This window comes from Brassica rapa, chromosome A09, assembly GCF_000309985.2.
Source record: "Brassica rapa cultivar Chiifu-401-42 chromosome A09, CAAS_Brap_v3.01, whole genome shotgun sequence".
In the NCBI taxonomy this organism is placed as follows: domain Eukaryota; kingdom Viridiplantae; phylum Streptophyta; class Magnoliopsida; order Brassicales; family Brassicaceae; genus Brassica; species Brassica rapa.
Window position 1 is genome coordinate 4945056 of NC_024803.2, and position 69847 is coordinate 5014902.

At 35.3% G+C, this 69847-nt stretch overlaps 10 protein-coding genes and 1 non-coding gene across 16 annotated transcripts; 6 read left to right on the forward strand and 5 right to left on the reverse strand.

The window, feature by feature from the left end:
• The first annotated feature begins 5219 nt into the window (after positions 1-5219).
• On the forward strand, positions 5220-6972 carry LOC103837582. The gene is made up of 3 exons (XM_033279289.1): positions 5220-5446; positions 5917-6369; positions 6460-6972. Exons 2-3 carry the CDS (start codon positions 5994-5996, stop codon positions 6504-6506), a joined length of 423 nt encoding a protein of 140 aa, XP_033135180.1. The 5' UTR covers positions 5220-5446; positions 5917-5993; the 3' UTR covers positions 6507-6972.
• Positions 6973-7113: 141 nt separating this feature from the next.
• On the reverse strand, positions 7114-10498 carry LOC103837584 (putative U-box domain-containing protein 50). The gene is made up of 6 exons (XM_009113940.2): positions 10020-10498; positions 9829-9941; positions 9221-9727; positions 8892-9032; positions 7581-8816; positions 7114-7475 (listed from the first exon to the last, which is right to left on the reverse strand). Exons 1-6 carry the CDS (start codon positions 10216-10218, stop codon positions 7275-7277), a joined length of 2397 nt encoding a protein of 798 aa, XP_009112188.2. The 5' UTR covers positions 10219-10498; the 3' UTR covers positions 7114-7274.
• A 270-nt stretch (positions 10499-10768) lies between these two features.
• On the reverse strand, positions 10769-11847 carry LOC103837585. Its single transcript, XM_009113941.3, has one exon. The coding sequence runs from the start codon at positions 11574-11576 to the stop codon at positions 10983-10985; it is 594 nt and encodes a 197-aa protein (XP_009112189.1). The 5' UTR covers positions 11577-11847; the 3' UTR covers positions 10769-10982.
• On the forward strand, positions 11677-11749 carry TRNAR-CCU. The gene has a single exon. It is a non-coding gene; the product is annotated as a tRNA-Arg (tRNA).
• LOC103837586 (UDP-glycosyltransferase 91B1) lies at positions 11805-17772 on the reverse strand. Its single transcript, XM_009113942.3, has 2 exons — positions 15256-17772; positions 11805-12003 (listed from the first exon to the last, which is right to left on the reverse strand). Exon 1 carries the CDS (start codon positions 16718-16720, stop codon positions 15272-15274), a length of 1449 nt encoding a protein of 482 aa, XP_009112190.2. The 5' UTR covers positions 16721-17772; the 3' UTR covers positions 11805-12003; positions 15256-15271.
• Positions 17773-18042: 270 nt separating this feature from the next.
• On the reverse strand, positions 18043-41493 carry LOC103837587 (dof zinc finger protein DOF5.7). The gene is made up of 2 exons (XM_033279287.1): positions 41482-41493; positions 18043-24538 (listed from the first exon to the last, which is right to left on the reverse strand). The coding sequence occupies exon 2, from the start codon at positions 21803-21805 to the stop codon at positions 20951-20953; it is 855 nt and encodes a 284-aa protein (XP_033135178.1). The 5' UTR covers positions 21806-24538; positions 41482-41493; the 3' UTR covers positions 18043-20950.
• On the reverse strand, positions 30380-31618 carry LOC103837588 (uncharacterized protein At5g65660). The gene is made up of 2 exons (XM_009113944.3): positions 31215-31618; positions 30380-30762 (listed from the first exon to the last, which is right to left on the reverse strand). Exons 1-2 carry the CDS (start codon positions 31455-31457, stop codon positions 30580-30582), a joined length of 426 nt encoding a protein of 141 aa, XP_009112192.1. The 5' UTR covers positions 31458-31618; the 3' UTR covers positions 30380-30579.
• Positions 41468-46338, forward strand: LOC103837589 (auxin-responsive protein IAA9). 6 transcript variants are annotated; one of them, XM_033279286.1, is made up of 7 exons: positions 41468-41705; positions 44832-45082; positions 45188-45323; positions 45398-45624; positions 45713-45854; positions 45918-45979; positions 46076-46333. In XM_033279286.1, exons 2-7 carry the CDS (start codon positions 44860-44862, stop codon positions 46117-46119), a joined length of 834 nt encoding a protein of 277 aa, XP_033135177.1. In that variant the 5' UTR covers positions 41468-41705; positions 44832-44859; the 3' UTR covers positions 46120-46333. The 6 variants fall into 6 exon arrangements, with proteins under 6 accessions (XP_033135177.1, XP_033135176.1, XP_009112193.1 ...); XM_033279282.1 differs by adding an exon at positions 42250-42320 and having other exon boundaries at positions 41505-41705; positions 44832-45323; XM_033279285.1 differs by having other exon boundaries at positions 44832-45323; positions 46082-46338.
• A 6091-nt stretch (positions 46339-52429) lies between these two features.
• LOC103837591 (LRR receptor-like serine/threonine-protein kinase HSL2) lies at positions 52430-56094 on the forward strand. Its single transcript, XM_009113947.3, has 2 exons — positions 52430-55379; positions 55472-56094. Exons 1-2 carry the CDS (start codon positions 52790-52792, stop codon positions 55849-55851), a joined length of 2970 nt encoding a protein of 989 aa, XP_009112195.1. The 5' UTR covers positions 52430-52789; the 3' UTR covers positions 55852-56094.
• A 740-nt stretch (positions 56095-56834) lies between these two features.
• On the forward strand, positions 56835-58587 carry LOC103837592 (cysteine desulfurase, mitochondrial). Its single transcript, XM_009113948.3, has one exon. The coding sequence runs from the start codon at positions 56946-56948 to the stop codon at positions 58317-58319; it is 1374 nt and encodes a 457-aa protein (XP_009112196.1). The 5' UTR covers positions 56835-56945; the 3' UTR covers positions 58320-58587.
• A 1841-nt stretch (positions 58588-60428) lies between these two features.
• Positions 60429-64916, forward strand: LOC103837593 (protein CROWDED NUCLEI 4). Its single transcript, XM_033279281.1, has 9 exons — positions 60429-60811; positions 61149-61358; positions 61450-61703; positions 61781-62051; positions 62144-62227; positions 62321-64005; positions 64074-64302; positions 64402-64564; positions 64652-64916. The coding sequence occupies exons 1-8, from the start codon at positions 60605-60607 to the stop codon at positions 64498-64500; spliced, it is 3039 nt and encodes a 1012-aa protein (XP_033135172.1). The 5' UTR covers positions 60429-60604; the 3' UTR covers positions 64501-64564; positions 64652-64916.
• The last annotated feature ends 4931 nt before the right edge of the window (positions 64917-69847 follow it).

Here is a 69847-nt window from a genome sequence, read left to right on the forward strand (position 1 = left end):
TGAAGAGAATGTCTCCACTCAATTTGTTTACGTTGGAAAACCAGAATATTGCGGGATTTCCATAATCTCCATAGAATCCATAGGGGCAAATCTTTAAAATGTTCCAAACTGGGAGCAGAGCAAATGGAAAGACAAGCTTCAATTTTTTCTTCAAAGGTCGTCAATGGACTGTTGATAACAGTATTAGAAATACCCGAAGCCCGCCACACACATTGAGCATACTGGCAGTCAAAGAACAAATGCTTCTCTGTTTCTACATGTAGACCACACCTTTTGCACTGATCATCTCTTGTAATATGCCTACGTCGTAAATTATCACCAACGGCCAAACTCCTAGAGAGGAGCTTCCACATAAAATGTTGTATTTTCGGTGGAGTCTTTGTCTTCCAAATCTTTTGCTTAAGGGGAACATGTCCATAGGTAGGTTGAATAGGGTGTGGTATTGGTAAATGAGTTCCCAACCAGTAACCAGACTTGACCGTATAGAGACCATCATCATTGTAGTGCCATCCAACTAGATCCTGTATAGCCATTCTGCTAATTTTTATTTTCAGAATGCGATCAATATCATCTTCTATTACTGCGTCTCGCAGTTTTTGGATATCCCATCCAGTACCATTTGTATCAAAGAACTGATTAACTTTCATTTCAGTTACAGTGCCAGCTCTTGGTATTGGAGATCTTGGAGGATGATCAGGAATCCATGGGTCAGACCACATATTGATCAAAGAACCATCCCCAACAATGTATCTCATACCTTTCGTTATCAACTCTTTTCCATAGAGGATTGACTTCCAAGCATACGACGACTTTTTCTTCAGAGTTGCACTTAATATACATCCATCCGGGAAGTATCTTGCCTTTAAAACTCTCGCCATCAAACATGTTGGGTTTTGAAGTATACGCCAAACTTGTTTACCCAATAAAGCTTGATTAAAAACTTCCAAATCTCTAAAACCAAGCCCTCCTTCACGTTTTGGTGTACAAACCCTCTTCCAAGCATACCAATGCATTCCTTTATTCTCACCCGATCTCCACCAGAACCTAGCCAGTATTCCATTAATCGCCTCACAGACCTCCTTAGGTAATCTGAAGATGTTCATGGAGTAGATTGGCATAGATAACGCCACTGCCTTAAGCAAAACCTCCTTTCCTCCAGGCGAGAGATGTCTTTGTTTCCAACCTTGGGTAATTGCTTTCACTTTCTCAATGATATAAGTGAACATTTCACTTTTCTTACTTCCAAACTGTTCAGGCAACCCAAGATATTTACCTATACCACCCTCATTATGTATTCCCAGTAGATTTCTCATTCTAGTTCTGACATCCACTCTCACCTTATGGCCGAAGATGATAGATGACTTACTTAGATTGATAGATTGTCCAGACACCGCTTCATATTGTCCAAAAATTTCCTTTAATTTCTTTGCAGCTCTGTCATTTGCCAATGAGAAGAACAAAGAATCATCTGCAAATAATAAATGATTAACTGCTGGAGCCTGCATTGCAATCTTCATCCCCAGCAGTGAACGATCGACCATTGCTTTATTCATCATATGCGAAAGAACTTCTGCACAGAGGATAAAAAGATAAGGAGATAATGGATCTCCTTGTCTTATCCCACGTTCGGGAACTATATACCCTTCTGGTGAGCCGTTAATGAGAACAGAGAAACTAACAGAAGATACACAAGACATTATCCATCTGATGAACTTACTATCAAAACCCATATGTGTCATTGCTGTTTCCAAGAACTTCCACTCCATTCTGTCATACGCTTTAGCTATATCAGTTTTAACAGCCATGTAGGAAGTAGCTTGTCGTTTTCTTGCCTTCAGACTATGGAACATTTCATGAGCAACTGTTATATTATCAGAGATCAATCGACCCGGTATAAAAGCATTCTGATTCTCTGAGATAATACCCCCAAGATGAGGTTTCAGACGATTAACCAACACCTTAGAGATAAGTTTGTAAGACACATTGCACAAAGCAATTGGACGGAATTCAGTCATGCCCGTCGGTGGGTATATCTTAGGGATCAGACACAGATTAGTGTGATTGTGCTGACGATCAAACTGGCCATCAAAGAATTCATGTATTTCCTGCATGATTTCTTCTTTTAAGTCCTCCCAAAAACGCTGGTAGAAGACCGCAGAAAATCCATCAGGTCCTGGAGCTCGATGTGGTCCCATATCAAATAAAGCATTCCTCACTTCCTCCTCAGTACATGGGCGAGTAAGATCAATATTCATCTCTTCTGTTACCCGTGTTTGAAATCCACTAAACACGTCCATTAGCAAATTCTCATTAACCGGGATCGACGTAAATATATTCTGAAAATACCGTTCTGCAACTTGAGCTACCTCCTTCTGTCCTCTATGAATGACTCCATTGTGATCTTGAATAGAATGTAGAGTATTCTTTATACGCTTAGCCTTCGTTACAGCATGGAAAAAGCGTGTATTACGATCTCCCGCTCGTAACCACATGACTCTACTTTTTTGCTTCCAAAAGATTTCCTCTTCCAAATAGGCCTGATTGAGTTCTTCTTTCAGCTCAGCTCTCTCCTGCTGAGTCATAGTATCAGATACCATCGCTTGATCGAGTCTTCTACGAAGAAACCCAATTTTCTCTTCAGCATTACTACGATTATGTCTCTTCCACACAGAAATGTGCTGTCTACATCTACTCAACCTTTGAGCTAAAGGAATCCGTAAGAGCTGCATCTGTCCTGTTCCTTTCCATCCACGTTTAACAGTATCTTGAAAACCATCTTTATCGATCATGCGACTATCAAAACGGAATACACGTCGCGGCTCTACCTGCTCCGTCTCAATATATGTTACCAACGGTCTGTGATCAGATTCCCCAATCTCCAAAAACTCCGTCTGAGAAGCTGGAAATTTATCAAACCATGTACTAGTTGCCATTGTACGATCCAAACAACATTGCACTCTATGATTGCCTCTCTGCCCAATCCATGAAAATCTGTTCCCCAGCGTTTGCAAATCTTGAAACCCACAAGTGCGTCTCATGTCCCTGAAATCTTGAAAGGAAGCTTCCGGTCTTATTCTTCCTCCTATCTTCTCATGATTGCCAACAATTTCATTAAAGTCTCCTAGTGTAAACCACGGTTCATTCCGTCTTGTCAGACCACATCGCATCAATCTCTCCCATGTATGATGTCTAAAAGCAGGATTAGGATGCCCATAGACAAAAGACAAGTAGAAAGGAACTTCATTACTGATAACCTTACAATCGATTAGATTACAGGACTGACTTAAAACAGAAACCTGTACAGACTGCTTCCAATAAACCACTAAACCACCACCTACACCAACTGGTGTTACAATACTAGAAAAAGGAAATCCTAACTGCACACCAACGTCACGAACATAGTCATCTTGCTGCTTAGTTTCTGATAGACATATGATGTCCGGGAGATACATACGATTGATCTCCTTCAGGCGTCGAACTGTCGAGTCAATGCCCAAACCCCGACAGTTCCAACAGACTGTCTTCATGGCGGCAGTGGTGGTTCTGGGCCCACCGCGCCTCCTTCCTTTGGTATGTCCTCTGAGGGGACATCAGCAGCATCATTGTCAATAATCCTCTGTGGTATTGTCTGTGTGCCTTCATTCTTCTTGCGTCTTGTGTATCTCCTCGTGCTAGATTCACCTTGTTCCAGATTTGTAAACATGCTTACATTCTCATTAGCAGCCTCCATCCAAGCTTTCCTCTTCAGAGCTTCACGGGTATCCGGACGTTCTCCAACCGCTGACAGAGGATTAAACATTTCATTCATATTGAACTCCTCCGAGAACATTGTTGGCATTGCATTGCCATACCAGAGCTCATCATCTTCCTCTGCAATCTCCTCCACTTGGATCTCATTATCCATATTCTCATCTACAGCAGCATCCAGTCCACCAACGTTTTCTTCTTGTTGATCAGCCTCCACAATCTCTTCAATGATTAAACCTTGTGGTGGCGCAGGATCTTCCTCCACATTATCATCCTCACTCCCAGAATCATCTTCACCTCCATTATCAGGACCTCCATTTTGGATGAGACAAGCACCAGAATCATGAGTCAACATTCCACATGTCTCACAGAAACCACGCAGTCTTTCATACGTAAGCCTGAGCATAGTGTTAACACCTGCTTCAAATTGAAATTGCCTTTGAAACCTTAAAGGTTCATCAACATTCCAATTGACTCTAACCCTTGCAAACTCTCTCCTTGCCGTAGTGTCGCTGTTGTAATCAACTTCCATGTACATTCCGAGCGCCCTTCCAATGTGAATAACAACATCTTGACTCATGTATTGAAAGGGAATGCCACGGATTTGAATCCACAACGGTATGAAGTTGAGCATCAGTGGGTTGAAAAGTGGAGACCAGCGTTCCATAATCAGCATACGATCAGCAAAGGCCCATGGACCTCGGCGAAGCACCATCTCCAGAGATTCCTCCGTAGGGAAGACAAATTGGAATCGACGACCCTCAGTTAGTCGTCCTTGTACGCCATCTTGGCCCCAAATACGCGGGAGATTTGTAATGATTGAGCGGATATTTTGTCGCCTAGGCATGACCGGTCGTCCAATCAAGATGAATCGGTTCTCAGCAACAGCTTCATTAAGGACGTGGGCAGGGAGTTGAACTGGAGGATCATCCGCACCCAAGTTGAGATTCTGCAAACCCCTTCGGATATTGTCCGCCATGAAAATCCAAGGATTGAAAATTCTCCAAAGGAAATGAATTAATTGAAGAAATTCAGAGGATAGTGATGAAATCGAAATCATAGAAGCATAAACTTTATATATCAAACTTCGGGGAAGTTGAGAAACCGTTTCATCACAATCGTGGGCATCAATCATGGGGATTACATTCGAAAGATGGACTAGTGGAGAATCCCATACCCCTCCATCTCCGAGAACATCGGAAGTAACAATCAGAAAAATGGAGATCGACCAGAAAAATAACGGTTTTTTGTTGAGGGTCGCAATCGCCTTTTCAGTCGCCTTTTCTCTCTCTCTCATGTTACTAGAGTGAATAGTGTTATTTCAAAATGGGTATGTTTTATAATTTAAAAATAAAACCGTAATATTCCCACTTTTTGGTTATTTGTAGCAATCAGGTGTTGTGAAGTCTATAATAGAAGCGTACACCAAAAGTTGCCATTAAACAAAGTAAACCGCTACCAACCGTCGGATCAAACTTTTATTTCGGTTCACTGAAGCAAAGGCCCAATTAAAAAAAAATGAAAAATACAGAAAAGAGAGTATTATAAATGAAGTAGAACAGCAGATGAGCTTCTTCTTCTGTAGTTCTGTACAAGTCAGAGTAAAAAAGTCAGAGGGAAAGAGAACAGAGAAAGATCAGCGACTCAGAGACGACGTGATTTTAGGGGTTTCTTCGATCAAAAGATCTCATTTTTCTCGGTAATTTAACCTAATTACCGGAGATATTTCTTCTCTCATCTTCTTCCGACTTTTTCGCATTTCTTTCCGGAGATTTTCCCGGCGAGTGCTTGCCGTGGTTTGACGGAAATAGAGTCGGAGTCTTTGATCCTCCTCCCCTTTTTCTTCATTTATTGATTTACTTTTGCTTTTCTATTTTTAGCGATTTATTTTAATTGGACCATCGAAATGAAGAAGCATTAATTATTTTCCATTCATGAAGACTCCGCCAGAAAAAAATAATTATTATGAATAATTAAAAAAAATGTTTTTTTTTTATGTTTGATCTATATGATCTGATCACATCATAAACAGTATTTAATGGATTGTAAATGTTTTTTGAATTTGCTTTGCAGTGTACTGTTCTGTGTTTGTGTCTGGTCGGTGTTATGTTATCATTATTGTAATGAAGATGGGGATGATTAAAAGTGTTAATTTTTATTCCTCAACAGGTCGGGGGAAGAAGCTAAAGAAGGATCGATCCATGGCTGATTGATCAGAGTTTATCTCCGGAGGTTCGGATAAGAAGATGGCAGTCTCTTTTCCTCGTCTTCCGAGGTGGTTATGTGGTGGTGGTGGTGGTAACGCTAAGAAAGAGTCAAAAGGATCTCCTCCATCACTGAAGAAGACTATTAAGTCTGAGTCTTCTTGTTCTACTACGGTGAAGAAGGTTAAGAGAGGATGGATTGGGAGAGGAGGAGAGGAGGAGAAGATGGGGAATGTGGTGTTTCCTGAACCGGATGATCCAGAGTGGTCTATTGGTTGGGTTGAGCCACATGGACCAGGGTTTAAAAGTGAGGATGATACTGGTGGTGGTGGGTTTGTGGTTCTGGTTCCTTGTTACAAGAAAGTTATGGATGGTTCAGGGAATCAGATTCTGAATGGCTTCTTCTCTCCTGCTCCTGGTAAATCCTTGTTTCCGTTTTCACCATTAATAGTAACTTATATGTGCATGTTTTTTTGTGTGTGTGGTTCTGATGAAGTTAAATCTGTAGATGGGAAGAATATGGAACAGTGGCTGTCGTCTATAAGGAAGCTGTAAGCTGGAGGATTGGGAAAGATCAAGACTAGTTCTCTCATGTTTTTTTTTCTCAGTATCATAATTAAGAATCAAATAATCAAAAAAAAAAGTAAAAAGAATCGTGGATAGCTTCTGGAGACTTCTTTTGGTGTTCTCTGTTCAAGTGAGTGACAACAAAACATCCAAGTCATCCCTCAAGAATCTACAAATGGACAAAGATGATATGGTGATGGGGACTTGGCAACAATGAATGAAGAATTGATATGCTATGAATATGATATATATGATTTTGAGTATTTGGATATTTTTCATGTTGGGTGTTTGAAGTGAAAGTGTTTTCTGCTTCTTCACTTCTGCGGTCGTGATTATTTGGTTCGGACAAAGAATAAAACAATCCTTTTTTGTTTTGTTTTGTTCTTTTGTGGTTGGTGATGTGTAATAATAATAGTGTACATGTACATAAGCTTCGGTTTCTTTCTTTGAGTCACATGTCATGTGCTTACTTTCGACAACACAAGAACTCTCAACGTTGCACACGTTACACTCTGAGAACTTGGCAGAATCATAGATTTCATAAAAGAATAAACACATATACGCTTTTGATCAGACTTAAAAAAACAGTTCACTGTAATATCGCGATCTTCTTCTTCCTCTCTGTTCCTTTGTTTGTGTTTTGATCCTTGTTTCTGATTACTATATTCTGTGGCTTTTATAGTGTAATATTTGAATCAAAATACAAAAAGTAGAAACATTTTTTGAGTTGTGTGTGTATGTATATACAAGAGAAATTTAGGAGGAAGCTTGTGCTGCTTTTTTACTATGCCAGTCTTGAATGAGAGCACGAAGAGTATGGTTCGGTGTTAGAACTTGATGATCCAGGCTAAGATTCGTCATAGGAGATGTGTCATGTCCCATGCTTAGCCACTCCTCTATAGCCTCAAGCTCATACGAAAACCCATCTGCTGCTACATGTGGGTTCTTCATCACTTCCTACAAAACACACACAATAACACAAGTTAGACTGCGAGCTCCTTAGCTAGATACGGTTTTAATATGATAGCTAATTTTTATAAACCGAAAAAAATCGAATTGAACCTGAAGTATAGGACAGATGAAAACACTTGGTATGATGTCATTTGGATCTGCTTCATTGATGTTTGAGTTAGTTGCTTCCTCATACCCTCCTGTGATTCTAAACTCATTAGCTTTCTCCATGATCTTACCAAGCTCTTGCATTATCTCTTTAGTTGTAAAATCAATGTTCACTCCTCTGTTAACTGAAGCACACTTCACCGCAAGTCCACCAAACTCCTTAGCTAACTCCAACGGCCACTTACCAGCTGTTTGGTCCAAATCTCTTAGAATGCTCGCCTGGTTCATCGACATCGCCTTAAGCAAACCGGGCCAGTTCCTCCCGGTTAGTAGATGCAGAAGCAAAACCCCAAACGCCAACACATCAGGTTTTGTATCAGTCTGATGCATTAAAACTCCAAACCCGGTTATTTTCGGTACAAGGTTACGGTCCAAGAGGATCTTGGAAGGCGTAAGACGACCGTGGACGATCGGTTTAGGCTTAACCGAGTGGAGAAAACCGAGTCCGGAGCAAACCTGGTGAGCTATGCGTATCCTATCAAGCCATGTTAGTATCTTGCTTCTTCTTGATTTCCTCAGTGATGTGAATAGATTGTCCCTCAAGTTTCCATTGTGCATATACTCAAAGAGTATGCATTTAGGCTTCTCTGGACAGAACCCAGCAATGGCTACCAAGTTAGGATGTCTAATCTCATTCAAAAGCTTAACTTTTGCTTTAAAAACTTCATCTGATAAAGTGTCACCAATCACTTTCACAGCCATTGTTGTGTGTTTGATCCTCCCTCGGTACACATTCGTCCAGTTACCACCAGATTTTAACCTCAAACGATCAGAGTAACTCTCTGTGGCTAACTTGATATCATCTGCAACATACTCTCTATACCCACACTTCACTTCTTCCTTTGAGTCCAACCCTGTGGCCTCTTTCTCTTTGCAAAACTCAATCCTAAGGTTGAAGATATCTCTTTGGTTCCTAAGTTTCTCAATCTCCATTACCATCTCTCCTTTCTTTAACACGACGCTCTCTAGCTCAGCTTCTGCCTGTGATTTAGCCTCCGTCATTGTCTTAGCCTTGCTTGAGAGCTCTTCTTTAATCCCCCCAAGGGAAACTAGCTTTGTTTTGCCTTTTTCGACGTCGTTCTTTGCTTCTTGGATGCATTCTTTATCAGAATCTAACGTCACTTGAAGCTTCTCTCGTCTCTCGCTTTCTTGTTTTATCCCACCTTCAAGCTCTTCAATCTGATTTCAAAACCAACAAAAAGTTTTAGGACACACTGAATCTTTAAGTTCTTGTTTTAAGTCTTTTGTACTTACTCTGCAAGTACATAAAGAGATTGCCCATTCAGCTTTGTCTGATCTCTCACAGTTGACTTTGACTTCTCTCATGTTCTCCTCTATCATCAGCTTAGCTTCATTTACTTTTCTTCTCACATACTCCAGCTTCTCTGCTACATTCTGACATTTTCAACACATGAAAATGTCAATCAATATCATTAAAAAAAACAATTCAGGCAAAAAAACAATTCAACCTAAATGAAACATTTTTTGTAACGATTTTTTTTAAATCAGTCTAGGCGTCACGCCTAATCAATAATCCCCTATAAAGCGCCTAATTACTGCCGAACATTTCTATATGCTCTTACCATATGTTGCAGCACGTTTAGTGCCACCCCCTCCTCCTCATCATCATCTTCTTCTGTTTCTTCCACATCATCTTCTTCAAGATTCAAACTCAATAACTGCTGGAAATAACTCTCCATCTCCTGCAAATTCTTATCCCATGGACTTCCACTACCCGTTGAATCATCATTGCTGCTTGATGAAAGGTCTAGACTCCTTCCAGGATCATGAAACATCTTACCAATCCAGCTTCTCATATTGTTGTTCGCATCGTTCTCCCTCTTTAGCATAACCATCTTGCCTCCACAGATTATGTAAAACTCGCAAAAATCTGGTTTGTTTTGGTATACATAGAACGATCCGCTTATAGCACTCTTTGATTTCCATGATGAAGAAGATGATGAAGATCTCATGAAAGTGATTCCCATGACTAGTTTTGTGATCTTGAGCTTTGAGATCAAATCTAAGATTAGCGTTGGTATAAAATCATCTTGATTCTCAACCTTGAGTAACTCTGCTTTCACCTGTAACTGTAATTTAACGGTATTTTCCCAAAATTTTAATTACATTATTAGACCCCAATGAAAAACTTACTTCAAATTGTACCCTGAAAAAAATTGAAATATCAAACCTTTCCACAAAAAGTAACGTATTTGGACAACAACTTGTTGATCTTTTGGTCCTCGTATTTCCTGAGTACTTCAAGCTTCTCCTCGCTGACAGAACTCGCTGGAAGCTTTCCAACTATTGATATGTAAAATTTGGGTTTAAAATGATTAAAAAGAAAGAAAGAGGTGTGAATTGAGAAGAAAGAGATTGTACAAGGGGTGTAGACGAAATCTTGTAAAATGTTGCAGAAATGGAGAAGAACAATGGAGATTGGTGTGTTGTGCCATTTCTTTAATGCCCAATCGATTGTTTTGAAACCTTCTTGTATATCGCTTCCTACAGCTATGTAGACTTTCTCCGTTGTCGATCCTTCTGCTGCTTCTTCGAATACATGGTTCTGGACTTCCTCCATCTTCTTACGATGATGATGATGATGATGATGAAACTGTTGTTCTAGATGTATGGCTTTCGAAGACAAGAGTTTTGATCTGGTTTCTATGTAATTGTATATTGAGAGATAAAGATTATTGACTTTTTGTATCTTATTAGTTGACTATGGAAACAGCCTGAAACACACATACAAAGAAACAAAAACAAATACAGAAACATGAGATTACAAATTTACAACTAATTACAAACATGACATAAGAAATGTCTTCGTTTGAATATTATTTTCCAAATGTCTTTAATTATTAAATACATGGTGAAGTGATAATAGCGTAAATCTGAAAATGATGTATAGAGCCATTAATTAGGCATGCAAAAGGACGATATATTTTTAGAACAACAGGTTTGAATTTTAGGGTCGAGTTTGACTAATGACCAGTTTTATTTTCTTTTAGATTAATACTAACAAATTTTAAGATATTCATTTTGTTTAAAAAGAAATTCACTTTGTTTTCCTCATCAGCTATCTAAGATAAATAATAATTCAAGTTTTAAATTGACTTATATAGTTTTTATAACTACAACAAAGCATAATTGCACAAAATACACAATTCATTCCTTATCAGTTACCTAAGATAAATTGGCTTCTGAAGTTTTCATAACTAAATCAATCGTCACAAATCTAAAAGAATACAAAATAGCGGGGTACAAAAAAGAAGTGGCAAGATATAAAGCTACGAACTAGTCTTCGTCTTTCTCATCCATCACGAACCGCGTTACATAACTCTATTAAGCTTTCAAGGCTTCGCTAAAAGCCCACTGGGCCTTCTCTCCCAAGCCCTTGTACTCATAACACTCCCCCAAAAGACGGAATATCCTCGCCGTATCCGTCCCGGCGGCGAGCCTAACCGCCTCTTCCAGATCTTCGATCGCCGAATCATTCCTCCGCCGCCGATTCACAGCGACCTTCATCTCAGCTCTCTTCACAAGCGCATCGGCGCGTTCCCCCGCGGACAGCGACTTCAGCCGCGGATAAGTCAGCGCCGTATCGAACGATTTGAGAGCGGCGGTGTGGTGGCCGAGCAGATCTAGAGACAAGGCGCGGACTATGTGGCCGGCGGCATCGTCTGGGGAGAGAGCGATCACGTCGTCGGCTTCGGTGAGGGCGGTCTTGGCGAGGGATTGTGATTGAGATTTTTTAGTGGTGGCTCGGGCTCGAGCGAGGAGGCGAGAGGCTTGGATGAGCTGACGCTGGGTTTGGAGTGTGGCTCGGTGTTTGGATCGGAACTTGGTTAGGCCTTGTTGAGAGAGGTACTTGAGGGCCCAGAACATGACGAAGGCTAGCAGCATGATTGCTCCTTGGATGAGTGGTTCTGTGGCCATGGCTTCCTTTTGCTTCCTCTCGATCTCCCAAGAAGACTTTATATTGAAAGAGAAAGCTGTATGAGATTCAGAGATCTTTAGCTTAACTAATGAACAAGAGGCGCCTGTAGCTCAGTGGATAGAGCGTCTGTTTCCTAAGCAGAAGGCCGAAGGTTCGACCCCTTCCTGGCGCGTTAGTCTTTTGTTTTACTGGGTTATTCGATGGGCGGAAAGGAGCCCATTTACCGGTTAACAAAATAATTTTTTTTTTAATCCAAAATCAGCAACATGTACATGTTCAGCAACAATCTCATAATGCACCCACACCAAGTTTTTTCACAATGTCTGAAGAACATTATTAACATGTGCAGAGTTATTTACATAGATTGTGCCTTATTCCCAACTACATCTCGTTGATAGAGTGTACAGTAACTTATTATTATTTATTACTAGATCCGGTGTCCGCGCTACGCGCGGATAACATGTTCAAATTAAGTAAATTTATACTTTTGATTGGTAGTTTTTTAGTTTAAGAAGTTGTTTGTTAATTTTGTGTGTTGTAGATTTAACCATAGAATTTTGGTTTGAATGTGATGCGGTGATTTCTCTTTTTTAAATAACAGTAAGTTTGAATAATATATTGTGTTGAGCAATCAATTTTCGTAAGAGAAAATAGTAATTTTGAGTATTTAATGGTATCGTTAGTTATCAGGCTTAAGATAACAGTTTATTCCTCTTTTGGAAGCGTTGTATGATATCAATGTCGGTGTCGAAGTAAAAGCCCGATCCAGGTGTGGTTGTAAGTGATAATTTCCCTGAAAAAGTAAATTATTTGTAAGCATTTATTTTGACATAAACTTTATGTTTAGTTTATTACCTTCATGTAACCGTGGAATGATACTTGTGATGATTACAATTTAGTTTTTCCTGGTAGATATGCGATTTAGCTCCCTGAAATTTTCTGCCTTGTTGTTCCAGATAGTTAGACGTACCATTTTGGATTTACAAATAATGATTGTATTATATATTTATTGCTTAAAATAAATATTATTTAATAAAGTGTTAGTACCTACGTAAACGCAATGCAATGATGATCTTTGTATCTGTGTTCTTGTTATATATATATCACTTCCTTGGATGAGGCATATTCGGCCAACAACATCTGTGATAATAATTTGTTTTTAGTGAAAAAAAGAGAATTTATTTGTTTGCGAGACCGGCAATGGTTTTTTTTTACCTGGGAGAAAATTGGTTGCACTTGCTAAGCTAATCAACTGGGGTAGCTTTGGGGCCGGAATATGCATGAAGGTATTGGTGGAATGTTTTCTTCAATCTGTGTAATAATTGTTGTCTCATTGATATTGATTATGTATGGTTGAACTGTAAGCATGTACCGTTGGTTATTGGAAAGGAGATTAAAATATCTAATGTGATAAATTTTCCCTTCTTCGAACCGTTGGTACATTTTTTGTTCCTGTTGAGTGGTTTAAAGTTATCATTTCAAATGTAGTTGGAATAATAAAAATATAGTATTTTTTAGACAAACCTGGATGTCAAGATAAATGAAAGGTGTTCCTAAGAAAGCATTTTTGTTTTTGTGATTTGTGATGGGCCACATCCTAATGATCCTAATGATTATTGGTTGCGGTCCGAGGTTGTCGCTCCGGTTATTGTGATATTCGGCTGCATGATCTGCACACATAACAATGGGATTAATTTTTTTATATTTTTATATTTTTTTGAAGTGAGCGTAGTTATAAACTTATAGTTTGTTTGTTTTAAAAAAGAATTGGATTTCTTTCCTTTAATTTAATTTAATTAAAGAATATGTATTTGAAGTGAACAGAATTTAATTTAATTATAAAAAATTGGATTTTTGAAGTGAAGATAGTTTGTTTGTTTATTTTTTATTTTTTATTGCTCAACTTCCTTTTCTTTTTAAAAAAAAAAAGGACGAAGCATGAGTATTTGGAAGTGTTAATTTTTTATTATTTTGGTGGGTTTGCTAGTAGGTTTCAATTTTCATCGAATTTTATAGTGTATGTGTGTGGAATTAGTATTTTATGATAGACAGTGTAAAATGGTCCATAATTTGTATTTTTAAATTAAAAACATCACTACTATATAAAAGGAAAACCTACATTTGCAAACAATTATAATGATGTGCTTTTATATTCGTTTTATGGGAAATTACCACAAATAACACATTCATAGTACAACTTTTCATGTTTACACACTTTTACTCTCACTTTTAATGAAGGATAAAAGACAATTATACCTTTAAAGTTAACTAATCTAGACTTAGGGTTTAGAGTTGAGGGGTGGGATATGGTTTTTGGAATTTGAAATTTAGGATTATAGTAAATATATAAATAAATACTTAAAAAATATATTTTTAAAAATAGTTTCAAACATAATTTTCTTTTTTCAAAAACAAATTTCAAAAACAAATTTCAAAAAAATTTCGAAATTTTTTTAAAAAAAAAAAATTATATAAAAGTTCGAATTTGAAAAAGTATAATTCGAAAACATAAATTTTTTTTTACTTTTTTCTATTGTTTTTAAATTTTTAAATTTTTTTAAATTTTTTTAATTTTTTAATTTTTAATTTTTAATTTTTAATTTTTTAATTTTTTTATTTAAATAATGATTTATTATATATGTAAATAACAATGGCATAAGAGTATTTTGCCACTTAATGAAGAATGTATTTTTGAAAATGTCTATTTAGTGGTGATAAAAATGAAAAGTGGTACCATGAAAATGATAAACATGTAATTTCTTTTTTTTTAATAGAGTTTTGGATTAGAGCATTAAATTAATATATCAATACTAATAATTGTTTGCAATTAGTTATTAAAAACGTCAATAGAAACGTCTCCATTATAATCTCCAGAGTGGTTGGCCCGTCCTATGGTGAAAAATTTGTATCAAAATTTTTTTAATGGTTTTATATAAATTTATGAAGCAATTTAAAATTATTATAGAAAATGGTATTACATACAAACAAATAATGAATATAATTCCGAGATTATATTGTTATTTTTAATAAATATGTTTGGTTTGAATTAAAATTCAAAGATTTTAATAGGTAAAAGTGAAGATACGTCCTTTGTGAGAGAGTTATTGATTGGAGAATTTGCCTTTGATTCTGGACTTTTGTGATTCACATGTGTGTTTTCCAACTGATTTGTATACAGAGTACTTATGATGTTTGTCAACATTATGTAAAATGAGTTATTTATTCATCTATATTTTTCTAAGTAATAATTTAGATTTTTTAATATTATTTAAGCATAAGAACTTATTTCTAAATCAGTCTAGACTGTTTTCAAAAAAAAAAATCAGTCTAGTCTAATAATGTATTGTATTCAATATACACAGTAGTAGTATTCTTTAAGGTGGAGGCTGAGTGTATTCTTGAGACATAGCAAAGGGTTACGGGATGTGGGCTGAGTGAGTTTTTAGATCTTTAGTGACACTTAGGAGTTGGACCAGCCCGTGACAAAACTGTGGGCTGAGTGAATTTATAGGTTTTTAGTGATACTCAGAAGTTGGACCAGCCCGTGACAAAACTCTGTTCCCATTTATTTGGTGAGGCCCAGTCCGATAGTGACATGGCTGAATGATTAGTGGGGATTTTTTTTGCCTATGTGGCAGTGTTTAGGAAGCTTTAATTTAGCCCCTTTTATATAGTAGGATTATTTGCTCTACATTTAGGCTCTATGATTCTCCAGAAACTTGATAAAACTATCCACATACTGATCTTGCAATCTCCTATTCCCAAATACGTTCTTTTGCATTGACTCGGCATTGTCTCTATAGATCTTCCCTTCTTCCTCCACAACAACCAGTCTTATTGTCTCCACCACAGAAACACTAGTGAACGACCCGTCTCGCTCATTCCTTGGAATCTCTCGGCCTATATTCATCCCAGCGAGCATCCTAGCCACAAGCGGCTGGTCTAGATTACACGGAAACATGATCAAAGGAACACCAAAGCTAAGCCCTTCAACTACTGAACCCCACCCACAGTGAGTAACAAACCCACCGACCGAACCGTGACTCAGTATCCTACCCTGAGGTACCCACTCTGCTCTAACAACCCCACGCCCTTTGACTCTCTCTTCAAACCCATCCGGAAGAAACACAGAAGCTTTCCTTATCGTCCAAAAGAAAGGTAACCCGCTAAGCTCCAACCCATGAGCTAAACCTTGTATCTCTTTCTCATTAACCGTCACTTCGGTTCCTAAAGCTACATAAACCACAGACTTGGCTCGCTGTCTATCTAACCATTCTATGATATCATCATCCACGTCATCATCAGTTGCTTTAGCCGGAAGTAAACCTATTGGAATCACAGGCTTTCCCTGGATCTCACCGAGCAACTGAATCCACTCAGGTTCGAGCTCCGTACATGTTCTAATCGCAATAACCTCAGAGCCAGCGGAAGCCAAACCCGTTCTATAGCTATCATTCAGCTCAGCACCGGTGACACCCGCCGTGGGATACTCCAAGATCCTCCTCGCCTCAAAGGCACGGTAAACTATGTTTGTCTCAAACGGGACCCACGGTGGAGGGTCCATGAGATCTTCCACGGTCTTGCGAGGATCACGACCGTTGATCATGATCGATGATGGTCCGTCTATGACGATGATGGAAGCTGCGTTGAACGTGCAGAAGAGGGCGCGTCTCACGCCTAGCTTCTCGGCGATAGGAGGGACCCAATAGTGCAAGATGTCGTACACTATCCAGTCCGGTTTGGAAGCTTGTAAGAACTGGGAGAAAGGTTCTGAGAGGCCGTCGAAGGCTTTCTTGAGGTAGGCGATGTGAGTCTCCGGGACATCTGTGGTGGACTCGGCGTTCTCCGGGAGGTTGTTGTCGACGGCGTGAGGTAACGGTAAGGAAACGAAGTTTATGGAGGGTGTTTTGGGAAGACGGGCGATGTTACGAGGCGTGGAGATGAAGGAGACGGTGTGGCCTTTTGTTGCTATGAGCTTGGAGAGTTGTAAGTAAGGAATCATGTGACCTAAAGCTAGCCATGGGAAGACTGCTACATGAAGCTTGTGGTTTGGTTCGGCCATGTTCTGTCTGTCTCTTCTTTGAGAAACCAACGACGCCGTGACTACTTCTTTAAAGCTCTTCTTCTTCTTCTGTTTGAACATCTGGCAATCACAAATGGCGGCTGAGTTACACTCTTGACACGTCAAAATGATAGAGTTACGAGGGGGTATGTTTTTACTTTGGAAAGTGTGAATATGTAGTGAAAATATAAATAAAATTGAAGTTTATATAAAAAGAAAACCAAAAGAATAAATAATATATCCAGCTATTTGTCAATTGTGAATTGCCTAGTTAGCTATACTTCAATATATATATATATATAGCTATAGCTAAAATCGTATTGTAATAACATTTTTTGAGTTTTTGTATTGGAATTAGGTTGGAATATATAAATCTAACTCCAAAAACTAATCGTCAACAATAAAATTTCGGCTACGTACCACGAAGAAAAAAAGGTAATGACGTGACAAAAAAAAGAGAACATGTAAGCTTTTATCTGTTGGAAGCTTTTATCTTATCTTTTCTCATCATTACCAAAGAAGACGTTATTTTGGGATGAGGTTATGACAAAGTTTGTACGAGTGTGCTAGATATAGGTTCGACTGCCACATGTATAGAAACTTTGGTTCCAAATCAAAGTAGAATTTGCAGAATCTTTTGTATTTTTTCTGGTTCGTTTGCTCGTTTCACCTTTTCCACTTTGTTTACTATCTTGCCTTAGTTGCCTAGTGGGGTGATTTAGTAGTTTACTTTCACCTACTCTAATTAAGATACATGCATGTTTAAAAATGCCTCATATAATAGCATCAAAACTGTAAAAAATTATATGTGAACGTACATAAGAATCAAACATTTCAAAAAACGCAACGCATTTTTCGTATCTGTACGCATAAACATGCACGTTGTTGCATTTAACCAAACTCCTCTCACGAGTCGTCAATCGTGAGCTATCTGGCAATTGGTTTAGGTTATTGTAAGTTGTACCAAAGCCGTGAAACAGAGTCGTATTAATTTTTTTCATATTGCATGATATACAAGCTGTTACATCACTTGTATTCACATTCATCATGCTCTTTCTCTATCTCTCCGTTTCATTAATTCATCTAAAATATTTCTCGTTTGTTTTATTATATTGCAGTTTTTAAATCATTTATTTGTTATAAACAACATTACATTTTAGTTTTTTGTTTGGCTAGTTAATGTACGTGGTCTCGACCTAAAGCGACAAAAAAGGTTGATTCTTAATGTTCACTACCTTTAAGAATAATTAAAAAGAGATGATAAAGAGAAGGATGTAAACATTTGTAGAACAAGATAGATTTGTGTCCAAAGGACTTTATTGAAACATAAACTAGAGATAGCTCAATGAGCTTTATTGAAATACAAAGAACAGAAGGGGAAAGACTTTGGGTTGTCTGCAAGAGATTCAAGAGTTATATTGATGCTTAATAAAGATGAGAAGAGAGGCTGCTAGAAAGCGCAGCCAAAGTTGAGTTTTACAAAACCTTAAACTACTATTTATATAAATCTAAATGCTAGAACCCTAGTTACATGGACTTCTCCAATAACATAGTCTTGGGCTTGATGTGGGCTTGCTGTGTGGCTTAATAAAGGAAACAAACATTGAAGGTTGTCCGAAAGACAATTAATGTTCTTTAGGATGAAAAATCGTGTAGAGCGAACTTTACTAATGATCAATCATAAAAAGCTCTAAAGTAAATCGTACAGTACGCAAAAGTGCCAACATCGCCTCTCTTTTCCTTGGGACGAAATTAACATTGCCTTTTAAGTGATTAAACATTATAAAAGTGATCGGAACCTAAAAATAATAATGCTTGTAGATGTGTGTTATATACATATATGGATCAACGATATACTGATTTTTAGATAAAAGAAAAAGATTGATCAAAATTTGATTAGTCTTGTGAATCTTTTATATTTTCTGCTGTATGATGAACTCAGCTTTGTCTCTAAAACTTAAAAGTCATAGAACTAAACTCTAAAATGAGTAAGCTTATCTGTTATTTTAGCATTCATATGTTATGTTAGCATTTGACTAAATGTTAATGTTTATACCGTTTATTACTATATCGTTTTGATTATTTATAAATTACTATTTTTACCACATTATATTGAGTTAACAAACAAACACAATTTGATTTAATAAAAACTGATGAAATGTTATTGGTACTTAATAAGTATGGGAAAGATTATTCACATAGAGGGACAGTTTCCTTCGTAGTCAAAAGCAATTTGAGTAAAGAACGTTGCATGCGTGGCTAAAATAAAAGATTAATAAAAACATTAAAGTAAATTATTATTTACAAGTTAATATTCTTCCAGAACCCACAAAAGTGAACTCGCGATCATCTTCATTTGTATTTAAAAGCTATATATAGTTTTCCAGAACATGTAATGTTGTGTATTAATTTTGACAATTTAACACTACGGTGCAATAATTGAAACATCCACGTTCGAATTTCGTTGAACTTGTCCGTTTTGCACATGTCTCCTACTTCTGCATAAGACACAAGTCCTTTGCAGACCTTTCATGCATCAGTAATAAGATGTTCATATATACACACTAATAAATTGTTAAGTTAGATGGACTTCTAACCTAAAATCAATTGGTAATAAGTAGATTGATTCATCTATTTTATATGTTGCTTATAATTTTTTTTCAACTACCGATGTGGAACACTTAGTGTTTAATACACCTTCTCGAGATGATGGCTATTGTTAATTTCGGAATGTTCGGGCAAAGATTGATGAGCCAACTTTAGACAAGATCGATGGATCGGGTTTGACTACGTAAATTATGTTTTGATACTATGTTAAGCTAGATGAACTTCCAACCTAAACCAATTGGTAATAAGTGAACTCATCTATCTTATATATTGCTTATAATCCCGTTCAACTACCGATGTAAGACACTTTGTGTTTAATACAAATTTGCATATACGTATGTGTTCATGTGTATAATATATGTATGTAGAGCATAGCCAATCCTAGACTTTTCAAGGCCACGAGCACAAAACAAAAAAAATGGCTGAAAAAATTGTAAAAAAAATGATTAACATTATGGGATTTGAACCCAGCCTCTCCCCTTGCTAGATCGCACAACTAATTACTAGACCAATAACATTTTTGGAAATCATGTGACCGGTTATATACTTACTAATTAGCGGCTGCAAGGCGATGTTTCATTCGCTTCTAACAAGGACCGGCTCTGATGAAGAGAGAATATAAATATGGGGTTAAAAAGAGGCTGCAAAAGAACTAAGGCCTGATCATTATGTTTCACGTAGACTCGACATAGTTCAGTGTCTAATAAGATGCTATATGCTTGTATTTACATTAGTTAGACCAGACTTCACTGACAATTTTTCTAATGTAACATCAATCTATAATTTTACAACATGGCTATCAATGTTGTAACGAATACTCTCTCGTTCCTAAAAGATTCATGTTTTAGAATTTTTATACTTTTTAATAAAACATATTAAAATTTAGCTATAAATGCATAGTTTTTTGTAAGTTTATATTTTCTATATTTTTTAACCAATAAGATTTTAACAAATGCAATTAATGTTCTTGAACTTCAAAATTTCTCATTATTAGTTGTCAAAAATTATATTGTAAATATAAAATATGTATCTTTTTGAAACAAAAGTTTTCTCTATAATATAAATATTTTAGGAACGGAGAAAAGATTACACACTAATTAGTGAGACTTTAATATTCACTAGTTCTCTTACAATTGATGTGGATGGGCGGGGCAGTTATAGTACTTGGCTCAACGTGTGTATAATTAAGCTCAGCTAAAGTAAAAATCATTTAAAAGGCAGTACTTTTTTTTTTTGCTTTTTGATCAACTATTTAAAAGGTAGTACTACTATAAAACCAATCCCAATGAAAAATTATCTGCTCATTGAAAATGACGTTTGAAGAAAAATTCGAATTAATTAAACCTTGGGATAACAACCACCCATTTAGTCATTAATTGAGAATTTCACCACCAAACCAAGAAGAGTCTCCCAATAATTAAGCTTTAAGCACAGTAAATCATGTTTCTAGTTTTCCCAACATTGAAATACTTCAAAATACAGACAAATCACAAACCTAGAGAATCTATTGTAGAATCTGTCTCCATTCTTGAAATTTTTCACCCCACCCCCTAACCAACAACAACAAAAGCTAACTCCAAACAAAAATACATTTTGGCATTACATCACAAACACACATCATTTAAATATTTTTTTGGTAAACATGCTAAGATACATAATTTTACTATTGATCACATAGGTATAGTTTCTTTAACTTACCAAGAATCATGGCAAAGCATTATAATGATTAAGATCAGTCCAAGCTTGAATTCCATTGTTCCATTGATCACTTCCTCCTGTGTTATTATTATTATCGTTGTTACTAACGACCCCTTCGTTATCATTATTATTACCAAAATACCATTCTGTCTGATTCTCTCCTTTCTTCGTCGGCGGCGAGTTCACGATCTCTAGATTCCGGTAAAGAATCGGCTGTGGCCTCTCGACAACGACGGTCTCTTCATTAGAGTTACCAAAAAGCATAGCCATCCTCTGTTGCTGAAGCTTCCAGTGTAAATCTTGGTTTAAACAACTCAAAGTTTCTATAGAAGTAGCTAGGGTTCCTGCGGTTGAGAAAGTCGCCGGAGAATGGTTGCTGTAGTCTCCGAAACCCATTAACGATAATCCCGACCTGACATCAACGGGTGTTGTTTTGGCCTGCTCCATGGGCCTAAGGCCAAGAACTTGATTATTCATAAGTTGAAAACCCATTGTTGTTGGAGGAGGGAAAAACTTGGAGGAATCTTCCATGACTGAAGAGTAAAATCTCTGACACGAAGAAGGAGTTGATGTGTTAGGTTTGAATGATTTTTTGGTTTTCCGACAACCGCCACCGATGGGGACGTTTCTTAAGGCACCGCCACGTGTCCAGTAACGGCGGCAAGATTTGCAGAAATGACGAGGTTGAGAGAGGTTGTAGTTGTTGTAGTAACAAAACTTTGTGGTTGAGGAGTTGCAGCGAGGGCACTTTAGGGTTTGTTGGTCTTGAGAGCTGGAGGAAGACGGTGGTTTTTTGGTATGGGATGTACCGGAGATACCGTGATCCGGTTTAGGAGAGTGGAGATTGGTATGGGAGGACATGTTGAGATGGGATGAGAGAACAAGGGAAGAAGAAAAGTTTGTTCCTTTTCAGTTTTTTTTTTTTGGTTTGAATGAAATAGGTTAACTAGCAGGAGAAGAGAGAGATGGAATAACAGTTGGTAAAAGGGGTTCATATGGTGTATATTTATATATAGATGTTAAATTTTGTACTTCTACAAAAATCTTAGATGTTTTTGTATATGTGAGCAAATGCACATGGTCCAATTTATGTTTTAAGAAAGTCTGTTTGGCATATAATTATTATAGATATTGATTTAGTTGAAGTAAACAAAAAGTGTTATCGTCTTCAAACAATTGAAGACTATTACTTTCTTGTTACTGAGATTTAATCATTTTAAATAGTAAAGTGTTTTTTACCTCAAAGAGTTTGGAAGTACTTAATTATTTGAATGGTGTTGGCGTTTGCAATTGTATTTATATCTATATATGATTAAAATTATTAAAATAGTGTATCTAATTAAATCACTTATTTAGCGTTTTGTTATTCATTTCAAAGGATATTTAATGAAATTTGATACTATTAACTATTCACACACACAAAAGTTAATAGTAAAAATATACAGATATAATATAATATCTTAACATGTACTTTTATCTCCAAATGACCAACAAAGTAAACAAAGTTTTTGTTCTCAAAGAGTTGGAAAACATGTTATATACTAACGTTGTTGGCAATTGTAAACCGCCATCTTTGTCAAAATTGTTATGTTCTTTCATAACATTTGATTAATTCATCATAATTTATTTGTATTTCCTTAATAGACAAAAAATCTTTGTAGATAAAAGTTTTTGAGTCATTTGTAGTTAATGTTTTGGTATCCGTATAGATAGATAGGGATGAGCGAGATAATAGGGACAAGAAAAGAAGAAGATGAGAGACAAGAAGTTGCAGAAAAGACAGAAGAACATATATAACTGTGTTCTTGATCGGAACGAATCGGATAGAATTTGTTATGTGTCTTGTTTCTATTGTTGAGGTAACGTTATTTATATGTGTGGAGTGTGCACTGCACCAATCTTTATACGTAGGCCTATATATAATATATACTGTTTTATTCCTTTACATACGTACATACACGCAGCTATACTTACCATATTTATTAAGGAAACCAAAACTATTGGATCAAAATATATTTAACAAGTATATCTTTTAGGTTATTGTCGCCAGGAAATATCTAATGTGTAGACATAATAATTCAATGTGTATACGTACTATCAGTAAAAAAAAATTATATTAGTCCAAGACATCAATAAAAATAGTTGCTCTGACGAAATTTTCAACTAGTTTAAACATTTAAGCATCTTGAAAAAGTTTATAGTTTGTGGTAAATTAAGAGAGGATCAAGTATGGTTTAGGAGGAAAAAACATTAGTTTAATTTTCTGTCATCTTTGTAAAGTTTATCTTTTCTAATATAAATTTGACAATTAATTCCTTATAATTCTCAACATTTTTTTAAGTGATCGATCATAGTGAACTGGATTTTTACTTACGTATTAAATTCCAGGTACATCATTTTGGGGGTACAGTTACTTAATACATAGTACAAATCTACATATAAGATATATAAATGTATTGAAAAATAATCTCGAAAAATAGAATAAGAGACGATTGTGTTTGGATGATTGATTTTTTTCAATTAAAAGATGATTTGATTAAACGTCTCCATCTGTGAAGAAACACGAGAGAACGGAGAAGATAAAATGGGAAACATGTGAGAGCTTCAAGAATGGATCTCTCGTGAGACGTGACCGATCATCCTCTGATACATACATTCTCTAACTTATAGTTAATCCAAAACCATCTACTGCAACCGCAAATGATATTCGTACACCCCCGGTTAAACGTTAAAACTATTAACAAAATAATATTCTCTCCCCCACTAAATAAATAGATACAAAAACTAATAACAAATTAATATTCTCTCCCCACTAAATAAGTTTTTGATTAATTTATACAATTTTTTGAAGCTGTTAAAGCGAGAAAGAGACATTACTTAAGGTAAAAGACGCAGATTCATCAAAGATCTATCAAATGTTACATCGTTATCAAACGTTGTACTGCAGCCGTAATTTGACCCTCCTTACTGTAACGACTCTACATTTATTCGCATGAGTTCGGTCGAGAACATAATTATATACGGGAGGTATTGAAACAGGAATTACAGAACAAGAATTAGAATTGGGAACATGTGAAGCTAATCACGAGAAATAAAAGAAAAGAGAGAAGAGCTGATCTGTGGATGCCCACTAGTGTTTTAGTTGGGCTTTGTTTTGGACGTAGCCTAAAGACTATGGCTATTCCAATATTCATCAACGTACAGTATATTTAATCGACCAAATATCCATGGCCAAATACTATAGAGATGTATCCTACATTAGGCATTAAGGCTTAGTCGGGACACAGCATATATTTCTTTCTACAAAATCGGGCCTGCAATTTCTTAAAGAAAAAAATATAGATTTCAATAATTTGATTTCTGTTCTTAAATTAAGTTTAACCGGAACTGTCGAAAGAACTCATAAGATGTCCCTTACATATACCGATGTAACAGTTATTATGGACTCGATGGCTCTGATCCGCGTGAACCAGACGATGAGTTACTGGTTCTTGAATGGGAATCCCAAGCATCAAAGAGCAGAGTGATCCTGCTCGAGATAGGACCTGGAAAAAGATAGAAAAGACCATAGAATAGCAATAGGAACCGCTGCTGCTTCTATTAAAAAAAGAAGAAGACAATTGTTGTTTTAATCTCTCAGAATTGTTGTTCTATAACAATTACTGGACCGACGATCATCAGTCATCACATATATAGAATGAAGTTAAACTTTCAATAAAGGAAAGTACACACAAATAATATTAGTTTTAAAATTAAGAAAGAGCTTGCCACAATAAGACTCGGTAGCACAATGAAAAAGAAGGATATACATGATCGGGAGACAGAAAAAAGGCCTTCTAATTGATTTAACTCGTTTTCTCACTTACTTATACAGTTTTTTTTTTTTGTAAACTTACTTATACAGTTACACTTAATACATTTCTGTAAAAGGCAAAAATAATAACATGAATTATATCCTATTGAACATAAACCTAGCTTGAAATAGCAAATTTCGTAAATGATAGATATTAGTCATCTCCGTCTAACCAACAATCTTAGTAATGCAACTTGCAAAAGCATACAATATATATACGCGCGTGTTATATAATATTGTCCACATCCCTGTTTTAACATTATCTATATCTTCGAAAGTAATGATGAATCCTTTTTGAATTGTGATCTACCCCAGCAAGTTGTGTAGCAGCCCTTTCTCATTCATACCTGACAGATATTACAAACCAATAAAGTCGAAAATAGAATATAATGGGACAGGATGATGGTGAAATTTATTTTTGTAATCATGAATTTAAAGGGACATTCATTAAAATTATTTTACACTAGATTGATCTTAGATAACACAATATTGTTCATTATACAATAATCTATCAGTAACACGTGAATAATCTAATTAGTGTCACGCATAATTATTAATCTATGATGGATAATAACCTCCGAGAGGTTACAGTCCACAAACTACATTAACTTGCATTAATTATCTAAATCATGAAGGATGTTTTAATTGTTTGGCTGCTCCCAGGTTTATAAGCAAACTGTGTGCTTAACAGCAAAAGAACAGTAGGGGTTGGGGTATTTTAAAATAGAGAATTTGTATTCCCTACCCACAACATATACCCTATTTGCACTCTATACCCTATTTCCCCCCAATTTTTTTCCCCCCATCATCACCATTTTCCCTCAACTCTATGGTATCTCACTTCTTTTTGGATATTGAGCTAATTTACTCATTTTTAAATATATATTTTTAGGGGGAGTTTGGGGTATTAATCCATGGTGGATTTTAATATTATTAAAACTACACGTACCTAACATTTTACAAGGATTTCCACTACACCTCTATAAATATCAGAAAAATCAAACAAATCTTTTTGTTCTTATACGAAATTGAAATTAACGATCTTTTATTACATTGTAGCTGGAAATATGTTAAAGATAATAGAATAAGAAAATGAACAGGTGACGTCAGGAAATAAGGAAGGGATAAGAGAAGCACTTGGAAATGTTTCCCCCATGTGATCTTTCTTCAGTCTCCGGCCCGCCCTCTTGTCTTGCTTATCATCCGTACGTTTAACATTATATTCCCCATCCATTTTCCTTTTTTTTCGATCAAATTCCCCATCCATTTTCCATTTTCTTACATTGATTTAGGATATAATATATATTATAATTTTAATTTGACTATTATTGTTGAGTAAAATCAAGGACTGTACGTAGTGCGATCTCGGATTTTTTGCTAAATTATCTCGGATGTTTTCCAAACAGTTAACTTTCAATAATCATAAAACATTGTGGATATTTCTTAATTCAATAAATATACGAAAAATGAGCTTATAAGTTATTTAGGTGTGTATTTTCGAAAATATGACAAAATCCCGATTTCATGAGTAATTTTCGAAAAATCCTTGTCTGCAATAAATTTGAGAACATACAGGTTTTCATGTTTATTTAGTAATCATATTTCTTCTGTTTCTAAAAGATTTATGTTATAGTTTTTTCACACTTATTAAGAAAATATTTAAAATTATATTTTTCAAGACATTGTTTTTTTTTTTAATTAACTATTCCCAATAACTTTTAACCAATGAAATTTTATTAAATACAATTATATTTTTTGAAAAATATAATTTTATTAATAAATATACTAAAAATGTGAAAAATGTATCTTTTTAAAACAATTTTGTTTTTTTAAAAAATGGATCTTTAAAAAACAGAAGGAGTATTATATAAAGATGAGTTGTAAAGATGCATGTTTATCTTATAATTTCGAAGCTGATAAAGAGATAAACTGGCGTGATCCCTAGGTTTCAGCGGTGATTGCGGTTTTTTTTTTTCCCAAATTGTTATATTATTAAAAACAGGGCCAAGCCCACAAAACAAAAAAACCTAACACAAAAAGCCCAAAGGAAACATGGGTTACAAGATTTACTGCCGAAGCCCAAAAGACATGAAAAAGGCCTACGGCCCACATAAAGGAAACCGGGCAGCTTGCCCGATACGCGAGACAAGGAGGCAGGGGATCGAGCCACGTGTAGAGATCTGGAACATCAGAGAGACACGCGTCGCCCGCCTCGACTTGATCGCGACCGAGACCCAAGACCGCCGGGACTTTTCACCGACAACCCTCTCTTCGCCGGAGCTCAAATACCGACAAGCCTCCGACGAAAACCTCACCGTTCTTCACCGCTCTATCTTCACGGCGGAGAGATCCATCTAACCAAAGAGATCTCCTCCGACTTTGAATCACATCAAACCCTAGACAGGCAAGCCGAGAACCACCGCTCTTCTTCTCTTGAGCGTCGTCACCATCGTTTCGCCGACGCTCGAAACATAGAGCCACCACCGAGACCACTTTCCTTCAACCCTTCTTACCTCTCCGCGGGGAGCATCCTCAATCTTCTTCGAGGTCTCCTCCGACTTCAGAGAGCCGCGCGTACCCACAAACAAACCCATCAACCCGACCCGAACCTTGGGCGGACCACCACTTAATTCCACTAGATCCGACGACACAAGGCTATGGAAGCCTGTGCCTCCCGGAGACAAGACCGACGAGGCGTTGCTGAAGAAGCCAAGCCACCCCCCGGAGACATGAGCCGGCGACGATGGAGCTTTGGTAGCCTTCATCCCCCGGAAAAGGACTTCCGCCTCCAGACGACCGCGCCTTCCCACCAGTCTTCCAACCACCGTAGATGTCGTTTCACTTAACGAGATAGCGCCAACCGGACGTGGAAATAACCAGAGCTCAGGCAAGGCAAGCCGGGATAGGACGACGGAGAGACACGGACACAAAAGAGCGGACGGCAACACGAGAGTCTCCGGCGACGGCACGCGCGCATACGCGCCGGCCGTTCGCCGGAAACCTAGATCTTCTTTTTCTCCTCTTTTCTTTCCCCTCCTTTATAAATACTACGACAGGTGATTGCGGTTTCCTCACATGGTTTTTTCATGGTAGTATATATTTTAACAATAATATATGACCAAAAAACAATAATAAAATTACAATATTTAAATAAATGGTATTGCAATCTTTTCGAAACAATATAAGAATAAATCTGCTCCTTTTCTGACAGCAAGTGTAGTCAGTTATGCGGTTTTCTCAACCACTAGATAAATTATATAATAGTTTCTTTACATTAATCTGAAAATATTTGGATATATGGAAGAGTTCAGATTAATTTTTCAGGACAATTGTAGTTCTTATAAAGAGTTTTAGGAGATGCAAATAAATTATAAACAGAAATTCATATCCATATAAGGTTAATGAAATATGTAAGTCAGTTTTATGTAGTAGATAGATCGAACTGAAACGCGTTTCAAATACATTATGTTACCATTTGCTCCGGACAAATTCTTTAACAATTAAAAATTGATTCATAAACTGATGTAAGGTGCTTCCAGTTAACTGGTGTCTTCATAATGCTAATATTGAAGCAGTTTAAGTATTATATGCATTATTATATTATTTAAATACCAACAAAATGCCGACCAAAAACATAGCAACATAATAAGTTCCACCAAAAAAATCGGTCGCTCAAGGAACCACGAAGCATAGCATACATAGATATCGTCATCAAAAATTATGTACAGTCAATTTGTACTGTGCAATGTAGGACGCACTTGTACACTGTTTACCTTGCATTTTTTTGTTAATATCCATCAAACACTATAAATATGAATGGTACTAGACAGGACAATTGCGGATTCAGTTCTAATAGTAACAAAATATATATATATATATATTTTTTTGTTATTATTAACGGCGATGTAGACGGTGATTTTTTGTTATTATTAACGGCGGTGTGGGTGGTGCGGTCCATCACCATTTCAAACCATAGATCGAATGAAATTAGTTTATTTTTGACATTTTTTCTGGTATGTCGTTGTGATGGGTTGGAAATTCGAAACTTTGATTAAAAAAAAAAGATTTGATTCGAAACTCGACAATTTGTTAAAATTTGATATTCTATTTTGGTGCATAATTCATAATTAGTGGACTTGAGCAAAAGATAAATCTCTTTCGATCAGATTCGAGATTATTTGGACTAGTATACTGGGATCAACCAATGAACTATCATAAACTGAAAAATCAATTTTCAAAACGACAAACAAGCAAAGTATAAGAATAAAATATATATAAACAGTGAAATTAGGTCATGAAGTTGATTGTTAGACTGGAGGGGTCCAAGTGGTGGGGATGTGTATTAGAACTTGCTACTGACGTCAATTCTTAATTGAAAACTTTAGTGCCCAAATTATAAAGCTTTTATATTTTGAGGGTCCCAAACTTTATTAGAACATAAATTAGAATCCTAATTAACGAAGAGCTATTTCATCTCTAGTTACTAGTTAGTATTTAATAAACTAAAACCATTTTTGGTGGTTAGACGTCAGTTTCAGTAATTCCATAAAACGAACATGTCTCGTTTTTTAAGAGTCTTAAAACATTTGGCTTTATTATCCTTTTTTAACCCATCCAAGGAGCTAGATATATATTTGGTGGAAGAAAAAAATAATGTAAATTTAATGATGATATCATATTTTTGTTCTTGTCAAACTCAAATAATAATTGTCATATATATTTCGAAATGCTCCTGTTCGAAATGTTCACTAAGTTCAATGATCTAATCATGAGCTTCTTGTTTTTTTTTTTTTTTTTTGCTAACATTTGTCATGAGCTTCTTGTTGCAACGCACAAGATAAAAATTAAATTGTTTTGCTTGGTTTTCAATTAAAGCATCAAATGTGGTTGCATAAAACACATGTTCATATTGGATTGCTAATAAAACTGGAAATGTGAAGAAAAATGCAATCTGCGTTAGCTATTTGTGGCACATTTCAAGTAGATATCGAGATGTCCTAAATAGGAAGTAATCTCTATCAATTTGGTAAAAATAATAAGTAAAGTAAATGTATATTTTTTTTTTTTCAGTTTCGCCTATCATTCATACTTGAATCAGGACATCAACATCGAAAGTATCGTCTGACGCAACGTGCCATGTGTTTTTGTTGTTGCATACATCACGCATAGCCTCATAGGTAATAGCTCAAATCGATGAACAATGTTAAACACAAAAAACAAAATAAGATGCAAATTTATACTCTCTCTGTTTTTTATTGTAAGTAATTTAAGCAAAATTTGTTTGTTTCAAAATATAAGTAGCTTTCATAATTTTAAATAACTTTTATTTTTATTGGGTATAGTGTTACCAATCAAATAATATATACTTATTTATGATTGGTTTAACTACACCTAATTTATATATCAAATGCTACTTTTAGAAAAATTAATAACTTTCTTAATATTTGTGCATTCATCTAAAACTACTTACAATAAAAAACAGAGGGAGTAATAGTTCTTTTTTATGAATCAAGCAATTTTTTTTTTGTCAACTTATGAATCAAGCAATTACGCTTTAAAAAGTTAACAACTTGCCAAAAAAAAAGTTAATAACTGATTCCATTATCTATTTTGTTTAATAACAGTGTCATTCTCTATATATTTTATTTTCGCACAATCAAACCACTCCATAATGCTACCAACTGAATACAAAAATGAATAATCAGTGAATAAAATTTAAATGTAAATTTATGATCCATATGTACATCAAACCAAGATTTTTGTTATCTTTTAACTAAATTATCTAATACAGAGGAACAGGAAAACGCGGCGGCTTAACGGGAGGTGAGTGCGGCGGACTTTGAGCATTGACGGTAAGCTTCTCCGGACGAGGTGGTGCACACGGACACGGCAATGCTATAAACTTCGGCGTATTATCTCCAGGCATCAACACCGTAACGCTCAGATTCTGGTTTTTCTTCAAATCCTGTTCATAGTAGTCATGTTTAGCTAATAAAACAACGCATTGTACTAGGTTCCTAAAGGTTTTATAAAATGCCTAAAATTCCCAATTTCCAACTTCCAATCCCAAATAAATTAGAATTTCCATCAAGATCTTAATGTTATTTCAATTACTTTTTTAGTTTCTAAAGTATTTATAAAAAGCTCATATTTTATATTTACTTAGTACGTATAATTTTCTCAAATCTGCGGATATAGCTTGTAAGCGAGCTAATTTTTCTTTGCTAATTACTAAAAAAGACAACTATTTAACCATAATTGTTTTTTGTATCCCTCCATGAGAACTGATAAATATACTAAGGATATAGCTTGGTAAGATTGTTTTTTTTTACTGGTAAAATCGTAATTTATACTGTGTATAATATAATATTTTTCAGATAATATAAAAGATTCAAGAATTGGGAGAGGAGAGCTTACCGGAAAAGGGAGTCTAGGTTTGAACGGAGAGGACTCTATGTCAGCAGAGGCGGCGGAGGGATGACCGGATGCATTGACCAAAGAACGGCGGAGAGAACGATGTTTGTCCCAATGGTAACAACAAGAGAATATTCCAGAGAGGCTGAAAATGATTATGAGAAGCAGAGCTGTGCCTAGAGGGAATCCTAGTGACGGCCGAGAAGCGTCCATGTGCGGCGGCGAGTATTCTTGAGTGTTCTCCATCTACGGTGGCGATATAATCAGCGGCTGAGAATGTCAGAAGATTTTGCTCTCATGTGTTAGAGAGATAAACAGAGAAGAAATAGAGAGAGTTTGTGAGTACGGAGAGGACAGGGTACTGGGAAGCAAGAGGATATATGGAGCGTTTATTTATAAGGAAAACTTTTATTTTTAATGGGTACTGAGAAAAGCAGTTTATCAGTTGTATAATAAATACATAAATTTCTAAAAGCATGATTAATAAAGATTTCCTAGAGTGGGGTTATTAACTAAATATAAAAACTGTTTTTTTAATTTTTAACTAAAAACTCTTAAATAATATTTAAGAACGATTTTTAGTTTTTTTAGTTAAAAATTAAATGATAATTTTTTATATTAAATATTTATTAATCATGCTCTTAGAAATTTATGTATTTATTATACAACTGTTAAAAAGCTTTTCTCAGTACAAAAAGCAAATATGCTGTACAATAAAGTTGTCCCTTTTCTTTTCGTCCTTAATGAACTTATTCCCCTTAATTATTATATCATCAAAGGGTGGATTCATTTTTTCTAAATATAAGGATTATGTTTCTTGACTTTGTTGAACCTTTTCTTTTTTTATCATTTAATTATGCAGTAATTAGAAATTAAAACTGACTTTTGTACAGAAATAAGTTTCACTGAGTGGGAAAAACTATTTTGAAGCGAAATATCTTATCCCACGATGATAATTTAGCAAATTTTTATTTCTTGGAGATGTTGATAGGAAAAATATGCAAGATTCTTTCACAAAAGCGAAGACATAGACTCCTGAATCTGATTTGTCCCAAAAAAAAAAAAAGACTCTTGAATCTGTTGTGAAGTTAAAAATACTGAAACAAAGTGAAGTTCATAATGTTCACAATAGTAAATATTTTGATTAACATTTTTAAGAAGATAAAACAGCCTGATAGTAGTGGCATGGAAGGCTGGGACAACATAATTAATAACCAACTTATGTTTTACAAATAAAATTATGTTTTCTCTCATAGTCTGTAAAATGACAAAAATAAATAAATATATTACATATACACTCGATTATTATGATATATTATTCTCTCCGATTCAAAATAATACATGTTTTAGAATTTTCACATTTTTTAATAAAACATATTAAAACTTAGTTATAAATATATAGTTTTTGTAATTTTATATTTTATATATTTTTAAATCAATAAAATTTTAAAAATATAATTAATATTTTTGAATTTCACAATTTTTCATTATTAATTGACAAAAATTGCATCAGAAATATAAAATATGTATTTTTTTTATATAATAATATAATATGCATTTTTTGAAACGGAAAGAGTATATGTTATTATATATACAAGACGAACCCTCTAGTATGTTCCTTGTGTTTTTTATGCGAGCTTATAGATTAATCAACTGATTTTTTTTCCACGATTAATTCATGATTAAATTTAGCTTAATCCAGTCGGTGTAGATAAGTGAAGCGTGAAAAAGGGGAGAGAGAGTGGAAAATGTACGTGGAAAGATGAAGAGAGGCTGTCTGTACGGGAAGACGTGGGCTCTAAGGTCCACCATGTTAACATTTTTTATACTGTTTCGCCGTTGTGACCTAATCTTCCTTAATTACCCCTAATCATATTCTTATCTCCACTAGCTACTCCTACCATATATACTAACTTATGCTTTGTTTGTGTTTATGCGAATATTTATTGTTTATACACTTCAATAAAGCTCAAATTTAGACTCTCACTCTCCTCTGTGTTTAGACCAAAAAAGAAAAAAAAAGACTCTCCTCTGAGTCTGTGTTAAACCCAAACTGAAACATTTCTTCACATCCTGTGTTTAGCGGTTCTGACTTCTGATACACATCAAGTCGGGAATAACATAATTCTATACTTAAAAAAATAAAAAAAAATAACATAATTCTATTATTATTTAAACAAATAATGACAAACGAAATATCTCAATATGGTTTATTTACATGTAAGGAATAATGTTAGCTCGTCGATCTCCATCGTCGATACGCTATAAACTATTCAATGAGTTTTTTTGGGTAAAATATTCAATGAGCTTTCATAAATCATAATTTACAATATAGTTTTGGCGTTTTCAAATGCGAGAAAAGTATATGCTGGGTACGAATCATGCTACCAATCAAAACAATTATCACATGATTTGTCTCTATTAGATCGATTTGTTTTGTTTAACGGTTTCCATGATTCTGATATTCGTACTTCCCAAGGTATAACATGTATCTTGTATGCTCTTTAATTAAGTAATGAAATGTTTGGACAAAAATAATAATTTATTTCATAATGTATATTTTGTACGCAAATCATAGTAGATTGTTGGTGTGTAGTTATTATGTACATAAAATAAACAATATGGCCAATACTTGTAATAAATCAATTTTTGTCGGTAACGATGGTACTACTTGGATTCAAATTCGTATATTGCAATGAAGACTTGTATGTGTGTGTGTGATGCAGCTAAACTTCACACTCAGTGAAAACGAAACGATACCATTTATACTGTCGATCATGTGCATTAATCTTGTGTGGGCGCGTGTTAGCATGTATACCCATATTGTAACGATTGGAAGAGAAGTTGAGTACTCCTTGCTCGTTCGTACGTCCTTTTGTCTTCGTTGCTTGAAAAAGAAAAAAATCTATATAAAAGTGTTCTTATTTTCAAGAAGAAAAATAAATTGTACTAATAACTTTTTAGAATAGAAGTTGTTGAACATCATAAACCGATACTGTGGAATCGACGAATTGTGTTAGGTTCCTACACCTTCCCAAGACAAACCAGTCCCCACATAACACCTAACTATGTCACCTTCGGAAATATACGCTCTCTTGATTTTTCAACTTCAAGTCTCTCATCAAGGATTTAATTTTAATCTAATTCTTTATATAATAAGTTTAACAAAACAATTTGATTTTCATATCCATAAGACAAGGCGCGATATTTTGATTGATTATGATAAGACAAGATATGCTTGCACGAGTAGCTTATAATCAGGAGATAAACATCTAGTGATCAGATTTTAAGGATGAAGATATTGTATTAACGTGGTTTATTTATTGATTATCCATTAGGGATCTATAACATAGAATCCGGAGAAAAGTGTATCAAAAATAAGTATTTCTCCAATCCAACAATAAACCCCATAATATTAGGAGAAGTTTACATTCTCAGTTACTTTACTTGGGCCTTTAACAGTTTAAAGCACTTTTGGCTGGAGGTGTACTTCTAGACATGCTTTATGACCTGCTATTACATAAATACCCTTGTGTGTAAGGAGATATGCGATCTGATTTTGTAAAAGCTAAAGACTAGTTAAGGCTCTCTTGTTGCAAGTAATTGTCAGATTTATGGAGTGATGTGCTATAATAACGACCGTCAGATTAAAGGAAAGAAAAATTCATTTGACGACTGGTGTTAAAAGTAATACAAATCCAGAAAAAGAGGAAAGTTGATGGATAATAAATGTTGTCTCTTCTCGTGCTGGTTTTTGACGAAGAATCTTCTTTCTTCTAGGAATCTGCGGTAAGGATTCGAAGATTTGTAATCTACTTTGCAAATTTATATTCGTGTTTGAGATAGTTGTTTGACGCCATGTAACTTGCGGTTGTCTCTGTTGTGTGAACATGGATAATTATAACCTGACCACACGTATTTTTTGTAGGTTCAAACCACAAATAAAGCTAGCAGCGAACATTTACTACCAAAACACTTGATTATTTACTGACACAAATGAAGTCAACATGTGTAGATAATGATTGGTAGCCTTGTAAGCAACTCTTTGTACAAACTAACCCTTAGAAGGACTCCTATAATTATGGTAAACCACAGTATGGTGGCCACACATAGTGGATGTGAGAGATGACCACAACTGCGTTGGTGACCAAGCATACAACAAACATTAACTTTCATGAGTTTATCTTTGTCCACAGCTGCGTTGAATTTTCTTGATTTCTTTTGGATGCCATTCCGTTGCTGAGTAGAGGCTAGAGATAATCATCTCTACTCTAATCAAAGATAGAAAGGGTTCAAACCATCAACTACACCCTGATAAACTAGATACAAGGAAGGGACCATAAACAGAAGAAGCTCATGGGCAGAGGAGATCGAGGCACTTCACCGGCTCCGGATCCAACCATATAGCTCCAGACCACCGCAAGGCCATGACAGACACTATACCAGACCGTCCATGACCACCTCGACAAATATGTCCAAAGATGAACTTTTAGATCTGAATTCTCCAGATCCACATCCAAAGCTTAAAAAAAATACAAAATACACACTAGAAACCTAAAGAAATAAAACTAGACCGGCGATGGTGCTAAAGGAGCCACCACACGCCGGTCACCGGAGATTCAGTTGCAGAAAACGAAGAGTGGAGGAAAAGGTTCGGGAGAGAAGATAAAGTTTTTTTTTCTTTGGTTAGTTACTCATCTGGTTTAGGGTTTTTATGTTTTTTTACATTTTGTCTCTGGTTTTGGTTGAAGGGTAAATTAGAGAATTGCACATGAGAAAGTATGTGACATGGAGAAAGTATGTTAGAGTGATAAGGAATAAGTGAAAAGTATGCCGGAGCGTAAATTTTTCTAATATTAGGTGAGAGATATTTTGAATAGCAAAAAGGCCAAAACTTGTAATATATTGAACTAACTAGTAACTAAAAAAAAACTTCCGACTATGAAACGTACGTCAAATGTTTGGGACTTTTGCACGCAGTGCGTGTCACCTTTTATGTAATTTATCAGTTTGATTTTTTAAAAATGATTAGAGAATGAATTTGATATTTTTATACGAAATAAATTAGTATTGCAGAAAACGAAGAACTTACGTCACAAAACTACCACACTATATTTGAAATTACGAGAAAGGACCTGAGCGTTACTAGATTTGGTCGTGTGGCCTTTTGAGTTCGTAAGGGACAAGGATTAGATTTAAAATGACTCACCAACTGAAAGTACAGAGATCCATATGATAAGATATGATATGGTCATGGAATAGCTTGTTTTCAGTATTATTTTTATAATGTTTGACGTGTATGTACTGTAGTTTATAACTTTATATTAACGTAACGATATATAAAAATACTACAGTATGAGATAACAATAATTAAACGGTTGTCACATGGGACAGTATCAGTAAACCTTACATACTATTAAAGTCAAAATTAAGTTAGATATTACGGCTGCTATACAATCTAATGAAAAACAAAATAGTAGCTGCCGTGTGGAACTCGAATTTGACAAAACTCTTACTTTAATTCTGACTTGTATTTTTATTTTGCATAGCTGTATTTTGTTTGTTTTGCATTTTTTTAATTAATCGCAAATAACGCCAAAAAAATCAGCTTGTCTACAATTTTTGTGTGCGTCTTTCGAGCTAGGTCTCCCAGAATTCACGCCCAAAAAAACTTTGGGAGATCGTTTCTTACATAAAGTTCTTAGAGGCTCAAACGTTTCACTAAAGCATTCCATGACGCCACCACTTTTTCTTTTTGTAAATAGCGCTGTAATGGAAATAACATCCATCTATTGGCAATGTTACGTTTTCATTTGTGTTCCAATATCATAATATTATAACCATACTATAAACTATAAAGTATATATATATAGTTTTACAGATATGCTTGAAAGTTGGAAGCAGGCTTGCTACTTGTATATGTCTTTGTGTCTGAACTTTAAATGGGTCTTGAACTAGTCACCACCGTGTCTCTTAAGGTCAATGAGTATGTATCCACCAAACCCAACTTACACTCACCTATCAAGATAAAATTTCATAATCTTTAACCATAAATATGTGCGTAACGACAGTTTAATCCCTTTTTACTCCAATCTAATCAAAGATACTTAGCGATTTTTTGATTCGGTGACATCAATTCTAGAAGCAAAAAGATTTGGATTATATAAAAATGATTTAATTAGTAGGAATTTATTTGATAGAAAAATCCAAGCCTACTGCACAAGTAAAACTAAGCTGTATGGCCATATGGGACCATGTTGATGTAGACTAAGACCCAGTGCGATAGGTACTAACGCTAATACAGGTGTTATTCAATATATAGACAAATTTATTTTCTCTGAAGTCCAATTCATTTACAGCTATATGCCTATATATATCTATAATTTAAATGTTATATTATTATTTATTACGAGGGATGGAATATCTTGCGGGAGATTTATATGTGAAGACTCGAAGGTGTATCTGATATTGGTCAAAACTATTCTAATGGTCCTCCCATACATTCATCATGATCACGCTCTGTTACATACCTGCATTGTTTCTTACTAATTCCCAGACTAACTTTTTATTTTGTTTTTTATTTTTTGCTAAGAATGATAATTATCATATAAGATAGAGATTGTTTCTTACAAAAGAGACTAATCTATACAACACAACACCCTGGCAAAAAGAAAGTAAAAAACAGGGTAATTGGTAGAATGAACAGCATAATGGAGTCCCTTGAAGATGCAAAAGCAGAAAGCCATAGCAGAGGATTAAATCAACCAAAAAGAAACTTTTTTATTTTATTGTGTATATCCGATTTAAATAGCTTAGTGTTTGACCGTATTATAAGACGACAAAACATATAACAATATGATAAAAAATTAAATACTCGTTTAGTGATTATATAGTTAAACAATTATCAAATCAAAGGGTCATGTAAAATATAAACATTGACAGCAACATTGACTTGGCTAACGAAGGAATATCTTACGTGCATTGCGAACAGAGAGCCAAGTATACTAAATAAATGGGCTTTGTGGTCTTGCTCTATTAATAAGGAGTTAGTTTATGGGCCTATGTTTTAATATGTGAGAATGAAAACAAGGCCTCAAGGTAGTTATACTTTATATGCTTGTGTGGTGGTATACAAGTCTGGGCCCAAGTAACAGTCTAACGTGTCTTGTCGTATATCTCCTCCTAATATTGATCAACAAATAGAAAATTAGTTTAATTAACTGTAAGTATTTCATCATCATTAATCAAAGACTAATAAAAATAAGCGTGAAGGAAGGACAAACGCAACTGTGTGTCTCATTGTCTTGGCTCAAACCGTATTATTGGTACTCACACTGCTAATCTGATGTAATGTTTACTTTTTCATTTTTGTAATATTTATCAGTATTGTTATTGTGATTTTTTTACTAATCACTAGGAGTATTTAATTTGTAGAGCTCTTATGGAGGATTGTAAAGAAATAAATGATCTACTTCCTCTATTTTTCACACTTTTTGACAGTGCCTAAAGTCTTTTTACATTCACTTCGTGCATAATGATTTGGATATTTAATTTTGAGATGTTTATGGTCTTTTAATTGGCATCTTTCGTAAAAGAAAATAAAGTTAGAAGGGTAAATAAGATAAAATATGAGTGGTACGGAAGAGTGATGATTAGAGACAGTCAAAGAAACTCATGATGGATGGATACATGCCTCCTGCTATTCAAATCCAATGGCCAGATCTTTTGCTTCCCATGCGTGTTTTACCACCTGTTATTATTATGCTCTCTTCCCCAATCCATTACCTTCCTTTTCACATTTATCTACTTTAAAATCCGTCGGTAACTACAACAAAATTATTTATTTGCAAACATCATACTATAGTTTACATTAACCATCAAATCTTATAACGGTAGATAATGAAAAATAGAATGAATATGATAACAAGATAGTGAAATGCTTGAGTATTCTCAGCAAACTCGTCTACTAAATCATTGTTTTATACTACCTTGTTAGCAATAGAGAAATGTTAAAAATTTGTTTTAAAAAAAGGTAATTTTAGAGATTTCTCATTTTTTATAATTTCGTATTAAGATAAGAATACTTCAAATACTATAACTCTTTAGAAATTCAAATATCGAAGTAATCTTTATATGGACGAAAGAGTATACAATAACAACAAAATCATTAGTAAATAAGAAAGATGATTGACTTTAGAACTTAAGAGAAAATTTTAGCGTAATTTTTTTTGAAACTGAATTTTAACGCATTTTGGATCTCCCATATTTACCAGGTCGTCTTTCAAAGAGTATAAATGTTGCAAGACTTCTAAATTTATGTAGAATTTTGATAGATTTTTAAAATTAAATATTGAAGGTTAGATAGAGTCCATAACCTATTCCAGTTGATATATATTATTTTATCATGGGGGATTCGTCCGGCTCTCACTGTTTTAGTTATAATTTGATTATCAAATATGTATATTAAGCAGTGAGAGTTCTCTCCTGTCTGGTTAATGACCAGCCAGCTTCTTCATGATCACTATTCACTAGAAAAAACTAAAAATGAATTAAAGGTTAAGAAAATACAAAACGCAAAATGAAAATTTTCAAAGTTTGGGTGACTAACATTTTGTCTATTGGATCTCATCTAGCTGGGCCAATACAAGTACAAAAAATAAAAGAGGATAAGGAAGTGCTATAATTAAAGTTAAAGAAATTAGGAAGGTAGAATAATTAAAAATTAAAGGACAATTGCACTATATATCTATGTTTGAAACATTATTTAGTTGATTGGTAAGTACACTGTTGACAAGAACATAATCCCACCTTTACCCCTATCGCTAGTATAGTTTAAACATTTGCAGAACTTCTTAAAATTATTTATTTTTCTTGCTTCTTCTTTCTCTCCTCTAAATAAAAACTGCTTTAGTTTCCCTGTTATGGGATAAGTTTCCGGGGAGTTCATTGTGTTCCGCCGGCTAAAGTTGTATTCCATCGAATGTTTAATATAATCTATTGACGGAAAAAAAAAACTGCTTTCATATATTAACCTGAATCGAATTCAAGCTGGTGCATTATTTTAAATTCATTTTAAAAAAAAGATTGAATCAGATATTTAAATTTTCATGCTCATGCTTAACTAGTTTTGATTACTCTATAAAAGACTCACATTTATATAGTAACAGCAATGATTTATATAGTACTATAATGAGTTTGTTTAATTATGTTTCTTAAAAAAAAGTAAACCTTTAACCAATAAAAGATTACCAAGTCATATTATGTTTTAGAAATAAAAAAAAAGATAAAAAATAGTAATAATTAGAAAGAAAAAAAACAATTTTTAGCATTGTTAAAATTGTCACTAAAATCTTAAACCCTAAATCATAAACACTTATCCTAAAAGCTGTCAGCAAAATTCTGAATCCTAAACCCTAGGGTTTATGATTTATCCAAGGGTTTAGGGTTTAGGGTTTATCCAATGGTTTAGTGTTTAGTATTTGGTATAGGGTTTAGGGATTAGAGTTTGGTTTAAGGGTTTAGAACTTAGTGTCAAGAGTTTTAGGGTTTAGAGTTAAAAGTTTTGTTATAATAATATAATTTTTAATGTTTTTAAAATTTATATAAAATGTAAATGTTTTTCATTTGTGTTTTGACCACTAAAAACATGAATCAAAATAAGATAAAATGTCGTTTCATCTGACAACATCTAACAGGGATATCTTCGTATGAATAGCACTGCAGCCTACTTCTACACTACTCGGATATGGCAATGGGCCAAGTGCGTAATTTCACTTATCTTCCTCTGTCCAATCAGCTAATTAACTTATTTTTTGCATTGTTTCCTAATTAACTTTTGTTTTATGGTTTTCCAGCCAAATTGGCCAATTAAATTAATCATAAATGAAAAGAAGGAAAGATAATCATAAAGGATTAATAAAGTTAATTAATTAGATTAAAGTAGAGGGAGAGAGAGAAGAAAGTGGAGGTTATATGTCTCGTTTAGCACCCGGCAAACCGACTTGAAATGCGCCATTCCTGTCCCCTCTCACTCCTCTTTTCCTCACCGTATATCTTAATCCTCACAGAAAGCGTATATTAGTCATAACAGGCAGAGAACATTATAGGTATTTAATATTTGCAGACAACCATCCCTTTTCTGATGAAGCCAGAAAGTGACAAATTTTATCAACGGTTTAAATTACATTACCTCAGATCGAACGATCTAGATTTCTCGTCTAGATTAGATCTAAACCGTCGGATCAGAATCCAAAACCGTAAACAAAAATACTCAACTTTCTCCACTTATTAACAATTCTGCCACTTCCTTTTTTAAGTTATTTAATTAATTATTCATCTCTGCTTCGAGTTTTTCTGGGTGATGAATGATAATAAAGCTTTTGTGCTTTAATGGAAGGACCTTGACACACACCTCTCTCTCTCTCTCGTTGCTGTTCGTCTTCTCTACTAGTATATGTCTCTAATCGATCGTCTTCTTCTTCGTGAGTTTCGTAGGTAAATCATTTCTTATCTCTTCTTAGATGTTTCAGAATCTGGAAATCGAGCTTCGTTTCGTTGATGTTAGTGTGTTGGTAGTTACTGTTATAGCTTGGCACACATAGACTCTACTAGTAACTGTTATAGATTCGTAGAAGGTGAAATCTAAGATCAGCTTTAGAAGAAGAACGTAACTGACTTTGTGAGTTGACTTCAACAAACTATCTATTGCCACGTGTGCAGCTTAAAACGCAATCTAATTCTCAAAACCTAATTTGATATTATGAGACTAGGGATTAACCCGGGCTACGCCCGAGATTTTTATTTTTTTCTAATTTAAGTTGTTAAATTATTTATATTTAGGCTATGATTTATATTTATATAAATGTTAAAATGCATGTCATAATTAAAATTTATTTTTAAATTTTAACACGTTAAATTAACATATTTTTTACAATTTAAATATTTTTTTATAATTTTATTGGCTATTTAGTTATCATATTTAGCAAAACTATCTTTTGAGTGTTGGAATAAATGTTTTAGAGATTTTATTAAACTGCAGAGTATTTTTGGATCGACCACATGCTCAACATTCGATCGATCCGTAAAAAGATGGTCGATCTCCTTGGCCAGGTAAGTACAATTTTAGCAAAAATATCTTTTATTTTCAAATATTAAGTATATAACTATTCTTTTTAATATTTTTTAATTGTATATTTGATTAAATTATTGTATTATAATGGTTATGTAAATATTTTTTGTGATGTTTGAATTTTTGTTGTTCGTATACTTAACCTAGATGATATTGATGTTTAACAATTTATTGTTTTCTGGGAATAGAAAATAATGATATATCAAAACGTATCTAATACTTGTTAAATGATAGTATAATGTAAATTACATCCATTATTTGAAAATAAACATTTGTTGTTTTTATTTTTATTTTAAATCAGAAATTATTTTTATTTAAAAACATTATTCATATATAATATAATAGTTTAAGTTTGGAAGATTAATCTATATATATAAATTATGTATATTTTTTAAAACATAATTTAAGATATTATATATTGAGTATCTGAATAAAAGCTGAATTTCTTTGATTTTACATCCATTATGGAGATAAGCCGCTTAATATCTTAATATATTTCCATTAACATTACATCCAAACATAATATATTTCCATTTTCCACTAATATCTTAGATATTTAAGTTTTTGATTCAAATATTTGCTAATTTCATTTTTTATGTTGTATGTTTACATATTATTTTCTTAAAATAAAAATGTAAAATGGTAATCTTACATATGTTTAATGTAGTATTTCCATTTTTATGTTGTATGTTTTACATATATTTATTATTTTCAAAATTATATATAATGTTTTTTGTTTTCTTTATAAAACGGTAATGTTACATTATGGAGATAAGCCGTCTTTTTTTAAGTGAAAAATAGTAATCTTACATATGTTTAATGTAGTTTTTACATTTTTTTTATGCTGTATGTTTACATATTTTTTATAATTTTCGAAAATAAGTAATATTAAAATGTAAAACTATATTTTAATGCCATGTGTCATTTTTCGAGATTATATTATATATTTACTTATTATTTATTTTTCTTTATATTGTGTATTTTTATTTCTTATACTTTCTATTTACTAATAATTTTATATTTTAAGATTGATTTATATTTTAAGATAGATGTTTAAATACTAATGTACTTTTTCTATTTTTTTAAATTGTGTATTTTCTTTTCTTATACTTTCTATTTGCGTAATATCTATATTTTACATTTTAAGATAGATGTTTAAATCTTAATATACTTTTTCCATTGTTTTTAAGTTGTGTATTTCTTTTTCTTATATTTTCTATTTACTTAATATCTATATTTTACATTTTAAGATAGATGTTTAATATTTAATATACTCTTTCCATTTTTAAAAAATTGTGCATTTACTTATTATTGTATATATAATTCATATATTTATATATTTATAATATTTACTTATTATTTATTTTTTTATATATTGAGTATTTCTCTTTTTTATACTTTATATTTAGTTAATGTCTATATTTTATATTTTAAGATAGATGTTTAAATCTTTACGTATTTTTCTATTTTTAATGTAAAACGGCAATGTTTAATAGAAGAACTTGGACAAATAGTCAAACATATTTATGTTTAATGTAGTATTTCCATTTTTATGTTGTATGTTTTACTTATATTTATTATTTTCGAAATTATATATAATGTTTTTTGTTTTTTTTTATAAAACGGTAATGTTACATTATTGAGATAAGCCGTCTTTTTTTTTTAAGTGAAAAATAGTAATCTTACATATGTTTAATGTAGTTTTTCCATTTTTTAATGCTGTATGTTTACATATTTTTTACAATTTTTGAAAATAATTAATATTAAAATGTAAAACTATATTTTATGCCACGTGTCATCTTTCGGGATAAATTTTTTCCGCTGATGTGGACGCCCTATGGAGCCTCAAAAGCTCCCTTTTATTAGTAGAGATGAGTATTTCTCTTTTTTATACTTTATATTTAGTTAATGTCTATATTTTATATTTTAAGATAGATGTTTAAATCTTTACGTATTTTTCTATTTTTAATGTAAAACGGCAATGTTTAATAGAAGAACTTGGACAAATAGTCAAACATATTTATGTTTAATGTAGTATTTCTATTTTTATGTTGTATGTTTTACTTATATTTATTATTTTCGAAATTATATATAATGTTTTTTGTTTTTTTTTATAAAACGGTAATGTTACATTATGGAGATAAGCCGTCTTTTTTTTTAAGTGAAAAATAGTAATCTTACATATGTTTAATGTAGTTTTTCCATTTTTTAATGCTGTATGTTTACATATTTTTTACAATTTTTGAAAATAATTAATATTAAAATGTAAAACTATATTTTATGCCACGTGTCATCTTTCGGGATAAATTTTTTCCGCTGATGTGGACGCCCTTGTAAAACTATATTTTATGCCACGTGTCATCTTTCGGGATAAATTTTTTCCGCTGATGTGGACGCCCTATGGAGCCTCAAAAGCTCCCTTTTATTAGTAGAGATTCAGAGTTTTTTTTTTTGTCTTCTTGATGACGTGGCTGAGTTTTTTTTTTTGGCAGTTGAAGTAACAAACTAAGTATCCTCCAAATGTTATCAGAAGAGGAGCTACAGAGCAATGTCTCTGTAGCTAGTTCATCACCTACTAGCAACTGCATCTCTAAAGGAGGAGGACTGAAAGTGCATAACTACTTTGGTCTCTCTGATTCCTCCTCTGTTGAGAGCTCAACTCTATCTTGTGGTGAAGATGACAAAGGCACTATCAGCCTCAAGGCTACGGAGCTGACACTTGGTCTACCTGGATCACAGTCTCATGCTAGAGAGACAAAGCTTGATGAGAAGCCATTCTTTCCTTTGCTTCCTTCTAAAGATGAGATTTGCTCGTCTTCACACAAGAACAAAAGAGGGTTCTCTGATACAGTCTATACTGAGAAAAACTGGATGTTTCCTGAAGCTGTAGCTAACCAATCTGTTGTAAAGAAGGAAGTGACAACAAACATACCCAAGGGACAGTTGAGCACTACAAACAATAGCTCTAGTCCACCTGCAGCCAAGTAATGATTAGATTGTAGTAGGATCATTTGCTTGAATTTGAGCTGATGGGTTTTTTTTTTGTTAACATTTTCAGGGCACAGATTGTCGGTTGGCCTCCAGTGAGATCCTACAGGAAGAACACACTGGCCACAACTTGTAAGAACAGTGATGAAGTTGATGGGAAGCCAGGTTCCGCGGCCCTCTTCGTGAAGGTCAGTATGGATGGCGCTCCTTATCTGAGGAAAGTTGACCTGAGGAGCTACGGTAACTACGGGGAGCTTTCTTCAGCCTTGGAGAAAATGTTCACAACTTTCACTCTCGGTGAGATGTTTCTGTGATTGCTAATGATGTGTTATTGCAAGCTTCCTTGTTAGAAAAACTCTTTCAATCTTGGTTGAGTTGATGGTAGGTCAATGCGGATCTAATGGAGCTGCAGGGAAGGATATGCTCAGAGAGACCAAACTCAAGGATTTTCTGAATGGAAAAGACTATGTACTCACCTATGAGGACAAGGATGGTGACTGGATGCTTGTTGGAGATGTTCCATGGGAGTACATTTCCTTTTTTAAAGATCTCTTTACTCTTGTCAGATTCTAACGTATGATCATGCACAGGATGTTTATTGATGTGTGCAAGAAGCTGAAGATAATGAAAGGCGCTGATGCCATTGGGTTAGGTAAGTTTCACAAACGGCAGGAAGAACTGTCTCATGAGTTTGGTTATGTGTGATTCTGAAATGTTTTAATTGTATTCGATGTTGTGATCTTTGCAGCTGCAGCTCCGAGAGCAATGGAGAAATCGAAGATGAGAGCTTAAAAGACTGGGGAAAAAATGACAAAATAGCTTTCTAACTATACAAAATATGTGCAATTGAGATTATCCCTTTTGGTGGTGTTTTTAGTTTCTGAGATTATGAAGAAAACATAAAAAGGCTACGTTTGTAATGAAATGAAGAAGAATTGAAAATGATCTATTTTGATGTTGTGGCTGTTTGGTTTGTTCGAACCTACACGTAACTGGTTGTTATTTCTGCTTCTAGAGTCTGGTTTTGCTTTTCGCCTTCTTTCCTTTGGATCGGTTATCGTTTTGTTTTGATATTGCAGAAGTAGGGTTGGATATTTTATCTGTTAAATTTGATTCGATTCGTTATTCGTCTCGATTCGATCCGAAATTTCTGGATATCCGTAAACTTTCGAAGCAAAGCAAATACTAAAAATCAATATCCGTTAGAATCGAAGCAAATCACAAATAACAAAATTTTGGAAAGCGGATATCCGCTCTGATCCGGAAATATATAAATATATATACATCTTGATTATACTTAATGTTTTAAATGTATAAGTTTGTATAATTATTATTATAACATATGATTTGAAAAATTCTATTCACATTATTACTTATATAAAAGTATTACATAAAAAAGAAAGAGAAAAAAATTATAACACAATTATAACTTTTTTCTTAAGTTTTGTGTTATTATAATTGTTAACTAAGTTTAAAATTTACAAAATATGTAGTTTTACTATTTCTTTTAGTTTTTATTTTGTATATCATGCAAAACAATATATTAAAAAATAAATTTGTATTAATTTTTAAGATTATTTGTATTAATCAAAGCGGATGAGATATTCGTAAGTATTCGTAAATATCCGCAAATATCTATTTATCCGGATATCCGTATTTTTTCAAATCAAAGCAAATCGAAAAATTAGATATCCGTAACATACGAGGCAAATCACAAATACTTTCAAAAACCCGGATATCTGATCCGTGTCCAGCCCTATGTAGAAGAAATAATGCCTTCAAACAGAAGAATTGTCTGCTTTGGTTTCCAGTTTCTCTTCCTCGTCAACCTCATCATCTTCACTCTCTTCATTATACCAGTCCACACTATTCATAAATATCCCTGCAAACAAACATACAAACATAATCCACTTAGAAAGTTTTATACACAGCAGAAAAAGAGGTTCATGAGATGAATAACAAAATGAATCTCAAGTACTTGCCAAAACCCCATAGAGACCGATGAAGGCATACATATTCTTCATGCAAAAAGAAGTGAAACAACATGCTGGGCCGAATAAAGCTGATGGAGGAGCTAGTAAGATGTAATCTATCAGAAAAGAGGAATCATTTATATATTAATTGAAAAACATTATAACATTGTTTTGTAGCCATGTGTGATAATGAATTTAATTTTTTTTTAAAAAATAGGTTGTTCCATCTTAACTTGTATTATATTTTTTATTAAATTAACTATTAATTTGATAAACAGTGTACGAAAGGATATTCTCGCACTTTCTTTAAATAAAATCTACAGAATTGTTTAATATGGTTAGCGTATATATAACAATTAATGATTATGAATAATAAATATTTGATAATAATTTTTGTATCTTAGCTCTTTTTGTTTAATTTTATATTATTAAAAGATATTAACAACCACACTAACCATATAATTTTTTTTCTTATATGTAACATTTTGAATTTCTAAAACGACTATAAATTAGTAAAAATCGTTAAATGTCTCACACTAAAATTTTGTGATCAATGGTTTAACTTTTTTTGGTAATAACATAATACTAATTATAATAAATCATATGAATATGAAATCTCATTTACTAGACATTTATATTATATATTTATATAGTTTAATTTTAAACTATATAACATAGAAAATTACTTAAATATGATAATTTCTCAATTTATGTTAGAAAAGTATTGAAACTTTAATATTTAAATTTTGAAATTTGCATTAAAAAATCGCACATTAGAAATTTTGTGTTTATCACATTAGTATGAATTCTCAATAATAAATATTTATACTAAAATATATTATATATCCATGTCCATATCATTGAAATTTAGTTATATATCATATAAAATAAATAAAATGATTGTTTTGATTTATTACTAAAAAAATATCGTTATAAACAAGATGTATTGTTTTTATTTATGTGTTTGCCTCTTTCTCATGTTCATTGACGGAAGTTTTTGGCTAACAATTTCTACGTAAATGAATACAAATAAATAATAATAGATAAAAATTATTTTTATATATAACATTCATTTCAAGTAATTGCGCGAATCTTAAGCTAGTTATCTTTGTACAGTAGAAATGTATTTTTATTTTAACATTGAAGGTGTTTGGAAGTGTAGCGTTAATGTTTTGTGTTATTAGGACTTGGAAGAACCACTTGGATTGGGCCTCTGAGAGAAATATCACTAGATAACTATTGGGCTATACTTTTCAAAGACAAAGCCCAATAAAACGAGAAAGTAAAATAGTGAAAACACCCTCAGTGTCATCATGTCAGTCTTAGGAATGTGATGTGAGTGACTGAGTGTCCTACAAATGAGAAAGGTATTCTGTTCGGCTATTATTTAGAATTATTATATTTTCTTCTGGGGTAAAGAATCGAGTTTTTTGTGGTTCATTTGTTTGTGATAATAATTAAATTCTTAATTAGTAATATACTTTTTTTTTTTTTTTTTTTTGCTAAAACGTTAATATCATATAAAATGAAAAAAGGATCTTACAAAGTTAGAATCCTAAAGACAACACTTCCAAGGCAAAAAAAGGAAAAACAAGGAAGTATTACAGAGGGTTTTACAGATTTCTAGAACAGAGTTTACTCAAACTTAAGCCAAGAAGACAAGAGAGTGTTGTATGCTCTCCGTCCCCTCCTTCCTAAGAGAATATTTCTCACCTCTCGATCAATAATCCTGAAAACCGTGTCCGGAGGGATAAGAACTCGGTTATGGAGGATATTATTTCTCTGACGCCAGATGTGGTAGAGAGTAGATTGGGTAACAATTTTCTTCAAAGTGCAGAAATTTCCTCGGGATGGTGCCTTTATCCATGAGAGAAGTTCGGTCCAGTTCATAAAGCACACATTTGGGGACTCCAATCTTGGGAGAACATACCTCCATATTTCAGAGCTGTAGCCACAGGTGAGAAGGATGTGATCACGGGTTTCTATTCCAAACAAACAGACAGGACAGTTGGTGGCGTCGGTGACCCCCCATCGTTCCAAACGGGTTCTCACAGGCATCCTGTCGAGTTGAGCAATCCACATGTTGAAAGCATGCTTTGGAACACATCCTGAGAACCATATCAGTTTCGACCATTCCTTAGGAGGTTCACGCGGCCTACATTGTTGCCAAGTTTTCGGCGCTGAGAATTTGCTGAGCTTTATACCATCGACTGTCCAGAAAAACTTGTCTGCGCTGCTTGTAGGGACCGGAGGAGCAACCGTGGTAAGATGAGCATGTAGTATGACCTCATTTTCTGATCTAGGGTGTGGTAGGTTCCAAGAATCTTCAGAACAAGCTTCTGCCACAGAGGAGTGCAAAGGTATACGCAATCTTCTTGGACCATCATCACCCAAAGATTTTATTAATGAACCTAGAGGAGTCCAACAATCATTCCAGAAAATAGCCTTTAGACCATTGCCCACTTCACATTTAATGAATCTTTCAGCTAAAGGGCGCAGCTTCAGGAGAGATTTCCACATCCAAGAATCAGCGTCAGAAGCTTGAATAGTCCAGAAACAATTGTGGCTCAGGCTGTGAAATCTGTGCCAAGAGGACCATAGGGAAACTTTTTCTGAGAACAGTAACCAGATGTAGCGCAGACACAGGGTTGTGTTCCAAGCTGTTAAGCTCCTTAAGCCTAGACCTCCTTCTGCTTTTGGAAGGCATACAGTAGCCCAAGATACTTTCGCTTGCCCTCTCCGATCCATATCTCCTGACCAAAGAAACCTTGCGCACATAGATTCGATCAAACGGATGCATCCCTTAGGAAGAACAAAAGTTGAGATCCAAAAATTAATTATTCCCATAATAACTGAAGCCAATAGCTGTGCTCTTCCTGCAAAAGATAGGGATCTCACTGTCCATGATCTGAATTTTCTGTTTAATTTGTCAAGTAGAGGCTCATATTCTGATATCTTTAGCTTCCTGGACATAAGAGGGAGACCAAGATAACGGATTGGTAAGGAACCAGCAGTGAACCCGAAGCTTTCCATAGCGCTAGCTTCAATTTGATTTACTCCTGCAGTAAAGAGCTGAGTCTTTGTCGCGTTTATTCTCAGACCTGACCATGAAGCGAAGTCTTCCAAGGCCTCACTAACCCCGTGTAAAGAGGAGCTCCCACCATCAAAGAATATCATGACATCATCTGCAAACATTAGGTGTGTTACCTTCAGCTCAGCCGTCCTTGGGTGATAGTGAATATAGCCTGCTTCAAACCTTGAGAGGAGCAGGTTTGAGAAGACTTCCATGGCAAGTACGAAGAGATAAGGGGACAATGGATCGCCCTGCCTCAGACCCCTTGAACTTCTGAAGTTTCCCTCAGCCTTCCCATTGATTGAGATTGTGAAAGACGGTGAGCAGATACATTCCGATATCCATTCGATGAACTGAAGTGGGATATCCAACGCCCTTAGGGCTGCCAGCACAAAATCCCATCTGACGGAATCGAAAGCTTTCTTGAGGTCGACCTTGAGCATTGCCACTTCAGTTAGTAATATACTTATTATACAGAGTAACGTTGTTAGAGAGAATACACGCATCATTTCTCGTAAAATAATTTAACTTGCATAAAAAGCGACACAACACACAAGTGGGAGGAGAGTGTGGTGGATAAGAAGGTGAGAAAAGAGACAGGAGCGAGCAGTTCAACAACCATCTAAAGTTATGGTCTTATACTTAGAAACCCACAAACTATACATTCTTATTATGTTCTCTTCAAAATTTTAAAATTCGCACCACAACCTTTTTTTCCTAACTAAATTTACTCTTGCTCATTCAACAGAATCCAGTATATGAATGATAATAAAAAGATTATCGTTAAATAATGCACCATCTATTGGTAATTGTTTGTTTCTTTCTTGTGGACAGTGAATGTACTTCTTGTAATGACCAGTGATAAATTTTAAATTTGTTTTTGGGAAAGAGAAACGCAGAACACTAGATTCAGACAGAAGAGTCTTCACGGCGATTGCATATTCCAAAGCGAAAATAATTAGATGAATTGGTGGTAGTTTAGAATTCATAATTGAATGCTAATTAAGAAGAAGCCTCAGATTCCGAGGAATCCTATGTCAATCTGGTTCTAGTTTCTCCTCGAGTAGTTGAGAGAGATGGAGCAAAATTGCAAAGAAGTCTCGTTACACTGTTAAATTATTTATCTCAGATTAGACATTAACTGCGCCTAACTGAAGACCACCAAAGAAGAGTTGATTACAAAGTCTACACACATCACCTAACATCCCTGTTCTCCATGCATTCATTTACCTTTCTAACTATCTAAGATTCACTTACCATCCCTAAGTCAATGCTACTGGGCTATTTGGTTTTAAGTTTCTCTTAAAATATATAGTTAGGCTTAATATAATATTTTTTTTCATTTGAATAAACCACAAATGTTTTAAGTCACTGAGACCATTTTATAATTGTATTATACGCACCTCGCAAAGAAAAGTTAGAACACAAAAAAGGAAATGCCAAACGTAAACATTATGGATTCTTATGAAGTATAATTTTTGTTGATACGTAAACGCAAATCTAAGAGCATTAAAACAAACACAAGAAGGCCAAAACATCCATATCTAGTAGTAATATCCAACTCTGGTGTTGAAAATTCGCAACGACTAAAACCAATTGGTTATAGTTAGTTAACGTCCACGTTACAGTATGATCTATTTTTAGGTTCTTGGTGCGAACTTACGTGCTTTTATACATAATACATACTTTCGGTTTTACTTCATATGTCGCTATATTCTTTCTGTTTCTGTTGTGGGAAACAGAAATACATAAAGTAGATTTAAAACTCACTCTCACATTCTTTCCCTCCACTTCTCTTGTCCGTTACCCAAAAGGAGATTTTGACATTTGAGCTCATGCGTTGCTCACACTTCTCTTTCTTCACAAATTTGCCGTTATGTTTCTATTTTCTAATAATCATAGTATCTCTTAAATAATGACAATAATTCATTTTCCATCAAAATATACATATATAAGCAATTTTTTGTTGCAGATTTGTTTCGTTTCCATAGAGTATTAATTTCGACAAAACTAGTTTTTTTTCATTGGCTTAATCTCCATATAAATACCAGTTTTGTAGTAAACGTATGATCAAATCATTTTTTCTACATTAGTCAATTTTACTATACATAATTTATGTTAGGTCCACCAAATTTTGTTTAAATAGCGTTATTGTAGATTCCTTTTTCAACATATGTTTGGACTCCAGCCACTTGAAAGCCCAACAAAAAAACTGTCACTAGACTTAGCCCTACTTCCCATGTGAAACAAAAGAGAGAAAACAAAACAAATGCCATTAGTAAACCTTTAAGTCCCTTCATCTTTAAATAGAAGATTACAAATCTCTAAACGTTACTTAACTTTCTACCCCATCAAAAACCCCATGAAAACTTCATGAACATATTCTCACATTCTTAACTCTCTCTTCCCCAAAACGATGACCACCACCATTACTACTTCTCTCTTCTTGTTACTTGTTCTTTCATGCGTTCTCCAAGCTTCTTCCAACGGAGACGCTGAGATACTGAGCAGAGTCAAAACCAGCAGACTTTCTGACCCGGAAGGAAAGTTAAATGATTGGGTCATAACCGGAGATAACCGGAATCCCTGTAACTGGACTGGAATCACATGCGACTCCAAAAACGGCGCCGTCACGGCAATAGATCTCTCCGACTACGGAATCTCCGGTGGGTTCCCGTACGGGTTCTGCCGTATACGTACGCTCATCAACATCACTCTTTCTAAAAACAATCTCAACGGTACGATAGATTCATCTCCTCTCTCACTATGCTCTCGAATCCACGTCCTGATCCTCACAGAAAACAGCTTCTCCGGGAACTTACCGGAGTTTTCGCCGGAGTTTCGTAACCTACGCGTTCTCGAACTGGAGTCCAACTTTTTCTCCGGCGAGATCCCCGAAAGCTACGGAAAGTTTGCATCTCTGCAAGTTCTGAATCTCAACGGCAACTCGCTCGGCGGAATCGTTCCGGCATTCTTGGGTAACCTGACCGAGTTGACTCGCCTCGAGCTCGCGTACGTTCAGTTCGAGCCTGGTCCGATTCCGTCGACGTTTGGGAACTTGACGAAGATGACTTATCTCCGGCTAACTAACTCGAACATCGTCGGAGAGATTCCTGATTCGATCGGGAATCTGGTTTCCCTGGTGAATCTCGATTTAGCTCAGAACGGTCTCTCCGGAGAGATACCGGAGAGCATCGGAAAGCTAAAATCGATTTATCAAATGGTGCTTTACATCAATCAGCTATCGGGAAAATTGCCGGAGAGTATCGGAAACTTAACGGCTATGAGGAATTTCGACGTTTCGCAGAATAATCTCTCCGGTGATTTGCCTGAGACGATCGCCGCTCTCCAGGTCGTTTCTTTCCATCTCAATGATAATTTATTCACCGGTGAATTGCCACGTGGCATTGCTTTGAATCCTAATCTCGTTGATTTCAAGATCTTTAACAACAGTTTCACCGGGAGTTTACCTACGAGTTTCGGTAAATTCTCCGGTTTAACTGAGTTCGACGTCTCGACTAACAGATTCTCCGGTGAGTTGCCTCCGTATCTATGCTACGGGAAGAAACTTGAAAAGCTAATCATTTTCAGCAATCAGTTAAGCGGCGAGATTCCGGAAACGTACGGTGAGTGCGACACGCTTAATTATATTAGAATGGCGGATAACAAACTCTCCGGCGAAGTTCCGGTTAAGTTTTGGGAGCTTCCTCTCACTCGTCTCGAGCTATCTAACAACCGATTAGAAGGTTCGATTCCTCCGTCGATATCCAAAGCTCGTCAGCTCTCTCAGCTCGAGATCTCCGGAAACAAGTTGTCCGGTGCGATTCCGGCGAGAATCTGTGATCTCGAAGGACTCAGGGACGTCGATCTCAGCCGTAACCGTTTCTCAGGATCTATTCCCTCTTGCATTAACCGATTGAAGAATCTGGAGAGAGTGGAGATGCAGGAGAACATGCTCGACGGCGAGATCCCGAGTTCGGTGAGTTCATGCGCCAAGTTAACGGAGTTGAATCTCTCCGATAACCGTCTCCGCGGCGAAATTCCACCGGAGCTCGGTGAGTTACCGGTTTTGAACTATCTGGATCTCTCCAACAACCAACTCTCCGGTGAGATCCCGGCGGAGTTGTTGAAGCTGAAGCTGAATCTGTTCAACGTCTCCGATAACAAACTCTCCGGGAAGATACCTTCTGGTTTTCAACAAGATGTTTTTCTACCGAGTTTTTTGGGTAACCCGGGACTCTGTGCTCCGGATATGGATCCGATTCGACCTTGCCGATCCAAACCCGAGCCCCGGTTTATCCTGGTTATCTCCGTAGTCTGCATCGTTGTACTAATCGGAGCTTTGGTTTGGCTTTTTATTAAAACCAAACCGTTATTCCAGAGAAAACCGAACCGGACCGATAAAGTAACCATTTTCCAGCGGATCGGGTTCACTGAGGAAGACATATACCCGCAATTAACAGATGATAACATAATCGGGTCGGGCGGGTCGGGTTTGGTTTACAGAGTGACACTAAAGTCAGGCCAAACGCTCGCGGTGAAGAAACTTTGGGGTGGACCGGGTCAAAAACCCGAATCCGAATCTGTTTTCAGATCTGAGGTAGAGATTCTGGGTCGGGTCAGACATGGTAACATAGTGAAGCTTCTCATGTGTTGCAGCGGCGAGGAGTTTCGGTTTTTAGTGTACGAGTATATGGAAAACGGCAGCTTGGGCGACGTTTTGCATTCGGAGAAAGAACATCGTGCCGTTTCTCCGCTTGATTGGACGACACGGTTTTCGATCGCGCTGGGTGCAGCTCAAGGACTTGCTTACCTACATCATGACTCTGTTCCGCCGATTTTTCACCGCGACGTCAAAAGCAATAATATATTGTTGGACCATGAGATGAAGCCACGTGTTGCTGATTTCGGTTTAGCTAAACCGTTGAGAAGAGAAGTCAATAATGGTGTCTCGGATGTTTCTCCTATGTCTTGTGTTGCTGGATCCTACGGCTACATTGCTCCAGGTTCGAATTCTAAATGCTAAACCGAAATAAACCGGATAACCAAATATTTATGAATGTTATTTTTATTCTGTTGGTTGTGATTGCACATGCAGAATATGGTTATACGTCGAGAGTGAATGAGAAGAGCGATGTGTATAGTTTTGGTGTCGTATTACTCGAGTTGATTACGGGTAAAAGACCAAATGATTCGTCGTTTGGGGAGAATAAAGACATTGTTAAGTTTGCAATGGAGTCAGCTTTGTCTTACTCTTCTCCATCACCTGAAGACAAAGCTATGACTCAAGATTCACCTGGAAATTGTCGAGATCTTAGTAAGCTTGTGGATCCAAAGATGGAACTTTCTAGGGGGGAGTATGAAGAGGTAGATAAAGTTTTTGAGATTGCGTTGCTTTGCACGTCTTCGTTTCCGATTAGTAGGCCGACCATGAGGAAAGTAGTAGAGCTGCTCAAAGAGAAGAAGCCACTTGAGTGAGACGGTGTTCGTTTTCTTCATCTGGTTTTAATACTAAGATTGTTACTTAGTCATAGGTGGGCTATTGGAAAACTAATTTTAAAAACTTACATAGCTAGTTATCTTTTTTTTTTGTTAATTTAAAGATTAATTAAGAAGCATGGACTAAGCTATAAGATTTTGCAAACATAAAATTTAATAGTCTAAAAGACAATATCATTGTTGATGTTCTCGATAAACCAATATATGAGGCAGATCTATGTACCAATCCTCTTCGGATAAACATTGGTGTAACTCATGCTCCAAAAACATTTTGCATCACCATCAAGAGTGTTTTTGCTTTTGCTTCAAGAGGGATCTATGCTCAACTTTATTCCAAGACCTGCATTCAAGACAAAGTCTGATGTCTTTGAATTGTTAATACCTTCTACTCTTGCTCGTTTTATCTAAATTAATCAAAAGTTTCAATGATTTTAATCTAAAGATATGAAAGCTTCTTTTGGTCCAATAATCTTATCAAAGATTCATGTAAAAATTGAGTTCATTTTTTCAACTTGGTTTCATTTTTTTGTTTGTGTAAATAATGTATTTGTTTTTCAAAATCTCAATAAAAAAGCTGAAAATTAAAATCAACTTTATAACAAAATATTTATGATATAATTTAATAAAACTCACAGGTAAACTTAAACCTCTAATACTTTACAGTTTACTTTACCAAATAAACTAAATAAAAGTACAATAAAAGAAAAACACAATCTCATAGGTTTATAAATGAATACAAATCACATTGAACAAGACACACCAATGTTAAACCTGAATAACATATAAATCTATAACAAGTCTCAATATAAACAATTAAATTTATGTCATTTTCAAAAGTTCAGAACATATAATTATGAAAAACAAACTAAAAAAACTCTTGGGCCAAAGAATATGGTATTGGTCAGTAACATTTGGCCCATCAGATATCCACAAGCCTTCTTCTTTCAATTTAGGGCTCCAGAGACGACCACGTCGCCTCTGTCACGAAACCGCCAGCGACGCTCACATCCGATAAGCATTGAAGAAGCAAATCGAAGAGAAGAGAAACAACGCACCAATTGGAGAAAAAAAAAATGGCGTCTAAGGCTATCTTCTCCACCCTCCGCCGATCTCTAACGAAACCACACGGCGGCGCAGTCTCCCGACGCCACCACTTGTCCACCACCTCCGCCGCGACGGCGTCCGAACCCTACCCAGGCGACGAACACGCGATCGTGATGAAAGGAGTTCGAATCTCAGGCAGGCCTCTCTACCTCGATATGCAGTCGACGACCCCGCTCGACCCCAGAGTCTTCGACGCGATGAACGCCTCCTCCATCTACGACTACGGGAACCCCCACTCGCGCACGCATCTCTACGGCTGGGAAGCGGAGAACGCCGTCGAGGTGGCTCGAATCCAGGTCGCGAAGCTCATCGGCGCCTCGCCGAAGGAGATCGTGTTCTTGTCCGGCGCCACGGAGGCGAACAACACGGTGGTGAAGGGCGTGATGCACTTCTACAAGGACAAGAAGAGGCACGTGATCACCACGCAGACTGAGCACAAGTGCGTTCTCGATTCGTGCAGGCATTTGCAGCAGGAGGGGTTCGAGGTAACGTACTTGCCGGTTAAAACCGACGGTTTAGTTGATTTAGAGATGTTGAGAGAGGCGATTAGACTGGATACCGGTTTAGTTTCGGTTATGGCTGTGAACAATGAGATTGGCGTGGTGCAACCTATGGAGGAGATTGGTAGGATTTGTAAGGAGCATAAGATTCCGTTTCATACCGATGCTGCTCAAGCTATAGGGAAGATACCTGTTGATGTTGAGAAGTGGAACGTTAGTTTCATGTCGATGAGTGGGCACAAGATCTATGGACCGAAAGGTGTTGGTGCTATGTATGTGAGAAGGAGGCCGAGGGTGAGGCTCGAGCCTTTGATGAACGGTGGAGGGCAAGAGAGGGGGCTTAGGAGCGGGACGTTGGCTACGCAGCAGGTTGTTGGGTTTGGGGTTGCTTGTGAGTTGGCGATGAAGGAGATGGAGTATGATGAGAAGTGGATTAAGAGGTTGCAGGAGAGGTTGCTGAATGGGGTTAGAGAGAAGCTTGATGGTGTTGTGGTGAACGGTTCGTTGGAGAGTCGGTATGCTGGGAATCTGAATCTGTCGTTTGCTTATGTTGAAGGAGAGAGTTTGTTGATGGGTTTGAAGGAAGTTGCGGTGTCTAGTGGAAGTGCTTGTACCAGTGCGAGTTTGGAGCCGTCTTATGTGTTGAGAGCTTTGGGTGTGGATGAGGATATGGCTCACACTTCGATTAGGTTTGGGATCGGTAGGTTTACTACGGAGGAAGAGATTGATAAAGCCGTGGAGCTGACGGTTAAACAAGTTGAGAAGTTGAGGGAGATGAGTCCGCTTTATGAGATGGTTAAAGAAGGTATCGATATCAAGAACATACAGTGGTCTCAGCACTGATTCAGCTCAAACCAGTGCGGTACAAGAGGGATGCTCGGGTCTCCGGTTGTACCGGATGATGTGATCCTGAGTTGTTACTGTGTTATGTTGGTAATTTATCTATGTTTGCTTTCTAGATAGATTACAAGTGAGAGATTGTCGTTATATGGTTTTGTAATAACCAGAGCACGAACTAAACTCTTGAGTTTCTATGTTGGACTTGCAGAATAAGTAAGGCGAAAACGTTAATGTAACAGTCCATTTATTAATATCTTATTCGTGTTAAGTATATACTCTGCACTAAACTCTGAGCTTCTATGCTGCACCTGTTGTACGTCCTGTTCCACTCGCTAAGCTTTACTGATAGCTTCTTAGATGGATTCTCGGGGTAAACCATTCAAGAAAGCATGCGTTTGTTGTTGCTTAACTGGTTAACGGCCACATGAAGGCAAAGCTTGAACCTTTGGGTCTAGAGGAAACAGAGATTCAAGAGGATCGCACGCCTGGTCTCTAAGGAGCAAACTGATCTTGTTCACAAAGCTCTTCAACGTGACCCCATCACCCCAGTCCTCCCTTAGAATTAGATGATCCATTGCAAAACAAATCCGCAAGAGAAAAATTATATAAATAAGTAGTTTAGTACATCTGGTTTGAATAGATCCATATAAACTCTCAATATTATCAAATATTATCATAAATATTAGAAGATTCAAGAGAAGTGTTTGATAAATAATTCTTATTTTTGGGGGTTCAAAGTTATAATAATACTCGCAAACAAGTGAACAATGGGCTGGCTATACACACAAACACATCTGTCAAGTTACTAAAAGAGATCTTCAAGAATCATTCTCTCAATATTTTAATTTCAAATACATTATACTTATCTTCTAAAGTGAAAGACAGCATAGTATGAAAACATTCAATGGATTAGAGTGAATTAAGAAAATCTAAATTTTAATTAATATATAGTCTTGGAAAGAGTCGAATAATCTTAATTACCAAATTAGCAGTGTTGTGGTACATCGGACAAAGAGAGAAGAGAGAGAAGAGAGAGAAGTTAGATCTATCTTGAGGACCGGCGGTCGGTCGGTGCGTGAGCGTCCGTGCCGGCACCGGAGTCCTTTTTTGTTCGTCGTAGTGGTTCTCCGCCGCTCCTCCTTCGCCGTCCTGTCATCGATCGCCTTGTCCGAGCTCTGGTTCCGCCACTATCCCTAACGGTGGCTCGGTTTGTGGAGCAACGACGCGTTCGTCTGGAGGTTTCTGGTGGAGAGGGAGCGGCTTGCATGTTCAGAGGTGGTGGTTTTCCGGGAGGTGGAGGCTTGCACAGATCCACCGTCGCCGGCTCTAGCTTTCGGGAAGGGAGTCTCCTTCAGACTCGCCTTCGCCGGATTTTGGTTATGGAGAGCGGAGGCTTGCAAAGCTCTGCGCTGCCACTTAGGAACCCGGTGTTGTTTGGGTAAAGTTTACTAGATTCGATTGGTGTTAAGTTCGGCGTGGTTGTCGTCGAGGTGGGTTTGGGTCACGGCGGAGGAGATTTCGAGAAAGGATGAATCTCTTCGGCGAGGTGACGAGCGATGGTTTCTCTGAGCGCGTGTCTAGGGTTTGAAGTGCTTTAAAGGCGGAGGAGATCTCGAGTCTCGATGGAACTCTCCGGCGTGAGGACAGTGCGGTGAAGAAGGGTTATGGGTTCGTTGGAGGCTTGACGGTTTCTAAGCTCCGACGAACGAGGATCTCGTTGGTGGTGCTCCGGCGACGTTGAGGCGGAAGCGCTCAAGTCGAGACGGTTACGATGGATGTCGCGTTGATGGAGCAGATCACTCCACGTGTCGAGACTGCCTCCTTGACGTGCGTTCCGTTTGGGTTGTGCGGTTTCTGAGGTTGGGCCGAGAGCCCGTTTAGCGTTTTCTTTTGCCCGTCATCTTTTGGGCTTGTAGCAGACTTTCGTTGTAATCGGGCTTCGGCCGTTTTATGGGCTTGGTCCATTTGATTTATTAAAAACAAACATTGACGGAAAAAAAAAATCTTAATTACCAAATTTAATCACCTATTGAAAAAAGTTGGATTTAGCCGCTTAAAACGAATATGTGAAAGCCTTTAAATTAAAACGCTACTTCCGCTGATACTTTTTGGACTAGTTGAATATAAAACCATTTTGACCTAAAAAAAAAGAGAGAGAGAGAGAGAGAGAGAGAGACTAGACTACTCTGCGACCGAGTATCTTCTTCTTCAGATAGAGAGAAGAGACTATAGTCGCGATTCTGATCCTAGATCGGTGAAAACTTTTGGCGGTTCGATTAGTTACGGAGATGGCGACGTCTTCTAGCTCGGAGCGAGTCCCGAGAACACCGGCTACTACCAGATTAGCGATTACGCCAGGGTCTAGGGTTTTGAAAAGCCCTATCAGCGAAGAAGTCATGTGGAAGCGTCTCAAGGAAGCTGGATTCGATGAACAATCCATCAAAAAGAGGGATAAAGCCGCCTTAATCGCTTACATCGCCAAGCTCGAATCCGAGGTTCGTTTTTTTTCTTTTCAATTCTTCCCTAATTTAATCTCTTGTAGAATTACACAATGTTTAAGGCTTTAGCGAGTGTTAGAATCACTGGGATTAGGTTGTGCCTAATAGTTCAATTCTGAGTTGATATGAATTTGATTTTTTCCCGGCTAAGTAAGTAAGGAGAACAACTGTTCATACCGTTCGTTTTGTTGGTCGTGGGTCAAGGTTGTACATTTATTGTATGGAATTGGTTTGATGGAGAGTTATTGCTTTGCTTTTTCGAAGTCTTAAAGTCTCGATTTTTGTTTCTCTTTTCAGCTTTGATTCTTTCTGAGATTGTTTTTATTTATGTTAGGTGTATGATTACCAACACAACATGGGTCTTCTAATCATGGAGAAAGACGATTTGCTGTCCAAGTATGAGGAGGTTAAGTCCTCTGTTGATGAAGCCGACCTTGCACATAGGCGCGATCTGTCTGCGTATGTCTCCGCCTTGGCTGAAGCCAAGAAACGAGAAGAGAGTTTGAAGAAAGATGTTGGGGTTGCTAAAGAGTGTATCTCTAGTGTAAGTCCTTCCTTTTAACTTTTGAGAGCTAGCAAAAAAGGGTTGTTTCAATTTTTTTTAATTGATTTTGTTTTCTTCTGTTTGTCCTCAGCTGGAGAAGACTGTGCATGAGATTCGTGCAGAGTGTGCCGAGACGAAAGTTTCTGCGGAGAGTAAACTGTCTGAAGGTCACAGTATGATTGAGGATGCTCTCAAGAAATTTGCAGATGCTGAAGCAAAAATGCGCGCAGCTGAGGCTCTACAGGCTGAAGCTAACCGGTATCACCGGATTGCAGAGCGAAAATTGAAGGAAGTTGAGAGCCGTGAAGATGATCTTGCTCGCCGTCTTGCATCTTTCAAGTCTGAGTAAGTCTTCTGTCTCTGTTAACTGGACTATAGGGCATTTGTGGTATTAAGCTGTTTCCATTCGTTCTATGGTTTAGGTCTGAAACAAGAGAGAGCGAGATCGTTATTGAGCGACAGACTCTAAGTGAGAGGCGAAAGAGCTTGCAGCAAGAGCATGAAAGATTATTGGATGCACAAGCTTCACTAAACCAGCGAGAAGATCACATTTTTGGTAAATCCCAAGAACTAGCTGAACTTCAGAAGGGGTTAGAGTCTGCAAAGAGTACATTTGAGGAGGAACGTAGAGCCTTTGAGGACAGAAAATCCAATTTGGAGATCGAGCTGGCTTCGCTTGCTAAAAGAGAAGAGGTTTGTATACACATATCTGTTGTTTCTACTGTTGCTCAACACGTCAACCAAAGAACTTATAGCATTTATGTTTTGTTCCCTTGCAATAACAGGCTGTCTCTGAAAGGGAATCTTCACTACTTAAGAAAGAGCAAGAGCTGCTTGTTGCTGAAGAAAAAATTGCCACCAAAGAATCTGTGAGTTTACTTGTTCATTCTAACGAACTTTGTAGTTATCATTCATACTTTAGTTTGCAAGAGTTAAAATGCTTTTAAACTATCAATACACAGGAGCTGATTCAGAAGGTCTTAGCAAATCAAGAGGTTATCCTGAGGAAAAGAAAATCCGATGTGGAAGCTGAGTTGGAAAGCAAGTACAAAGCGGTGGAAGATGAAATCGAGAGCAAGAGACGGGCTTGGGAACTAAGAGAGGTTGATATCAGGCAGAGGGAAGACCTTGTTGGTGAAAAGGAACATGACTTGGAAGTTCAGTCAAGGGCATTGGCAGAGAAAGAAAAGGACATAACGGAGAGGTCTTATAATCTTAACGAGAAAGAGAAGCATTTGAATGCTTTAGAGGAAGATATCAACCGTAAGACAGCTCTGCTGGAGGATGAGAAGGACCGGCTTAGAAAATTAGACTTAGATCTACAGCAGTCTTTGATATCACTAGAAGACAAGAGAAAACGCGTTGACTCCGCAACAGAAAAGCTTGAAGCATTGAAGAGCGAGACAAGTGAATTATCCATTCTGGAGTTGAACCTCAAGGAGGAGTTAGATGATTTGAGGGGTCAAAAGCATGAACTGCTGGTCGAAGCAGATAGATTGAAGGTGGAGAAAGCTAAGTTCGAAGCTGAGTGGGAACACATTGATGTGAAAAGGGAAGAGTTGAGAAAAGAAGCTGAGTACATAACTCGTCAAAGGGAGGCTTTCTCAATGTATCTCAAGGACGAGCGTGATAACATCAGGGAGGAAAGGGATGCGTTGAGGAATCAGCACAAAAACGATGTGGAGGCGCTTAACCGAGAGCGTGAAGAGTTCATGAATAAAATGGTGGAGGAGCATTCAGAGTGGCTTAGCAAGATACAACGCGAACGTGCTGACTTCTTGTTGGGTATTGAGTCGCAGAAACGAGAGCTGGAGTATTGCATTGAGAACAAACGAGAAGAGTTGGAGAATGCTTCGAGGGAGAGAGAAAAGGCTTTTGAGCAAGAGAAGAAGTTGGAAGAGGAACGTATACAGTCCCTCAAGGAATCAGCGAAGAAAGAGTTAGAACAAGTCCAAGTGGAACTAAAGAGGTTGGATGTCGAGAGGCTGGAGATCAAACTGGACCGTGAGAGGAGGGAGAGAGAGTGGGCTGAGCTGAAGGATTCGGTTGAAGAGCTAAAGGTTCAAAGAGAAAAACTAGAGAAGCAAAGGCATATGCTTCGATCTGAAAGAGAAGAAATCCGACATGAGATTGAAGAACTGAAGAAGTTGGAGAATCTGAAAGTTGCTTTAGATGATATGTCCATGGCTAAAATGCAGCTCTCCAATTTGGAGCGTAGCTGGGAAAAGGTTTCTGCTCTGAAGCAGAAGGTGGAGTTGCAAAATGGAGTCAGCACTGTGAGTAATAGCGAAGATGGTTATAACAACTCTTCTATGGAAAGACAAAACAATGGTTCAAGCCCTTCATCTGCCGCTCCATTATCATGGATTAAACGATACACTAATCGGATATTCAAGACTTCTCCAGAGTCTCCAGAGAAATCACCTCCAATGCATCATCATGAAGAAGAGAGAGGATTGCCTTCAGAAAAGATGAAGCTAGATTCATCGAAGGCTTACACCGAGGGGATGTCCATTGCAGTTGAAAGACTTGAAGCCGGAAGGAAAAGAAGAGGTAACGCATCTGGAAATGACTCTACTGGGCCAAGCAGTAACAAAAAGAGGAAACATGATGTTACCCAAAAATCTCCTGATGCTGATCCAGAGAGGTAGATTCGGATTGCTCAATAACATTCAATTTTTCTTTTTATTAAAGCTTTAATCATTGTTCTCTCAGTGTAATCTCAAGCCCTCGAAATGTTCCTGAGGACAAACATGAACTGCCACCAAGCCAAACCGAGACACCAAGTGGTATGGTAGTCATTAGTGAAACCGTGAAGATCACAAAAGTAACGTGTGAGACAGAGGTAATCAACAAAGTGACAAACATTGATTGCTCAGAAAATCCTTCTGAAGCAGGAACAAAGATGGTAGAGGAGAGGAAACAAGATAGTGATTGCAATCAGGTATGTTTCAGACACACACCCTCTCAAATGCAAAATGTTTCTCATTACATTTTCAGAAAACTTCATAACGAATGAATACTCTTTTGTCTTATGCTATAGACCACCGAGATAAACGTGCCAGAAACAGTGACTCAGAAGGAAGTTGAGTCTGATAACAGAGAGGAGAAGGATTCTGAGGATGGTGGCATTGTAACATGAGTCAGGTTGAGGAATAACAATTTTAGGAAGAAGAAAGCTGCGACAGGAGATATATGCATATAAGGTACATCTCAGACTTCACCAAACAACCCCCACACTTGAGATAAAGCTCATCAAATTCGCTAACAAAACTTCTTGTTTGTTGATGCAGGAACTCTATGGATCCTTTTGGGTTTGCTTTAGATAAAGATTTTGAGTATGTAAATGGATTTGATTGGTTTTTAAAACTCTGTGATTCCAAGCGAGTAGAGTGTTGTGGTATGTTAAGTAGGTAGGAAGAAGAGAGTATGATTTGTTGGTTTTTCGTGTGCTGCATTGTGTGTCTGAGAACATCATTTGTCGGTTTCAAGACGGTTGAATTCAGTTTCGGGGTTTTATATTGTCTGGTCTTGTGTTTATGATGTCTTTTTAGCTCATCTCAGCACGTCTTTACTCTGCGTGTCACATTCGCTATATCCAGCTACGAAAGTGGGCTGGCCCGGCCCAAATTATAGGGTTTCTTTCTATCGTAGCCCAGAATTTTATGGGCATACAAATACCCAACAAATAAATTAGCAGTTAATTGTTATTAGCTTTAATTAAATGGCGAAAGGAGAAATATATTTTATAAAAAGTTTACCTTTGGGTTTTGTAAGTAATACTTCCAAGTCCGAACAGTTCAATTGAGCTAAACCCAAACAAAGAAGATGTTTTTGTGTAAATGCAGAAGACTGAAGCGTGCCTGTAGTATAAACTTATTCTTTTACAGCATTAGATTTGTGTATTTGGTGAAATCGATATATTACATTGCAAAATTGTTTTCATTATAGTTATCAATAAGTTTATTTTTAAAATTTGTTTAAAACTCTTCACACGGCACTAGCAGAAGATGTTCAAATTTTATGCTTCTAAGGATTCAAGAACTTTGATTCTTGAAACTATAAGTATTAGGTTTAGTCTTTTTTAACTTGAATCTTGTTAGACTATATAGTGCAATAATAAACTAGATCTCTTTTATCGTTTTTTTTGGATGGTTTTGTCTATAAAATGTATGAACAATAATGTGGCTATGGGAAGTGCTAACATCAGAAAGCTATGGTGGAGATTTGGAAACAAATTGCGTGTGAAATGGGTGAAAAAATCGGCATTGATTTGTGGGGTTTTAAGTTTAATGAGTGACAGCTTAATTATTTGTTTCCAACTTGACGTCTGTTTATTTAATTATATACTAGTATTAATCACTATTTAGCTAACCCAAAAATAATCTGAACCCCACTGTTTTTGTCCGTTGACAGACACTTCCCTCCTATCCTGGTTCAAATCCCTAATGCCTGAAGTCAATCCAAATAATCCAGTTGTGGTATTTTTCTTTCTGAAATTTATTTGGAGTATAATTTTTAAGTGCTATATTCCTGAGGAAGATCTTATATAAACTCATTAAGCTTTTTCAAAAAAAAAAAATCTCATTAAGCTTCTAGCGACAAGAGGAGACGTCGAACTCATGCAAAAGGGATGTCATGATTATCTCATGATTACGAAAGTAACATGTTTTATGTAGTACTATCGACTTGTTTTTATATTGTGTAACAAAAGAAAGTTGGATCAAAGAAGTAGAACACACTTTTTAAATCTTTAGAATAATAATAACTTTACCCATTCACGATATATATTTTATTCACAAAAGCATATGATAAACACAGTGAATAATACCTCAATAATTTGAGGACTTTACATTTTTCAAATTGTTTTGACTTTTAACCCTTTAACCATCGACAAGTCAAGTCAACCTTTTTGTTTCCTCTAGAAGCCTCATTTAAACTTGCAAATGAACCAATAAAAATTTACAACTCCAATGATTATTTGTTTTCAAGTTGAATATTATTTACAGGCTAATCACGATGTTAAGCAAGTATATAATATATTCAATCGCATTTCACTTGTTTTTGAAAAAAACATTAAATTATAATAAACAATACACCCAAATTGATCAATATTTATTTAACATAAGAAACTAAAAATCTTAACCATATACGTTTATACAAGAAGGTCCATAGATTGTGACGCCACTTTATAAGGTAGTGGGGTTTCTTGTTCCTTAATCTCAGCTTCCGTGGAAAACCAGTGTAATCAATAATTTTCTATCAACTATCAAGTTATAATTGTTAGTTTACAAGTTTTTCAAAACAAAACAAAAATACTTAGATTACATATTTACATCCCTATCTAATCTTTGATTAAATTTCATTTCGAGTCCACGGGACAGGCGTCGTTAGGTTAAATTTTAATACTGCATGATTATTAAGTGGCTGCATTTTAAATGAATTAAACAGACCCATCTATCAAGTCATTATTAAATCTCACCGTGAGTTTGAAAACTTGTCATCTTAGAATCCCTTTTATATTACAGAAAATATTTTGTGTAGGGGATCGATAGATTATATCATATATGAACCAGAATATCCATACAAGTGTTAGTGGTAAAAAATTTCCAAGGTTGGTAAAATTTTGTTCACCAACCATAACGGAATTCACTCACAGAATTCATCATCTCTACCTTTCATTTCATCTCTTTTGGTACATATCACTAACTCCTATCCTTTTCAGGAAGATAATACATATAAAATAACAAGTGATTCATCATCCACCCAATGTGATCCTATGATTGGTGATATTTTCTGGACAACTTAATTGACGTATTTGAAAAATTATCTTGAATATTTTAATATACTATTGACAATTTTGATTTTTTTTAAGGAAAAATTGCCAAAACGGAACAAAAATTCAACATAATTGTCTTTTTGGTATAATACCATCATTAAGTTATTTCTTTAATATTTTTTTTCATAATCTCAAAATTAACTTTAATTTGGTTAATCAAATTAATCAAATAAATACATTTTAAAAGTATCTAAATATTAAAAAACAGCTTAAAAATAAAACTTTAAATAAAAATATATTTATATATAATTTAAGTCAACATTTTAGAATATATTAAAAAAATTAATAAAATAATATATTTAACGTTTTATATTAATATAAAAAATTTGATATAAACAATTAAATTCAAAATAAGTATATAAGTAAGTACATTAATAAAAAGAAATGAATATAATAATAAACATTTAATTAACATAAAGAGCACACTAAAGGCTTTTAATATTTTTTATTATAAATTGTACATTTAAATTTACAAACAGATATTTTCAATTACAATTTTTAGTGTATGTTAACTATTTATAAATTATTTAAGTATCTTAAAATTTTATTAAATATTTTAAATGTTTAATCATATTTGATAAATAATTTTATACTTTAAACATCTATAATAACTAACACTTATATACTAATATTGTTACGATACTTATATACTTAAATTCAATTATTAATTTTAATATATAATGTTAATTAAAAGTAAAATATTCTCATGCATAGAATGAACAATAACATTTATCTATTCCCGTGATATACACAATTGAATTTCGAATAATTCTATAAATAAATATATTAATAAAAATAAATATACATATATAATTTTTAGTCAATATATATAAAAAAATATATAAAAAACGTTGAATATATATATTGGTAAACATATCAAAAAATCAAAAATATATGTTTGTAAAGTTTTAGGCACGCACAAAGATTACAAATATTTTTAGAATATTTTGTGACCAAATATACACGTTTTAGAAAGTTAGAATATTTTCTTAACTGAAATTTCTTAAATTTTCGCAAAAATCAGATTCTCTTATCTGTATTAAAGCACTTTCGACACTGCGTATAACGAAGAAAAAAATTTCATAAGTAGATTTTACTTCACGTAGCCGTCAAAGTAAAGTTCTAGATTTCATATTCCAGAAGTTGTAGAATATGTAATAAAAGTAGAAGCTGCATTCGACAGAAAAGTAGTTATCTTTACAATTATTGACATTCCTCCTATTTAGAATTTTAAGTAAAAGTAGATTTTTCGTTTAAAAAAAAGAGTAGATGAACTTGTTTAATCACTCTCTATTAACTCAATTTTTGTAGATGATGAATTCTATTTTTAGTAGAACATACTTTTAAAATTTAATTTATCAAGTTTTTCAACCAAAAAAATATCAATTTGTGTATATGGGTGTTTTATCGATTGTTTCTATTTTTTACAAAAAATTTAATTCATAAAACTATTTATTTCATTAACTTTTAGAATTGAAAAAGATAAAAGAAAGAAAAAATTGATATTTTTTTTTTATAATAAAGGAACAATCATGCTGAATTTTTGTTCCGTGGCAATTTTCATTTTTATTATCCAGGAATATTTAGTTCCATTAGTGACTAAGAAGTACGTTACGCATTCGAATACGATACTACTCTTTTGTTAAAAAAAAATGTATGTGAAAAGACTTTTTCATTTTAAATTGATACAACAAAGACGTATGATGGTACATTAAATAAAACTTCGATTAGATAGTACACAAAACATCAATTGGTCTCATACTAATATATTGATGAGTGAGATATTGCTCAATATGAGATTGTGTATATAAAATGAACTATAAATTTTCTAGTTGTATAACACATTCCTATCACCAAACATTCGAAGTATCTGTCTACATTCTACAACATATAATTCACTCCTTTGTACTATATGTACATGTGTACGTAATACATACATGTCTAATCCAATCACTTATTGGCTATTGTTGATGACCAAGTTTATCACATGCAATGAAAGTACAAATAATCGGTCTTTCTTTCTTTTTCGTAAGCTGCCACGCAAGTGGGGCTTCAAGCTTTAGTAAACTCTTACGTAATAACTATATATACACTTCCGACTGTTATGCATATTATTAGTTAATTCGTATTTCGTTCCACAATATATAGATGAATTTGAAGTATTTCCAATCTTTGCATGCCATTTACTATTTATGTTATACTGTGTTAGTTTTTTGTGTGGTAAACATACTGTGTTAGTTAATCACACGATCCTAACGGCGTATCAGATATGATAAAAAACTAAATGATATAAAAAGTAATCCTCTACTTGCGATATAGGACATGAATCATGATGAAATCCAGTGCCGTGCCAAAAGTTTTAGGGCCTAAAACAAATTTTAAAAATAAATTTATTTACAACTGTAATAAAAATAATTTTTTAATACAATATATTATTTTTACAAAATACACAAGTTTAACACCGTAAAATAATAAATTTATTACATGGATTTAGAAGGTGAGTTAATCGACTTTCGTAAAAATGTTTTTTTTAATAAGTCTAAACTAGTAGATTAGAAAATATTTTAAATTTTGGAATTTTAAAAAAGTTATATTAATCAGAGACGTAAGGTGAATGGCTTTTTCAATAAACTATAGGCACACCTATGAT

Excerpts from the sequence above, each read along its gene's own strand:
- LOC103837582 (XM_033279289.1), top strand. The coding sequence starts at position 5,994 with ATGGCAGTCTCTTTTCCTCGTCTTCCGAGGTGGTTATGTGGTGGTGGT. Across the intron at positions 6,370-6,459 it reads CTTCTTCTCTCCTGCTCCTG|ATGGGAAGAATATGGAACAG; the intron begins GTAAATCCTTGT and ends TTAAATCTGTAG.
- LOC103837584 (XM_009113940.2), bottom strand. The coding sequence starts at position 10,218 with ATGGAGGAAGTCCAGAACCATGTATTCGAAGAAGCAGCAGAAGGATCG. Across the intron at positions 9,728-9,828 it reads ACGTTACTTTTTGTGGAAAG|TTACAGGTGAAAGCAGAGTT; the intron begins GTTTGATATTTC and ends GTTAAATTACAG. Across the intron at positions 9,033-9,220 it reads TAAACGTGCTGCAACATATG|AATGTAGCAGAGAAGCTGGA; the intron begins GTAAGAGCATAT and ends TGAAAATGTCAG.
- LOC103837585 (XM_009113941.3), bottom strand. The coding sequence starts at position 11,576 with ATGGCCACAGAACCACTCATCCAAGGAGCAATCATGCTGCTAGCCTTC.
- LOC103837586 (XM_009113942.3), bottom strand. The coding sequence starts at position 16,720 with ATGTTCAAACAGAAGAAGAAGAAGAGCTTTAAAGAAGTAGTCACGGCG.
- LOC103837587 (XM_033279287.1), bottom strand. The coding sequence starts at position 21,805 with ATGTCCTCCCATACCAATCTCCACTCTCCTAAACCGGATCACGGTATC.
- LOC103837588 (XM_009113944.3), bottom strand. The coding sequence starts at position 31,457 with ATGGAGAACACTCAAGAATACTCGCCGCCGCACATGGACGCTTCTCGG. Across the intron at positions 30,763-31,214 it reads AACCTAGACTCCCTTTTCCG|GATTTGAAGAAAAACCAGAA; the intron begins GTAAGCTCTCCT and ends TACTATGAACAG.
- LOC103837589 (XM_009113945.3), top strand. The coding sequence starts at position 44,860 with ATGTTATCAGAAGAGGAGCTACAGAGCAATGTCTCTGTAGCTAGTTCA. Across the intron at positions 45,324-45,397 it reads TCTAGTCCACCTGCAGCCAA|GGCACAGATTGTCGGTTGGC; the intron begins GTAATGATTAGA and ends TAACATTTTCAG. Across the intron at positions 45,625-45,712 it reads GTTCACAACTTTCACTCTCG|GTCAATGCGGATCTAATGGA; the intron begins GTGAGATGTTTC and ends AGTTGATGGTAG.
- LOC103837591 (XM_009113947.3), top strand. The coding sequence starts at position 52,790 with ATGACCACCACCATTACTACTTCTCTCTTCTTGTTACTTGTTCTTTCA. Across the intron at positions 55,380-55,471 it reads CTACGGCTACATTGCTCCAG|AATATGGTTATACGTCGAGA; the intron begins GTTCGAATTCTA and ends TTGCACATGCAG.
- LOC103837592 (XM_009113948.3), top strand. The coding sequence starts at position 56,946 with ATGGCGTCTAAGGCTATCTTCTCCACCCTCCGCCGATCTCTAACGAAA.
- LOC103837593 (XM_033279281.1), top strand. The coding sequence starts at position 60,605 with ATGGCGACGTCTTCTAGCTCGGAGCGAGTCCCGAGAACACCGGCTACT. Across the intron at positions 61,359-61,449 it reads CTAAAGAGTGTATCTCTAGT|CTGGAGAAGACTGTGCATGA; the intron begins GTAAGTCCTTCC and ends GTTTGTCCTCAG. Across the intron at positions 62,228-62,320 it reads AAATTGCCACCAAAGAATCT|GAGCTGATTCAGAAGGTCTT; the intron begins GTGAGTTTACTT and ends ATCAATACACAG.